The sequence below is a fragment of the Monodelphis domestica genome, chromosome 6 (genome assembly GCF_027887165.1).
Source record: "Monodelphis domestica isolate mMonDom1 chromosome 6, mMonDom1.pri, whole genome shotgun sequence".
In the NCBI taxonomy this organism is placed as follows: Eukaryota; Metazoa; Chordata; class Mammalia; order Didelphimorphia; family Didelphidae; genus Monodelphis; species Monodelphis domestica.
Genome location: NC_077232.1, coordinates 287,948,126 through 288,009,073, shown reverse-complemented (window position 1 = coordinate 288,009,073; position 60,948 = coordinate 287,948,126). Strand labels below are relative to the sequence as shown.

Here is a 60,948-nt window from a genome sequence, read left to right as displayed (position 1 = left end):
CCTGTTTGCTTTTCACCTCATGTATGAAGAGGAATATTGAGAAATAAATGTGGAATGAAAGTTGGAGCACTGAAGTAAATTAGTTATTTTAATAGAACGAAGTTAATATTTACATTTGGATTGACAAGATAATGAGCATATTTTATCTGAAATGTAGCATTATATTCTATGCACATATCTATATTATATATACATATATATATGCTTAACCTGAACCTGAATGTTAAGCACCTTCTATTTAATGGCACTTTTTACTTAATAAAGTCCTTCCAATATATGAATCACATAAATATTAGCTCATGATTGGGAAGAGGTTCAAGTTGGAAAATAGCTTAGAGTTTTTCTAATCAATCCAACCTCACTGTTTGGTGGATGAAAAAAAAAAACAAGCCCAGAAACGTGAACGCTAAATAGCTCAGTATTTAGGGATCTATTTAGATCTTGACTGGTTGGGGTAAGAGAAATGTCTCGTCACCGAGTCTTCACAGATTTGAGCTAACCTGATCCTTACCTATCTAAAGATCCCGGTCCCTAATATAGATAAACCTACACTACCCCCCCCCCTTTTGATGGTAATAGAGTTAGTGAGTTTTGCCAGTTTGGCAGGACGGGGCCCGGGAGAGGTCCTGGATCTAGAAGGACCCCAGACCTAATCTTACAGACCATAGATGGCCTAAATGGTTCAGGATCACACCAGGAAGCTCAGGAGATGACAACATGCCAGCAGATAAGCAGGTAGGATGGGAAAGATAAGGTAGAAACAGCCATCAAGGGAAAGCAGCCAGCCCCTCCAGGTCAAACCAGAGAAAGACCCAGCCCCAACCTCAGTTAACTGTCTCACACTTCCCCCTCCCCCCATTCTAGAATCTTTTCCCTGCATCTGCACCTCCCTGCAGACCCACCTCATGCTCAAATCCTCTCTTCCTTACAAGAGTATGAGCTGGGAAGGTTCTACCACAAGCCAGACACAAATATCCCTTATGAATATTTGGGATAGAGATGTCTCTGCATCTCAGGTTTGTTTTGAGCCACTGCAATTTTGTTTTGCTCATAAAACATGGCACCTTCTTTGATGTAGGCTTGATAGTCCTGTAACTGTCTCTCATGCCTTTCAGTCCATATCAAAGTTCTTCAGAGAGACCTTGAGAGTGGCCTTCAATCGCTTTTTCTGGTCTCCATGCGAGTGTTTGCCTTGTGAGTTCTCTGTAAAATAGTCATTAAGGCAATGTATTTGGCATTTGAACAACATGGTTAGCCCATTGGAGGTATGCCCTCTGCTGTAGAGTTTGAGTGCTGGACAGATCAGTTTGAGAAAGGATCTCAGTGTCCAATACCTTATATTTCCAGGTAAGCACTTAGTAAATATTGACCATTGATTGACTGTCGTCTGTTGTACCAAAGAACTAAAAACTAAGGGGCTACCCATCAATTTAAGTCTCCAGCATTGAGAATAGCCTTTCTCCTTGCCAAGAGCAACCCTTCTACATGTGCTCTTGATACCATCCTACCTATCTTCTTCAGAAGATTTCCCCAACTAGCATATTCTTTCTGTCTCTAATCTTCAATCTCTTCCTGATTCCTTCCCTGCTGCCTTCTAACATGCCCAAGCCTTTCCCTATCATTAAAAAAATACCTTCATAGACTTTACCATCTAATACCGGTAGCTATTGTCCTATATCTTTTCTCCATTTCTCAACAAAACTCCTTGAAAAAGTTGCCTATACTCACTGCCTCTCCTCTCATTCACTCCTCAAGTCTTTGCATCCTGGCTTTTGACTTATTAGGTTCAGTCACTCAGCCAAAATAGCTTTCTCCAAAGTTTCCAATTCTTTCTTTTTTTTAATTTTTAAAAAAATTTATTTAATTGATTAAGAGAATTTTTCCATGGTTACATGATTCATGTTCTTTCCTTCCTCCCACCCCGCTTCCGTAGCCAATGAGCAATTCCACTGGGTTTTCCATGTGTCCTTGATCCAGACCTATTTCCATATTATTGATATTTGTTCTGGGATGATCGTTTATAAAGTCTACAGCCCCAATCATATCCCCATCGAACCATGTGATCAAGCAGTTGTTTTTCTTCTTCTGTGTTTCTACTTCCACAGTTCTTTCTCTGGATGTGGATAGTTTCTTTCTCAAAAGTCCCTCAGGATAGTCCTAGATCTTTGTATTGCGGATAGTAGCAGAGTCTAGAATTGCATTTGACCGTACAATGTTTCAGTTACTCTGTACAATGTTCTCTTGGTTTCTACTTATTTCACTCCTCATCGGTTCATGGAAGTCTTTCCAATTGTTATAGAAATCAACTGCTTCATCATTCCTTAGAACCCAATAGTATTTCATCGCCATCGTATACCACAATTTGTTCAACCTTTCCCCGATCGAGGGACATCCCCTCAGTTTCCAATTTTTTTGCCACCACAAAAAGTACAGCTATGAATATTTTTATACAAACAGGTCTGTTTCCATTTTTAAAAATCTCTAGTGGTATTGCTCAGGTGCACTTTTAAGGGCCACCACAATTTGGTTGCCACCAGATTTTTTTTTCATATTTCCATTCTTTACACACTCATCATTCTAGGCAAATGGAAATGCTGGTGGTTTCAGGATCTCATCTTATCATTTCTTGCTACATTATTCATGTCAGCTGTTCTCCATGTTTCTGCCTATGGTAATCATCATTTTTTCCTTTCAAGGTCTATTAGAGGAGTCATCTCTTCCCTTATCTAAAGATCAATTTGGATTGTGGTGCAGCTATTAGCAATTTAATTATTATCATGCTGACTTGTCAGTTGTCTAGTCTGAATTTTTAAAATGTTTACAATTGTAATTTCACTTGAAACATGCCCTCTAGGGAAATTGGCCCTTTCTTCATTAGCACCATGTTACCAACCAACCTCCCAAAAGGAGAGGGGTTACTGGGTGGCTTAGTGGGTAGAGAGCCAGACTTAGAGATAGAACGTCCTGGGTTCAAATATGGCCCCAGACACTTCCCAACTGTGCAACCTTGGGTGAGCCACTTAGTCCCTATTGTTGAACCCTTCCCACTCTTCTGCCTTGGAACCAATGTACAGGACTGATTCTAAGACAGAAAATGAGGGTTTAAAAAAGAAGAAATATGGCTTCTGGACATTTTAAGTGAAAGGAGTAATTTTGGAAGCAGCTTATTTCCTCTGGGTTTTCTTTTTATTTTTATATTTTCTTTTAATTTATTTTTTCAATGAATATTCTTTTATATTCTCTTTTTCCTATTTAAAAAGTGAGAGCACAGTGACAAAGCATAGTAGTCAACAAATATTTTTTTAAATGAGGTATAAATGTTATATTTTATAGTTGCTCCTGGAGATGAGAGAACAAGACTGTAAAAGGTGAAGGAAGGCACCAAACGTCCTCCAGGTCAGGAGAGTGCTCTGATTTTGGTCTGAGGAGGACATTTCTTTTTTTTTTTATATATTTTATTTGATCATTTCCAAGCATTATTCGTTAAAGACATAGATCATTTTCTTTTCCTCCCCCCCACCCCCCATAGCCGACGCGTAAGTCCATTGGGCATTAGATGTTTTCTTGATTTGAACCCATTGCTTTGTTGATAGTATTTGCATTAGAGTGTTCATTTAGAGTCTATCCTCTGTCATATCCCCTCAACCTCTGTATTCAGGCAGTTGCTTTTTCTTGGTGTTTCCACTCCCATAGTTTATCCTTTGCTTATGAATGGTGTTTTTTTTCTGAGGAGGACATTTCTTAAGGGAAATCTAGAATAGACCAATCCTTGCTTTAGTTTTTTGTGCACTTTCCATGTCTGGAAAGTGTAGAGCAGCACCATTTCCCTCAATAGAGCACTTAGAATTATATTCCTACATCTGCTGGGATCCATGACTGGATTGAGAAGACTAGAAATGTTAGTTATCCTGCTTACTGTCATTGTCATGGTTGGTCATTGCCCTTACTGTCTGCGTGTTCTACTCTATTCCTTACTCAGCCTTGATGAGTGAAGGTGTACTGGATTGCTCCCAAGTTCTGATGCCAGCTTGTGAGGCAGTCTCACTACATACTTGTTGATTGATGGATTTGGTCTTCTTCACCTCGTCGCCTCATTTTTTGGACATGTCCTCTTGGTGACAATTTTTCACTACAGTGACACCTGTCACTGTTTCTGTCTCTGTCTCTGTCTCTCTCTCTTCCTCTGTCTGTCTGATCTGTCTCTGTTGCTCTCATATCATGATATGACTTTTAAATCCAGATATATTATACTTTCAATATTCTACTGATTTATTGATCAACTAGGGACAGGAACTGGATTTGTGATACCAATGCAAATGAGCACCTTCTCTACAATTTATAATCTTAGTGGTACAGAGCACTAAGAATTGGTGATCAGCCCAGGGTCATAGGTAATGTGTCAGAGATGAGACCTGAACCCGGATCTTCCTGGCTTCAAGGTTGGTTCTCTGTCCATTATACTACATCGCGTCTCCAATTTCATTTCATGAACCCCATGGAAGTGTTCCAGGGACTTCCAAGGGTTGCTGGTCTAGGTTAGGATACACAAATTGTGTCCACCAAGATGTCACAGCCCCTTCTTCCCAAGGTCCATTTATTTCTCTTTGAACTCTTTATTCATCAGAATCAAATGCCCCCTCATCTCTTACTCCACATTCTCAAAGAAAGTCCAGCAAAGCTAGTTATCTGTTCTTGTCTTAGTAGAACCCCCACCCCTAGCCCCAATCCTGCCAAGATGTCTGCAAAGTTTATCTCCCAATAATAATGTTTCTTAAATCACCCTTTTTGCTAAGTTTGGCATCTGACTCTAGAACTTACCCATTTCCATCTTTAGATTAGGCAATTTGTAGTATTATCCCACCACAATTTTGCTTCTCCTTCTCCCTCTTTGATCCTCAGTTACCTTCTCAGTTAGTAGAGGTCCACACAGATCTTCACAACATGGAAGGATATTCCATTGTCCCTTTTCTAATATCAGCTAGCACACACATACATACATATGTATTATATACTTAACGGTTTGCAAGACACTTTACAGGTATTTGGTCCGTATAGCAGCCCTAGGAGGAAGGTACTATTTTCTCCCAATTTTACAGCTGAGTAAACTTATAGAGCTTGAACACACACACACACACACACACACACACACGCACACATGCACACACGCACCCCCCTTCTTTGTACATAGTTCTTTGCATGTGGACTTCTTCATTAAACTGGGAGCTCCTTGAGGGCAGGAACTGTTTTGTTGCCTTTCCTTGTATCCCTAGTACATGGCACATTGCCTAGCACAGAGTTGGTACTTAGTGAGGTATGGATGTGAAAGCCAATGCACTATGGCACCAACTAGCTACCCACAGAAGACTGGCACCTCTGGGATGAGGGCTCACTGAACCCTTTTCAGACCTTTGGGGTCTACCTGTCACCTAACTCTCATCTTTGGCTCCAAGAAGCCATATGCAGTTGTCCTATTACAGTAAACAAAAAAATTCTAGGCAGACTGGCTAAAGCAAGGAAAGTGTAACTTTCAAGCCTCAAACCAGTTGGTGAGTTAGGTGAATGGGCAGATGAGAACAATCTATTCTAACAGCCATGAAGGAAACTGAAACAGGCAACTTGGAATGCTTAGAGCTTGGTAAGACCTTGAAGATGCCAAGGTCACCCAGTGCATCCTTGGCCATCACCAGTCATCCTGACTTTCGTCTTGCCACTGGACTTTGATGGCTGAAAAAGAGAGAGTGAGGCTGATGACTGCTTCACTTAAATCTAATTCATGCATAAGTCAAGACATCACCCTGTGATACCATTGTTCCTCTTCAAAAATTAAGGACTGGGGCAGCCTTGGATTCACATCTGACCTCATATACTTCCTAGTTATGTGGATCTGGGCAAGTCAAGGTTTGCCCTTCTGTCTTAAGAGTTGTTTCTAGGACAGAAGGTAAGGGTTTAAAAAAAAAAGAAAAGAAAAGAAGATGAAGGATAAACTTTCTGGGACTCATCTCCTTTTAAAGTTGGCCAGGAGGGGACAGCTGGGTAGCTCAGTGGATTGAGAGCCAGGCCTAGAGACAGGAGGTCCTAGGTTCAAATTTGGCCTCAGACACTTCCCAGCTATGTGACCCTGGGCAAGTCACTTAGCCCTCATTGCCTAACCCTTACCTCTCTTCTGCTTTGGAACCAATACACAATATTGACTCCCAAGACATATGATAAGGGTTTAAAAAAATAAAGTTGGCCAGGAAATATTAATTCCTTAAGGGTAGGCTGAGCTAATATAATAAAAATGACAATTCTACCCAAATTAATTTACTTATTCAGTGCCATATCAATGAAATTACCAAAAATTATTTTGTACAACCAGGAAAAAATAACAACAATTTATCTGAAAGAACAAAAGATCAAGAATAGCAAGGGAATTAATGGAAAAAAATGTCAAGGAGGGGCCTCTTAGTCCCAGATCTCAAACTGTTCTATGAAGCAGTAGTCATCAAAACAATATGGTACTGGCTAAGAGGCAGAAAGGAGGATCAGTGGAATAGACTGGGGGCAAGCGACCTCAGCAAGACAGTATATGATAAACCCAAAGATCTCAGCTTTGGGGATAAGAACTCACTATTTAACAAAAACTGCTGGGGAAATTGGAAGACAGTGTGGGAGAGATTGGGTTTGGATCAGCATCTCACACCCTACACCAAGATAATTTCAAAATAGATATATGACTTAGATATAAAGAGTGATATCATAAGTAAATTAGGGGAACATAGAAGAGTTTAGCTGGCAGATCTATGGAGAAGGGAAGAATTTTTGACCAAACAAAAGCTAGAGAGCATTATAAAATGTAAAATCAATAACAGCTATGTTAAATTTAAAAGATTAGAAGCAAAACAACAAACTGGGGAAAATTTATGACAAATTTCTCTGATAAAGATATAATTTCAAACTAAGTCAAATTTATAAGAATACAAGTCATTCTCTAATTGATAAATGGCCAAAGGAATTTTCAGATGAAGAAAACAATATGAAAAAATGTTCTAAATCACTCTTCATTAGAGAAATGCTAATTAAACAGCTCTGAGGTACCACCTCATACTTATCAGATTAGCCAATATGACAGTAAAGGAAAGTGATAAATGTTGAAAGAGATGTGGCAAAATTCAGAAAATAACACATTGTTGGTGAAGTTGTGAACTGATCCAACCATTCTGGAGAGTAATTTGGAACTATGCCCAAAAGGCTATAAAACTATGCTTACCCTTTGATCCTGTACAAAAATATTTCCAGCTGTTCTTTTTGTGGTGGCAAAGAATTGGAAATTGAGGGGATGTCCATCAGTTGGGGAATGACTGACCAAATTGTGGTATCTGCTGGTGATGGAATACTATTGTGCTATAAGAAATGATGAACAGGATGATTTCAAAAAGAGCTGGAAAGACCTATATGAACGGATGCAGAGTGAAATAAGCAGAACCGAGAGAACATTGTACAGAGTAACATCAATATTGCATAGTGATCATCGGTGATAGACTCACCTACTCTCAGCAATCCAATGATCCAGGACAATTCAGAGGACTTATGACAAAGAACACTATCCACCTCCAGAAAAAACTGTTGGAGTCAGATGCAGATATATCAAAGCTATTTCTCGTGTTAATTTATTTATGGTTTTATTTTGGAGTTTTGACTTTATGTGAATATTCTCTTACAACAATGGCCAATATGGAAGTATGTTTTGCATAATACATATGTAATCCAGATAACATCCTTATCATCTCTGAGATGTGGGAGGGAAGGGAAGGAGGGAGACAATTTGGATCTTATAACTTTATATATATTGAAAATTGTTATTATATGTAATTGGGAAAATAAAGTATCTTTGAAAATTTTATAAAAAGTTAGCCAGAAAGTGACGACTGTTTTTGCTGACAGTCATTCATTACAACATTTACTTAGGGACTGCAAGGTGTATCAGTAAAGGGAGATGAAATAACAAAATATTATTTTTATAGTGAATGATAGCTCAGAGAGATACAGAATCAATGTTATGCAAAGTCAAAGTACAGAAGTATCAGAACTGATGAAGGGATGGGGAAAAGCTTCATGAAGGGGGCAACTAGGTGGTTTAGTAGATAAGAGTCAGGCTTCAAGAAAAAAGTACTGGGTTCAAACCTGGCCTCAGACACTTCTAGCTGTGTGACCCTGGGCAAATCACTTAACTCCAATTGTCTGGTCCTTACCATTCTTCTGCCTTGGAACCAATACATAGTATCAATTCTAAGACAAGAGATAAAAGTTTAAATAAAATGTTTTATGTCGATGATAAAATTGGAGCTGGGCCTTAAAGAATAGGTAGAGTTAAGGGGTTGGGAGTGCAATGAAGTTGGGAAGGGAAGAGCATTTCCAAATGTGGCAAATAGCATAAAAATGCATGGCTGATATTAATTCATAATTGTTTTTATCCACTAAAAAAACAAAACCCTGTCATAATGTCTGAGTATCACTGTGTGCTGGAAATAATGACTGAAGAGCAAATCGCCTATTAGGGATTTTCAAGAGAAATTTTACTTTATCATTTGTTTTTGTTTTTCCTTTTTTAAGCAGAATTTGAAAAAAGATCCCTCTCTCTAAGGAAAGGAGAGGGAATAAGGGAATGAGTAGTAATTAAGCCCTTACTATGTGCCAGGCATTGTGCTAAGAATTTTACAAATATCTCATTTGATAAGAAGAAAAGAATAAACCTGTGTAATAGCCTTCCATCAGGAAAAATACATTGGAATGAAAGATTGTATTGATTACATTGGACAACTTACATCGGCATGGATTCATCGTTCATTTATTTGATCATTACATTTTAAAAACTGATGCCCTGAAGATGGTAATGAAGGTATATATGTCTAATCTCTACCAAATTATCCTCTAAAAAAACTTTAATATAACACCTGAGAATGAATTCTGGGACAGAATAACCTACAAAAAGATAGAATGAAGTAATTTTTAGCCCAAAACAACTTAGAAAGAAGGCCAGCATGAAGGATCTAGTGCACTGGGGTGGAGGTAGAACACAAAGCAGCACTGTAGAGCAGGTCCCACCTTGGCAGTGGGTCCTAGGAACAACAGAAGCAGCAGCAAAGGCTTCCAGAGCTCTTAGCCACAGATAGTAAGTGGGGGGTCAAACAACTACAGGGACCCCTTTGATAGCTCTGGGTGTAAGATTCATGTTGCATTGCCCATATGCAGATCACATAGCAGTCCTGGGAAGGGTCTCAGGGGGAGAAGGAACATTAGCCCACACCAGTGCTTGAGGATACAAGGGATCAGGGGATCCTGATCACAGTTCCAAAGGGGGAAAGTATTTGTGGTTACTCACAGACCAGAGTACAGGCCAGGAGAGTATTAAACACATCTCTCCTTATATCATACCACTTTGAAAGAACTGAAAGCAGTGTTAGCTCTGAGGGCAGCTGCACAAAGAACCCAAAGCTTGGAACAATGTTCTCTTCACCTCAATTACAGAGCCCAACTTTAATAATTTTTAAAATTAAAAGAAAAAGAATGGAAAATGAGCAAACAACAAAAAAGAAACCCAACATATAAAGATATTTTGGTGACAAAGAAGACCAAAACACAGACTCAGAAGAAGACAACAAGGTCAATACTGCTGTATCCCTAAAACCTCCAAGAAAAATATGAATTGCTCTCAAGCCCCAAAAGAATTAATGGAGAAAATAAAAAAAATTATTTTAAATCAAATAAGAGAGGTAGAAAAAATTGAGAAAAGAAATGTGAGTGATACAGGAAAATCATGAAAAAATAGTCAACAGCTTGGTAAAAGAGCCACAAAAAGTACTGAAGATACCTTGGAAATCACAAGAGGTTAATTGATAAAAGAGGCACAAAAATCCAATGCAGAGAAGAACTCTTTTAAAAAGGAGAATTGGCCAAATGGGAAAAAGACATACAAAAATGCACTGAAGAGAAGAATTTCTTGAAAGGCAGAATTGGCCATTTTGAAAAAGAAGTATACAAATCTAGTGAGGAAAAGAACTCTTTACAAAGTAGAATTAGCCATATGGAAAAGGAAGAACAAAAGCTCATTCAAGAAAATGATGTCTTAAAAACAGTATTGGGCAAATGGAAAGATAATGGCTCTGAGACATCAAGATAAAATCAAAGTCAAAAGAATCGAAAAAAATATAGAAGAAAATGTGAAATATCTCATTGGAAGAGTAACTGACATGAAAAATAAATCTAAGAGACATAATTTAAGAATTATGGGTTACCCGAAAGCTATGATTTTTAAAAAAGGAACTTAAGCATTATTTTTCAAAAAATCACCAAGGAAAACTGTCCTTATATTCTAGAATACCATTGGCAGAGGATTTCAAGTTCGTGTGCCCAGACTGCAACTTTAAGTTGCCTGTTAGCCCCCGTATTACCCCAAAGAGTAGAGGAAGGAAATGCTCACTTTGGGCAACTGGATAGAGAGGTAGGGCATGCAAAAAATGTCTTCTGATTGTGATAGAGGCTGGCACTAGAGAAAAAGTGCTGGGAAAAAGACTTTCTCCTGATGGTTACCCACTTTTCCTGACTGGAAATCCTTCCCCCTAACACTTCTCAATTGAAGGGACTTTCTGAAGAGAAACCTGGGCAGACTTTACCTCAGCTCCTGTTGCCCAGGGGTGAGTCAACCTGACTTTCTCTCAGGGGGCTCAGGCTGCCAAGGCCTGAGTTCCCCCCAAACTTGAGGAGAGAGGAAAAGGGTTTAGATAGAGACGGGGTCTCCCTTTCCCCACTTTACTTTTCCCATTCTTCCCTGCCGGTTATTTCTTTTGTATTACCTGATTGAGTTATCATTAAAAGTTATCTGTTCCCCAAGCTGAGTGTGAGTGAACGGATCAAGGGGAGACCTTTCGGTCTTGAGTAGTAGAGAGGGGACAAGAGGGATAAGAGAGAATTGGAGAGAGCAGCTTTAGCTAAGAAGGGAAGGCAGAAGGAGGAAAATCTTCAAACCCCTTCCCCTCTTTCTGAGCCAACATTTGCTGTCTCCCCTGAACCCCACTTTGAGAAGGGGGTTCTCCTCTCTTTCCCCCTCTCCATAACAAAAGCACAAGTTCCCCATCAGGGCACAAAAACTTCTCTTTTATCTTTTTTTTTTTTAAAGACATGATCCTGGGAAGAGAGGGGAACAGAGCAGTTCCCAGAGTGCTGACTGTGCACATGTGCTAGTACTTTGTTAGTGCTGTTCTAGAACCAGAAGACAAAATAGAAATTGAAAGATCAACAAATCACCTCCTGAAAGAGATCCCAAAAGGATAACTCCCAGGAATATTATAGCCAAATTCCAGAACTCCCAGGTCAAGAAGAAAATATTGCAAAAAGAAATAATTCAAATATCATGGAGCCACAGTCAGGATAACACAAGATTTAGCAGCTTCTGCATTAAAAGACTGGAGGACCTGAAATATGATATTCCAGAGGGCAAAGGATCTTGGACTTCAACCAAGAATCATTTACCCAGCAAAACTGAGTATAGTTTTTCAGGGTGAAAAATGGGTACTCAATGAAATAGAGGACTTTCAAATATTCCTGATGAAAATACCGGAGCTGAATGGAAAATCTGACTCAAATAGAAGATTTAATAGGAGCATAAAAAGGTAAACAAGAAAGAAAAATCAAAAGACATTCAGTAAGGTTAAACAGTGCACATCTATAAATGGGGAGATGATTCTTATAACTCCAAAGAACTTTTTTATTATTAGAGTAGTTAGAAGGAGTATACATAGACACAGGGCAAGGGCATGAATTGAATATGATGGAATGATATAAAAAATAAAATTAAGGCATGAGAAAGACAAATGCATTGGGAGACAGGAAAGGAAAAATAGGACAAATTCACACAAAAGAGGCATGAAAGAGGTTTTACAGTGGAGGGGAAAATGGGAGAGGGGGAGAGGGGAGCAGGTGAATCTTACTCTTATTGGAATTGGTTCAATGAGAGAAAAACATGTACAATCAATTGGGTTTAGAAATCTTTCTTACCCTACAAGAAAGTAGGAGGGGAAAGAGATAAGAGAAAGGGGATGGAGCTGATAGAAAAGAGGGAAACTGCAGGAAGTGGATATCAAAAACTAAATAGGGAGAAATAGGATGGAGAGTAATAATCATAATGGTATGAAAATTTTTAAACAAAATCTCTCTAATAAAAGGCCTCATTTCTCAAATATATAGAGAAATTAGTTGAATATATGAGTACAAGCCTTTCCCCAATTGATAAATGGTCAAAGGATACGACAGGCAGTTCTCAGGCAAAGTAATTAAAGCACTCTTTAGTCATGCAAAAAATGCTCTAAATCACTATTAATTAGAATAATGCAAATTAAAATAACTTTGAGGTACCACTCCATACCTCTCATATTGGCTATTATGACAGAAAAGGAAATGACAAAACCTGGAGGGGGTATGAGGAAATTGAGACAGGAATGTGCTTTTTGGGAACTTGTGAACTGATTCAGTAATTCTAGAGAGCGTTGGACCTCTACCTATAAAACTGTAGATATCCTTTGACCTAGCAATACTATTAATAGGTTTGTATCCCAAAGAGATAAAAAAAAACAAAACAAAACAGAAAGAAGCACCTATATGTACAAAAATATTTAAAGTAGCTCTTTTTTGTGGAGGCAATGAATTGGAAAGTGAGGGGATACCCATCAATTGGGGAATGGCTGAGTAAGCTTTAGCATATGATTGAAATGAAATAAAATTGTGCTTTAAGAAATGACAAGCAGTAGAAGTTTAGAAAAACCTGGAAAGACTTGCATGAACTGAAGCAGAGTAGAATGAGTCAAACCAAGAGAACACAATGACAGGAATATTATGTACAATGAACAACTGTGAATGGTTTACCTATTCTCAGCAAGACAGTGATCCAAAACGAACCCAAAGGTCTCATGCTGGAAAATGGCATCTGCTTCCAGAGAAAAAGAACTGACAAGAGTCTGAACCAGACCAAAGCAAATGTTTTCATTTTCTACATTTTTTTATTTGAGTTTCCCTCCACAAAAGGATTAATATGAAAAATGTTTTACATGGTTGTATATGTAAAATCTCTATGAGGCTGCAAACCATCTCAATGGTAGGGGGGAGTTAGGAGGGTGAGAAGGGAAAGAGGGAGAGAATTTGAGACACAATATTCTTTTTAAAAAATTAGAAACTTTTTATGTGTAATTGGGGAAATGAAAAAACATCAATAACTGACCTCCTAGTAGGAGAAGTAACTGGCGATGTTACAAGAAACCTAGACGAAACCTTTTTTCTGGTGCCATTTCCCGCTTAATGTGTTTGATCTTTCAATTTGCCAGCAGACCCTGCAATTTATATGTTTTTTATGGTGATGAAGGGCACAGGTATTGGGGAAGCTGGAGGTACAAGGTGGGTCAGAAGAGATGTCCTAGTAGTCTGGCTAGTCTTATAAGGCACTTTGACTGGTGGATTCCAAGGTCAGTGGATTTCCTGGCTACTACAACTGCTGCCACTAGTCTCTGAGCTCTTCAGCTCAGTCTTTGTCCTCCAGGTGTGACTGTTCAACTAGGCGGAAAGCCTCAAGGAATTCGTTGATGTCAATGTTTCCATCTTTATTGAAGTCAATGCTCCGAGCTAGGTCACAGATGCTTTCATCAGTTATGTCAATGTTCATGTGAGAACTGAAGAGCTTCCATATCTGCCTGAATTCATCAAACGAGATGAGTCCTAGAGAGGAAAGATAAATAGCTTTAATAACCAAGAATGAAAGAATAAGACAGGACAATCTAATTAGAAAGAGGGAAGAGTATTGCTCATTCACTTTTGCTAAAAGAAGAGGGAAAAGTTAGGCTAGATATTTCAATGAATAGAGTGACAGACTTAGAGATGGGAGGACCTGGGATCAAATGTGGCCTCAGACACTTCCTACCTCTGTGACCCTGGACAAGTCACTTAACTCCAGTTGTTTGGCCCTTACTGCTCTTCTGCCTTAGAATCAATATTTAGTATTGTAGATACTACAATATAAAGTAAAGGTTATTTTTGAAATCTTACTTTTTAAAATATTTTATTTTTTCTCAATTATATAAAATTTTTAAAATTTGTTTTAAAGTTTGAGTCAAATTCTCCTCTTCCCTAACTCCCTCCCCCCCTCTTCAAGACAGCAAGCAATTAGATACAGAATTTACATGTGCAATAATGTAAAACAATTTTCCATATTAGTCATTTTTGTAGAAGAGAACTTGAAAAAAAGTGAAAGATAGTGAAAGATACGAGTCAGACTCAATCATTCTTTCTCTGGAGTAGATGGCATTTCTTATTATGAGTCCTTGGGGATTGTCTTGGACCATTGTACTGCTAATAGTATCATTCACAATCCTTCAATTTGCTCAAGTCAGTCGGAATCAGTTCGTGTAGGTCTTTCCAGGTTTTTCTGAAATCATCCTCATAATTTTTCATGGCATAATAGTATTCCACAACTTGTTCAGCCATGCCCCAATTGATGGACATTCCCTCAATTTTCAATTCTTTGCCACTACAAAAAGAGCTGCTATAAATAAATATTCTTGTACAAATAGTTCCTTTTCCTTTTTTTAAAAGTTTCTTTGAGATACAGACAGTAGTGGTTTGTTAGATCAAAGGATATACACAGTTTTAAAGCTCTTTGGGCATAGTTCCAAATTGCCCTCCAGAATGGTTGGATCAATTCACTACTCCTCTAACAGTGCATTCGTATCCCAATTTTCCCACACCCTGTCCAATATTTATGATTTTTCTTTTTCTGGCATAATATCCAATCTGATACCTCAGAGTTGTTTTAATTTGCATTTCTCTAACCAAGGGTGATTTAGAGCATTTTTTCGTGTGATAGTAGATAGCCTTGATTTCTTATCTGAAAACTGCCTTCAGAAACTCTGGCCATTTATCAATTGAAGGATGACTTGTGTATTTATACTTTGATTAATTTCTCTTTATATTTGAGAAATAAGGCCTTTATCAGAGAGATTTGCTGTAAATTCCCCCCTCCCAATCAATATTTGTTTCTTTTCTAATCTTGATTGCATTGGTTTTATTTGTGCAAAACTTTTTAAATTTAATAAAATCAAAATTATCCATTTTACTTCCTATAATACCCTTTTTCTCTTGTTTAGTCATAAATTCTTCCTTTATCCATAGATTTGACAGATAAACTATTCTATGCTCCCCTAATTTTCTAGTGGTAGCACCTTTTATATCCAAATCATGCATCCATTCTGACTTAAGCTTGGTATGCAGTGTGGGATGTTGCTCTATATCCAGACTCTGCCATACCTTTATCCATTTTCCCCAGTAGTTTTTATATACTGCTTTCTTATCCCAAAAGCTTGGCTACTGTGCTCATTTGCTACATGTGCTCATATGTTGTGTCTTCCACCACTCTACATCTTAGCCAGTACCAAATTGTTTTGATGATTATGATTTTTTAATAACGTTACTCCTAAGTCACCTTTTGTTTTTATTTTTTCTAGCTCTATAAAGTAATTTTTGGTCAATTCGATTAATATAGCAGTGGATAAGTAGGTCTAGGCAGGATTGTTATTTTTATTATATTGGTTTAGCCTACCCATGAGCAATTAATATTTTTCCAGTTGTTTAGTTCTGACTTAATTTGTGTGACAAGTGTTTTGTAATTGTCTTCATATAATCCTTGGGTTGGGCTTGGCAGGTAAACACGCCTAAGTACTTTATTTACAATTATTTTATTTATTTATTTACTTACTTTATTATTACTTTATTATTTACTTATTTACTTTTATTTATTTTATTTAACGGTAAATTTAAAAAATTTAGGGGAAGTCACACAAGAGAAAAATGTCTTCAAAAGTGGAAACAGAGACACACAGAGGACAGACACTCAGAATTGGAGTGAAGAGAGACACTTGGAATGAAGAGAGACACTTGGAGAGAAGCCTGCTGGAGCTGAGGCTGTTAAAAGAATCTGCTGATTAAACTGACAACGTGATGAGTGTAAAGGCTGACTTCTTTTCCTTGCCCTTTCTGGAGGCATGAGCCTCTGGGAAAGGCCTATTGTCTTGAGACTCCTTTCCCCTGGATGGGGCCTTAGAATTTCTACCTGGCTCAGGAGAAGCTCTCTCTAGCTCTCTCTCTCTCTCTCTCTCTCTCTCTCTCTCTCTCTCTCTCTCTCTCTCTCTCTCTCTCTCTCTCTCTCTCTCCCCACTTTTATCTCTTCCTTTATATCTTTCCTGTATTGTAAAATAAAGTACCATGAATTCCATTTGACTTTAGTAATTCAATTTTGGGATTTAGAAATTAAATCCCTGGCGACCAATTAAATATTCAGTCCAAACATAAAATGAGCAATTTTTTAAATTTATAATTAATTTAAGTGGGATTTCTTTTTCTATCTCTTGTTCCTGAGTTTTGTTGGTAAATAAAAAGAAATGCTAATGATTTATGTGGGTTTATTTTATATCCTAGAACTTTGCTATAGTTGTTAATTATTTAAACTAAAGAATCTTCAGGACTCTCTCAGTATATCATCATAGTATCTGCAAATAGTGATAGTTTTGTTTCTTCATTAACTAGTCTAATTCCTTCAATTTCGTTTTCTTCTCTTATTGCTGTAGTTGCATTTCTAGTACAATTTTAAATAACAGTGGTGATAAGGACATTCTTCTTTGCTCTAGATCTTACTGGGAAGGCATCTAATTTATCTCCATTACAGATACTTCTTATCATTTTAAGGAATACGCCATTAATTCCTGTGTTCTCTAGTGTTTCTCATAGGAATAGATATTATATTTCATCAAAATGTTGTCTGCATATATTGGGATAATCAAATGATTTCTGATGGCTTTGTTAATGATGCAGTCAATCATGCCAACAATTGTCCTAATATTGAATCCACTCTGTATTCCTACTATAAATCTCACCTGGTCCTAATAGCGTATTATCCTTGTAATATATTGCTGTAATCTCCCTACTAGTATTTTATTTAATTTTTGCTTCAATGTTCATGAGCAAAATAAATCTATAGTTTTCTTTTTCTTTTTTTCCTGGTTTAGTTATCAATATGCTACTTGAGTTGCAAAAGGGGTTTTAGAACTCCTTCTTCAGCTATTTTGTCAAATAGTTTTTGTAGTACTGGGATTAGTTGTTCTTTAAATGTTTGCTAGAATTCACTTGTGAATTTATCTGACCCTAGGGATTTTTTCTTAGGGAGTTCTTTGATGGCTTGTCCAATTTCTTTTTCTGATACAGGATTATTTATTCTATTTCTTCTTCTGTTAATTTATATTTTTATAAATATTCATCTATTTCACTTAGGTTGTCAGATTTATTGGCATATAATTGAGTAAAAATAACTCTTAATGATTGCTTTACTTTCTTCTTCATTGATGATACCTTCACTGGTAAGGATTTATTTAATTTTTTAAAAAGAATAGGGAAAAACCTATACTCATTAAGTCCAAACTGTATAGCAACCCTGTCCCTTGTTTGAAGAGTCATCCAAGTATTTCAGTGGTGTCAAAAGTTAGTGAATGTGCAGCAGAGGAATGTTTGCAGCTGGATTGCACAGTGGATAGAATATTGGACTTGAAGTTTGGAAAACTCATCTTCTTGAGTTCAAATCCAGCATGAGAACTTATTATCTGTGTGACTCTGGGCAAGTCCCTTAACCCTGTTTGCCTAAGTTTCCTCATCTGCAAAATGAACTAGAGAAGAAATGGCAAACTTCTCCAGTATCTTTCTCAAGAAAATCCAAAATAGCAGAGAGTTGGTCACAACTGAAATGACTGAACAACAATAATGGAGGCGCTAGTACAAATCAGTTAAGCAAGTATCCTCTGTTAATTTAAAGGATTCTTCCTAAAAAAGCTCCCCCCCCACACTCTCTGCCCAAATCCTCCAGGAGGCATTCCCTCTCAGAAAAAAACTATGAGTTGAATGGGACCATGGCATCCAACACTAAGGAGGATGTCATGAACCATTTCTTGCCCTCCTCACAAGTTCAGGTGACCAGGTCAAGTTCTTTACAGTTTTTTACTTTTTCCTTCCTTCCCCCTCTTCCTCTCCCTCCCTGCCTTCCCTAAGGTGCCCCATAAAATACCAACTTGTTCATTGCAGGAATTGGTTCATTTGTGTAGCCTCTTTCTAGTCCTTTGTGACTAGCACAATACTTGGCACATTATAGATGTTTAATAACTGCCTGTTGCCTGTCACTTACCTAGTCTTTTTCTCTCAAAAACACTTGCTTTTCCAAAGACCTAAATAATCAGAAAAGAGACTGAAAATCAGCAGCAATTATTCCATGGGCTGAAAATCTCCAGAGTGTGGACTGAACCAAATTCAATTGTATTAGGAAATGCTTAACAGAATAAATAAAAATATGGCACAACATAAATTATGTTAATTTTTCATTTTCTAAGTCAATATACAGCCCAGAGCAATCCATTTCTATTTGAATTTAATACCATTGAATTACAATTTGTAAAATTCATGTTATTTTCCAAAAATTCCTTAAACCAATTACATATCTACCTGAATGATCACTGTCTATGATCCGAAATATGGTCTCCAGGTTGGATCGGTTTCTGTAAAGCACTTCCAGCAGGCTGGACTGAATGTTCTGCAAGAAAAAAATCATTTTCTTTTGAATCTTAAGATTAATCCAATCTTAAGAAGTGACCTGAATTTTTATAAATTAGGATTAATCATATTGATTGTAGGATTTAGCAGTGGTAGAGAAAAACCCTTTAGTATGAGAGAGGATACTCTGGGAGATGAAGAGGAAGGGATACAAAGAAATCCAGTGGATGAAAACCTGCCTTCCTTCCCCCGCCCCAGCAGCCAAAATATATTTTAAAAAAGAAATATGGAAGCAACTTCGTGGCTCAGTGGATTGAGAACCAGATCTAGAAATGGGAGGTCCTCAATTCAAATGTGGCCTTAGACACTTCCTAATTGTGTTACCTTGAACAAGTCACTTAACCCCCATTGCCTAGCCCTGACCACTCTTCTGCCTTGGAACCAATACACAGTATTGGTTCTAAGATGGAAGGTGAGGGTTTAAAAAAAAAAAGAAAAGAATTAGAAGAGATCATGTTGACCAGTGCCCATGATCATTTCCTTTTCAGGAGAAAACCCTAAAGATTTCTCACTATTGCCCTGTTTTTTTAAATAATTTAATACAAAATGTCTGTGTCATCTTGTTCTAAATATATGGGTATGCCTCCCCTCTCTTTTTTTTGCAGAGACTAGCTGGGGGATACACAGTATATTCTATTACATTGGTTGAGGAGTTATTTTGTTTTGCTGAAATTCTCTCTATGTCCCTTTCCTTTTTATTCTTTGTTACAAGAGATTACTTGTCAGTTAGTCAACAAATGTTTATTATACACTAGGTTCTAGGCTTAGAACCATGGGCGTAAAAAAGGCCAATAACATAAAGCTCTGTCTTTAAGGAGGCATGGTCTAATAGGGGTAAACAACCTACAGACAGCTTTGTAGTTACAAAATCATTACAATGTGAGTAGGAGATGTTGTCTCAAAAGGAAGGCACTGGGGGGAGGAGGAGAGAAACTGGGAGAGATATCCTGCATAAGATGGGTTTAGAGGGGTCAAAAAGGAAGGGGAGAGGTGAAGAGGGGGAACACTCTGTGTCAGTGAGTCAGTGAGTTGGGAGGATTTTATATGTAATCCCGGAGGTAAGAAGGAGCCATTGGAGTTGACCGAGTAAGAGTTACATGGTCAGACCTGTATTTAGGACAATCTCCTTGTCAGCTGAATGGAGGATGGAATGGAGAGAGACTTGGGGCAGAGGCACTAATTGGGAAGCCACTGCAACAGTTTAGAGGAGAGGCGATGAAAGCCTACATCGGTGTGGCAGCTGTGTGCGTGGACAGGGCACATTCATGAGTAACATTATGAAGGTAGAAATGGCAACAGATTAGGTAAGCTTTCCCTAACCCCTCTTAATTCCAGTGCCTTCTCCCTATTAATTATTTCCTATTCATCCTGTATATAGCTTGCTTTGTACATTTGTTTATACATTGTTTCTCCAATAAGACTGTAAACTCCTTGAGGGCAGGGACTGTCTTTTGATTCTTTTTGTAGCCCTAGAATATAGTACAGTATCTGGCACAAGGTAGATAATGTATTTTATTGAATGATTGGTATGTGGGGAGAGTGAGAGTGAGGACAAGATTGTGAGTTTGGTTGCCTGGAAGAATGGTAGTACCCGCAACAGTAATATGGGAAGAGGGAAGGACGTGGGAAGAAAGATAATGAACTCCAGTGTGGGCATGTTATCTGCTTTGCAGTTTATATTCTGCTAGCCACAGCACCTTAAGGAAGATCAGTGATAGACAAACAGATCGCAGACAGACAGACAGATAGATGTATGAATGGATAGACAGATGGACGACAGACAGACAGATAAATGAATCGATGGATCAATGGATCAATATATCAATAGATAGGCTAATAGATGAATAGATATGATAGCTAGATGGATGGATGGGCAGATGGATGGGCAGACAGATAGATAGTTGAATCAATGGATCAATAGACAATAGATGGATAGATATGATAGCTAGATAGATGAATGGATGGGCAGATGGACAACAGACAGACAGGCAGGCAGGCACTGTACTGATCCCTAGGAATACTAGTCCAAACAAGCAAGGAGTTTACCTTCTAATGGGGGAAGACAACACATAAAGGGTAGTTGGAAGTGACGGAAGAGGAGAGAGGGAAGAAATCGTACCTCATGACTCAGCTGCTTCTTAGCTAAGTCACTTAGCCAGGATTTGTATTCTAACATGTTACCAGTAATGTGAGTCACCAGCTGTGGCCTCAGCACTCGCCAAGGCAAGCCTAGGTGTAGCACAGACTCCACAGCAGTTGACCAGTCACTCAAGGTAATAAAATCTGCAAGGACAGGAAGACCAAAGTTTAAATATAAATACAATATATATAATATACAATAAATATGATAATATATTGACATATTATATATATTATAAAATAAATATTCTATATATTCTATATAATATATATTATAAAAATAAATATATAATAAATATTTAAAAATATAAATTAATGACTTTTCATAGAAAAACCTTTTTTGTAAGCAAGTATCAAAATAGTCCCTACATCCTTGTGTCATGAAGGAGCTTATTGAGAAGGGTATATCCAAAGTATTATTGAGGACCCCCAAAGGGTTTTTCTTTATGTAAGTTATAGCTATCAATATCTGTCACATTAAAAATTAAAACAGTCTAGTTATACTATGAAATTAGATTTGATCTCCTAAAAAGAGATCGGAAGATCAGGAGGATCCCCTAAAAGGATCTCTGGGACCTCCAGTTATCTATTAACTGCTTTTTGAAAGGGGCAGTTAGGTAATATAGTACATAAGAATGTTGGGCCTGAAGTCCAGAAGACTCATCTTCCTCAGTTCAAACTGGTCTTAGACACTTACTGTATAATCCGTGGCAAGTCACTTAATCCTGTTTACCTCAGTTTCCTCATTTATAAAATGAGTTGGGGAAGGAAATGATAAATCATTTCAGTATCTTTGCCAAGAAAATCCCAAATGGGACCATGAAAGAGTTGGACACAACTGAAATGACTGAATAACAACAAAGACTCTTTGTAAACTCTTGGTACAGTGGATAGAAAAATGAATTTTGAGTCCCAAGTCCTGGATTTGAGTGCTGGGTTCAAATCTCATCTCATCTCTGTCATCTAAGCCATTTGGAATCATAAATGTATTGCAGTTCCCACATGGATGCCTACCAAGCTTGCTTTGGGTCATGGCCTAATGGAGGGCCTTGTCTACTAAATTCAGAGCCTCAATTATCCCTATGTTGCAAATAAATAAAACTGAGGCTCAAACATATTAAATGTTTTTTTTTTTCATGGTGTACACAGGTAAAGAGAGGAGCTGGGAGGTGGGAAGGAGATACAATTCAACATCTAAGTTGATTACATAATATAATGATAATATATAATATAACAATAATCAGTCTGGAAAGATAAGCTGAAGTCATGCTGTTAGGAGTCTTTAAATGCCAGACTAAGTATCATAGGCTCATGGATCTGGTTCTGAAGCAAACTAAGGTTTATGAAGTGGCTTGTCCAGTATTCCAGCTGAGGTCCTCTGGTTCCTAATTCAGGTCATTTAACTCAGCAGATTGGATGGATGGGTAGATGTATAGAAGGATAGATAGATAGATAGATAGATAGATAGATAGATAGATAGATAGATAGATAGATAGATAGATGGATAGGTAGATAGATAGGTAGATAGACACAGACAGACAGACAGATAGATAGATAGATAGATAGATAGATAGATAGATAGATAGATAGATGGATAGGTAGATAGATAGGTAGATAGACACAGACAGACAGACAGATAGATAGATAGATAGATAGATAGATAGATAGATAGATAGATAGATAGATGGAGAGGTAGATGGATAACTAGATAACCCTAATTCTACATCTTTGATTGCTTTTGGATCTACTCACTAGTTCCATCAGGATCATAGCTCTTAAATGCAGCAAGGAGTGAAGAGGAATGAGCAAATAGTTTCTCTCGAAGTGCTCTCAGAGCTGACTCCTCAACTCTGCTAATCCTAGATGGGGATGAGACAATCACATGTAAAAACAGTTTCCAACACTTCCAAAAAATATTGTCCCCAATTCCCTACCTCCCCAACCTCGTAAATCCCTCCTTGAGATGGTAAATAATCTCATCAATTTTACATGTACAATCACATAAAAAATTTTAAAAGGAACATTTTCAAAGATGAGCTTATGACAAACAATGGACAGTTTATCCTTCTGGCAAAAGTATGCCGGAGCCAGCTTGTTCCCAATTGAAAGAGCTGATTGTTAAATATTCAGAAAAAGGAGCAATTACTACAGAGGGCTTCATTTTCTTGATTGGGTAGTCCAGATAAAATGATGGAGAAGAGGTTCATAATACAGATTAAACTTCAAAGTGTATCAAACATACATTGTTTTGCTTTTGGCTTTCCCCTTATGGTTCCTGGGCATTACAAATATATTCTAAACTTCCACAAACTCAATTTTTTTACAGAAAAATAGCCACAAAATTCTATTGCAGTATTTCTCAAATTACTTTGTTCATGAAATGCTTTGGGGCTTGACATATGTCAATGTAATGAAGAAATGATGGCCCAGGAAGTAGGGTGGAACTTCCTGATAAAAGGGAGTTAAAAGGGAGGCACAGAAATGTTAGAACCAAATAAAGGACATTTTATTTTCACACACAAAAATATTTTGCATGTTTTCCATGCAGTTATAGTTGATATATAACAGAATTTCATTTTTGAGAGCATCTCTTCATTAGTTTATCATATATTCCTCTTGGTGGTACAATGCTCAGAATGCTGGACATAGAGTCCGGAAGACCTGTTAGAATTCTGCCTTATACACTTATTAAATATCTAAGCCTGAATAAGTCATTGGGTCAGCCTCAGTTTCCTCATCTGTAAAATGAAGATAATAATAGCACCCATCTCATAGGGTTGTTGGATCAATTAAGATAAAATATGTAGAAGTGGTTGCTATATGAATGCCAGTTACAATAATATTAAAGCATATAATCAATAACAAAGGACTTTAGGAAGCTGAACTATTTATATTTTAATGAAGGAGAACGATGATATAAGAATACTTTCAGAACTCTAATGTCATCGGGGTCATAGAGAGAGTCAAATATGAGGGAGGGCCACAGAATGGTTTTGTTGTGTTTTGAGAATCTTGGAAGAAGACAGAAAAGGGAAGGAAAAAAGGATACACTGGATAGAAGAGGCAAGAATTGGGGAATTTATTATCTCATATAACCATGCTGCCCAAGTAAGTCTATACAAATATGGAAGGAATAATGGGAAGCAACCATGACATGAATCCCTCTTTCATCTGATCACTAGATCAAAGAACAGAAAAGCTACACAGAGTTTAATATAGAAAAAGTCATTCAATTAAAAATCAAAACAAGAAAAAATACAGAGGAGGGAAGAGGGGGGACTGAAATAGAACCTTAAGCTTGGAGGGGGGTTGTGAAGAAGGCTAATAAGGAAAAAAATAAAGAGTAAGAACTTGTGACAAAGAGAAATCAGAGAGCAGAGAAGAGAAAGTCGAAGAGAAGAAGATAGAGGGAAATGCATGTAGTGGGGTCTGGTGCATGAGCAGCTCTCTTGGCAGTTACAACCTTCCACATGGAGGATACTAGAGAACTGGCTTCCAGGAGAACTGTGGTAGCAGAAAGGGGAATACCTTGGAGAGATGGGGTAGTATACACTGCTCTTGGGAATTAAACATAGTTGGAAGCAGCCTTTTTTTGATTGGCAAAACAACTGCAACTTTCTTGGAAAAGTCCTATTGGCTTTGGTTACTGCCTCTTGGGCCCTAAAACCCTTCTCTTTCCATATGGTCTCTTGCTAGAGGCAGTGAGATGAAGTAAGAAGGAAAAAAAGAAGCAATACTATATCAAATCTACTAAAAATGTTGGGATGCAGCCAAAGCAATCCTTAGGGAAAAGTTCCCATTTTTATCAACAAAAGAGAAAAAGAATAAGGCCAATTGATTGGGCTTATAATTTAAAAAATAAAAGCAAACTTAGAAAACACCAAAATGTAAATCCTGAAAATCAAAGAAGAGATGACTGAAATGGAATGAAAACTAAAACTTTAAAAACAAACCCAATGAATTAATAAATCAAACCAGAAGTTAGTTGTTCAAGAAAAGAAATTAAAAACCCCAGTAAAATGGATGAATCATTTAACTAACTTGGTTAAACAAGAAGAAAGAGGAAAACCAAATTGCTAGAATCAGAAATGAAAAATGAGAATTCACAACAAATGAAGAAATTATTAAAAACTATTTTTCTTGAACTGGGTAGGTGGCTCAGTGGATATAGAGCCAGACCAGGAGATGGAAGATTCTGGATTCAAATTTGGCCTCAGACAATTTCTAGCTTGGGCAGGTCACTTAACCCCAATTGCCTAGCCCTTACTGCTCTTCTGCCTTCAGAATGATATTTAGTATTAATTCTAACATGGAAAGAAAGGGTTAAATTTTTTTTTAAATTTCTAATCTAAAAAAGCTTTTGTCTTTCCAAGATGGAGGGGAAAATGGTAAAATGATTCTTAAGCACTAGATAAGGATTCAAAACTGAAAAACTATTTTTTCTCCCTCTTCTATTTTATGTATTTGTTTGTCATTTGAAATTACTGTATTATCTTGGCTAGTCTCCATGACATTTTTGAGTATATTTCTAGTATCGCCAGGTCTGTTCTGATGAAATTGTCAGGTGGTCAGAAAGGATCTCTGTTTACTAGTGATATCAATCTGACAAATGTCAACTTTGCCCTGAATAATATATAATGACTTGTTAGTGATTATGAGATAATAAATTCCCCAGGTTTTTGGTAACTGGCTAAATCTTGGTAATTCCTGTAGTTTGTAGTAATTGCCTGTAGATTCTGAAATTAAATTATTCTAAGTCAAATTTATCCCCAATATATAAGAACTCTAGTCTAATTAAACTCTGCAAAGAAACATATATATGTATATATATATATTATATATTAATAGCAGAAATATAAAGCCCTTGATCCTGAGGAAGATCTTATGAAACTGATATCGTGTATATGTTTCAATTAATTGTTGACACACTTCATACCTGAATTAACTCTCACTGATGTCTAATTATTGCAAGTCTGATGCTAAACTCAAGAAATGTACACTATACATTTCTCCTAAACTTTGAATTAGACTTTTAGTGGGAGAGTAAGTTTTAGAAGAGGGAGGAAAAACCTCTGTGAGTTTCCAACTTTCAAAAGAGATTGATTCCTTCTGGGTTGCAGAAGTTTAGAGCATTTGTAAACTAATAGAGATTGAATTTGTGAATTAAGAGATCTGTTTGCCATACGTCTCTAAATTGTGATGGAAATGTGATTTGAGTTTTTTTTTAAGTACTGAAATTTCCTACTGGGTTTTGGAGTTTCAACACCCCAGGATTTTTTCACCTTTTATACTCCATTCCTGGAGAGGGACAGATTTGTTGTTTTAACTTTAAGGGAAGAAGGTTATTTCCCTGACTAGAGAATAAGCAAACCTGAAGCTTGTCTGAAAATTTCAAAGTCCAAAAGCAGAGGGGGAACTCTTCCCCCCAATTTTGCAACTTTTAAGAGGGGGAAATAATGACCCCTTGTTATTTCCGAACCCTCATTGTGCATTCGGTGTGCCAGAGTCCAGAGTTCTCTCATTAATATAGACAAATTTCTTTCTCGTTGCAGTCTTTTCTCTTATCACAGTAGCATCAAAACACTTGAACCAGAAATTTTCTTGCCACACAATGGACTAGATTAGGTTCACAATATTAAGAAGCAAATATCTTTTTTGAACCCCAAACTCTTGCCTGTGGGATATGGACATTTGCCAAAAAGGTCTGGGAAAACTGCAAAGCATTCTGGTAGAAATTAGTTTCAGACTAGCACTTTATACCAAAAATCAAGACCTCATATTGTCATGACAAATGTGGAGATAGAGGTGAGCAATGTCCATTTGAATTAGAAATTAGCAATTGTATCCTTTTTAATCTTATTGCAAGCAAATTCACTTAAAAAAACTCACTTTCCATCTTAAAATCAATACTGTGTATTGGTTCCAAGGCAGAAGAGCAGTAAGGGCTAGGTAATATGAGGGTTAAGTGACTTGCCCAGGTTCACACAGCTAAGAAATATCTGAAGTCAGATTTGGAACTGGGATCTCCCTTCTCTTGTACTGTTCTCAATCACCCCATAAATTCACCTTTTATTATATTTTATGTTCCACAAGTGACGGTGCATTCCAGTCCCGAGGCTGAATCACTGGGCAGACTCTGTAAATCTCCACAATGGAAGCCATTTCCCAAATTATACATTCTGAGCTTAAGGGAATGTTTATTGGGAAGCCCTTATCTGATCAGATCTCTTATTAATGAGGGGAAGGATATCAGGACTTCTGAATACTTTGCCTGGCTATCAACCAGACCTGCATTGTGTAGGTCCTTCAACCTGAGAGTCTGAGTTACAAGAGACTTCTGCAGGGGAAAAAAAAAATTATTTGCTGCCATTTGATGCAGGTAGGTGGTACAGAAGATGGAGTGCCAGACCTGAAGTCAGGAAGAATAATCTTTGAGTTCAAATCCAGCCCGACACTTACTAGCTGGGTGACCCTGAGCAAGTCATTTATTCCTGTTTGCCTCAGTTTCCCTATCTGTAAAATGGTGAATCACTCAAGCATGTCTGCCAAGAAAACCCTAAATGGAGTCCCGAAGAGTGGGAAATGACTGAACCCACTCAAAAACAAGAACAATGTAGTGCAATTTCTAGGTTCAGAAATCCAGCCCAACGCAGATCAGTACATTCACTCCCACCCTACATCTCAAACAACTTTTAGCTACTTCTGCAAACGCTGGCAAGCCTCACCTTTGCTGCATGGTCAGCGTGTGGGTGGCCTTGTTGGTCTGATATTGTACGATGTGCGGTATCAGATCCGGCCCCAGTTTAACGTAGGCACCTCGGTTGCTGCCCACTTCATAATAGTTGGAAGCAGAGAAGATGGTCAGTACCTAAAACCAAAACAGGAGAGAAAGGTGGGACCCTTCGCCGAGCTTCCCCATCTCTTCCCGCCTTGGACCTGGGGGGGGTTGAGGGTGGGCCACAGGACTGCTGTTTGTTGTGGAGGGGCAGTGGTCCGCTCTCTCCTTTCCGAGGAGGCACCCACCTTGCGATTGTGGCAGAACTCGTAACCTTCCGGCTTACACTCGTGGGAGCGGATCAGAAACAGGAGGCTGTGCCTTTGGAGCATCTGCTGCGTCACGTTGGGTCCGAAGTAGCAGCCCCCTCCTCGGACGCTGTTGGCCTTGCAGCCCTCCTGGGCCATGGGGTCACTCCACAGGATGTCGACCACCTGAAATCCACCCGAAATTCGTTTTGACCACGGGGCAGAGAAGAGGAAGCTCTTTAAAGGGCTCTCCCATCATTGTGCGGCATTTCCCCCCAAAGGGAGAGGACGCTCTCCCCGGCTCAGGCTGATTGACTACAGCGAGTGGATGGATTACAGAGAGAATGCCTGATGAGATAATCATGCCCTGGAGTCTTCTTCTAAGAGAGGCTTAACCAAGTCAATGAGAGATGGAGGCTGGCTATGTCCAGATACACGGCCAAAACCCACCTCATGGGGCTACACTTGGGTGACGCCATCTTTGAGTAAGAGCTCATAGGGAGGGAGCGGAGAGTGACTGACCTTGAGTACCCCTTTCAAGCCAGTTCACCGTGGATGTTGTGATGACAAATGCCCAATAAAACTCACACGTTGGGGGAAAAAAAAAACAGTTATACTCCTGGCTTCAATTATTTAGAAAATCTTTTCTGTAATGATAATTATATTTTAGATTACTTATGACCCATTCTGAACTGGCTAGAGAGGGGTACTCAAGGTCAGAATTGAAGAGATATGGGTGAATATTCTTTTGGGGGCAAGAGGGATTTGAGGGAGGGGTGCCCTCCTGAAATCAGTATGAGAAACCATAAACATCTTGTTTAAAAATTCTAGACAGTCTCAAACGCTTCCCAGCTGTGTGACCCTGGACAAGGCACTTAACCTCATTGTCTAGCTCTATTATATTATTATATTATATTATATTATTATATTATATTATATTATTATATTATATTCTGCTTTAAGATGGAAGATTCTAAGGTAGGGTTTAAAAAATAAAAAAGAATTCAAGAAGGAGAAAAAAATCAATGTAGTCAATTTCAATTTATGCTGACAGGTTTTTTCATCTGACTTGCTTGTTGTCATTCCTCTAAATCAAGTGTGTGTAATTCTTCTAATTCATTCAAATCCTCTCTAGTAAAAAGGTTTTCATCAACAGGAACTGCAATAATTCCATTTTTCTGTTCTACATTATTTTCTTCCAAATCCCTTTCTCCATTTTTTCCTCCATTTTTTGCCCCACCTCCTGTCATCCTTTTTTAGCGAAGTATATGTACTAATTCTTTCAAGACTAGCCACAGTAATACCAACCTGATCCACATTCTTTGGGACATACTGTCTCAAATCTATCTACCTCATTTACTCTTATTAGATCTTCCACCTCATCACCACCTGTTCCTTGAGTATATTGAGTATCAGATGCTTCTTCTTCTTCATCATAATCATCATCATCATCCAGCTCAGGATGAAATTCAAATACTTCCCAACCACTGATAAATTCTCTCTGTTAAACCAATTAGTGATACAGGAGGTGCAACTGGATCAAAATTTAACCTGTGATTTGGCTGTACTGACCTTAGGAATACTTGCCTCCAAGGTCAAGCCCTCAAGTCTCTGTTAGAGTAGACCTTGACCTTGGTCAGAGGCAGTGCTCTCCCCCTTCCCAGCTTCTGGTGATTTCCTCAAGAACAAGCAGATAGTTCCATGGAGACATTCCCATGCCACATTTCTAATGTCTAAGACATGGCCATGGGCAAAGGAGATTTAATTCTTGAAAACAAAGACTTCTTTCCCCTAGAGAGCCATGTAGCTTATGTATCAACTAAATGCTCCTTCTTTTACAATTCCATTGCAAGATGGATTGGAGAGTTCATTATTGGCTATGCTCAAGAATAAAATGAAATTATTTTGAGATGCTTCTAGTACTGTACCTAAAGGGTCAAATAATATGTCTTCAGAGTTTAGGTCTTCAGAGACCTTTACGAAAGTCAACTGGATCTGATTAGAAAGGATAAACATTCCATCCCTGACCTGTACAAACGTATTGGGAAGAAACACACTTTGGTAGACCTAAATTTCAATAATAAGATGACCCTGAAGAGGGCACACTGGGTTGATCAGTTAGGTCTAGGACAAAGTGCTTTTAAAGTAGTCAAAGTACTTTAAAACTGGATTGGAAAGCAGTGAGATCTATGCAGGGCTTATTAAGGATAAAAGATCTCCTAGCAGTGAGTTCAGATATAGTTGGACACCTCAGACAAAGTCCACCAAATACATGGCCTTGCTGTCAGGCCAGTGAGTTGAGATTTTTGGCTACCATTTAAAACTTCACACCAATAGTTCTCAAAATATGCTCCAAAGACCTTCGGTGGGGTTCCCTTGACCTTTTTCAGGGGTCTTTGAGACTATTGTATTTTATAAGACATGTACATTTCTGACCCAGTAAATGTTGATAAATATAACCTAACAGAAATGTTAACGTCCAATCATCCCGTCCTAGTCACAACTTATCCTGAATTAGCCCCTCTTCCAGGCTATCTTCAAGTACTTTATTGGTGATCTCTCATTGATCCTGTGTGCTTACATAACTGTTTTCACGTTGTCTTCTCTATTGGACAGAGTGCACAAACTGTCCTGTGCTTTTCTATGATTCTCCAGCACTTATCACAGTTTCTGGCACATAGTAGGTGCTTAATAAATGTTTGTTGACTGTCGACTCACTGGTAAGTCCTTACTATGTACCAGGATAAACACTGGGAATATGAAAACAAACAAACAAACCTCAAAGCCAGTCCCTGTTGTCTAATATATTTCATTCTTTCTTTTCCCTTATTTTATTTTATTTTTTTTTTAAACCCTCACCTTCCGTCTTGGAACCAATACTGTGTATTGGTTCCAAGACAGAAGAGTGTTAAGGACTAGACAATTGGGGTTAAATGACTTGCCCAGAGTCACACAGTTAGGAAGTATCAGATTTGAATCCAGGATCCCTGACTCTATTCTTTCTTATACAAAAATAGGACCATTTTAGAGTCTTTCTTCCTTTGCCAGAAGAGAACCGTCCGTTGCGCCACTCACCTGCTTCCACTCCTCATGGCTCACGTCTTGGAGATCGCAAGGGTCTGGTTCCGCTTTTGATGGGCAGAGCGAGGGCTCCTCCTTGTCCTTGAATTCTGGGAAGCTCACTTGCTGCCAGCATCTCTCTAACTCCAACTGCACAGATTTCCGAACCCTCTTGGAGATCTCCTTGCGCTCAGGCGTGAAGCTGCAGGGGATACTGGCGGACCTGCTCCCCTTGTGCCGGCTGTAGCGTAGGGGTGAAGAGGGCACAGAGTGGCTTTTGAGGGATAACCAGGAAGAGCTACTTCGGCTTTCCTCTGTCCGTTTCTCTTTCTCCGTTTTCTTTGTATAACTTATGGTGGAAATAATCTAAAAGGGAGAGGAGAGGGGAAGAGACTCGTGTGAGGAAGAAAATAGGACAAGCCAGTGGAACAGCTGCGATCATGGTAGAAGGGTGACGTTTCAGGGTGAGGCCCCTCCCGTGAAGCTTAGGGACGTTCTTCTCAGGAGGGTGGTTTTAACTAATCATTGGAGAAGACGCTCGATTCACTTGGAGGATGGTAAAGAGAAAGATGCCATTTTTTCCCCATCGAAGGGGACACAAACTACTATGGATTTCTTGCCGGTCTGAGGACTCCAGGTTTTAGATCCAGTGGCTTAGAGGATAAAGTTCTAGGCTGGTAGAAAGGGATTCAGCTTCAGATCTGGCCTCTGACAGTGAAGCCCTGGACAAATCATTGATTTACCTTTATGCAGAAGTATGCTGGTAAATGTTTAACAACCATCTCCCTGGGGGAGAAAAATGCTTGATGTAAATTTAATGTGTATTATTAATATTTTCTCCATCACTTGATTAAAACTAATCAGTCCACAAAACAAGAAATCAAGTCCTGATTTGTAGCATTTAAGGATTTCTGAAGAGTGAATGTTCACACTAAAAATTTAAACACGGGGCAGCTAGGTAGTGCAGTGGATAGAGTGCCAGACTGGAGAGGGAAAGTCCTGGGTTCAAATTGGACCTCAGACACTTCCTGGCAATGTGACTCTGGATAAGTATTTCTCACTTGGTAATCATATCAGGTCCCATTTGATTAATCATCCTCACTATATGGCTGCTTTCCAGAGCACTATATCCAGCCTCAGTTTCTTTCCCAGGCTTCAGAACTACCTCTCCAACTGCCTCCTAGACACTTCGAACTGGATGTCCCCTAGACGTCTTAAAATTGACATATCCAAAACAGGACTCAATTACTCCTTTTCTGAATGAACTTCCTTATTTTTACTGAGAATATCACCAACTTTCCTCTCTCCCAGATTCACAGCCCTGTCATTATCCCTGATTCTATACTCTTCCTCATTCCTCCTATGCATTCAATTGGCAAGTGTTATCATTTCTACCCTCATGATATTTTTAACATCCAACTCCTTGTCTTTATTTATAAGACCAACACTCCAGTTCAGCACCTTATGGATTGGTGGAAGAGTTTCTGAACCTTTGAAGCTTAACTCGCACTTTATGGAAGATAATAACTAAGTATAATCCATTTAAATCATTTTAGGACACTTGTAGCCCTTCTAGTACACTAATTTGAGAGAATTATTTTATTGCCATGTCTAAATATAGAAATTAAAAAAACCAAAACATATATTTCCTGATATTTGTGTGTCAGAGGGTTTTTAAAAAATTGGTAATTGGTTTAATTTGAAGTATTTTTAGAGGTTAATTTTCATAATTAGGCACAATCTTTGCATGAAACTACTAGCTATAGTCAGTCTCTTTGGTTTAGATTAGACAGCAATAGAAATGCAAATTAAAACAATGCTGAAGTACCATCTCACACCTATCAGATTGACCAATATAGCAGTTAAGGAAAGTGGTAAATGTGGAGGGCACATGGCAAAATAGGGACACTAATGCATTGTTGGTGGAGTTGTGAACTGATCCAAGCATCCTGGAGAGCGATTTGAAACTATACCCAAAAGACTATAAAACTGTGCATACCCTTTGACCTGGTGATACCACTATCTTTTTGTATATTTTGTATCCCAAAAAGATAATTAAAAAGGGGAAAGAACCTACTTGTACAAAAATATTTATAACTGCTCTCTTTTTGTGGTGGCAAAGAATTGGAAATTAAGGAGATGTCCATCAGTTGGAGAATGGCTGAACAAATTCTGGTACATGTTGGTAATGGAATAATATTGTACTATAAGAAATGATAAGCATTCAGAAAAAGCTGGACAGATCTATAGAAACTGATGCAGAGTGAAATAAGCAGAACTCCCATAACAGCAATATTGGACGATGGTCTGTGAAAACTTGGCAATGATCTGTGACAATCCTGAAAGTGTTATGACAGGGAATGCTATCCACCTCCAGAGAAAGAACTATTGGAGTGGTCTTTCACATCAGTGTACTTACAGTTTTATTTTGGGGTTTGGGTTATGTATGAGTGTGCTCTTACAACAATGAACAAAATGCAAGTGTGTTTTGCATGACAAAAAGTCTTTTAATAGATTAGACAGAAATCTGGCAATACCTAAATAAGATTCAATCCTTCTAAGAAGCACCTCAGATTCCTGGTAGCTTGCTCAAAAAACAAATTCCCTATTTTTTAGTTCTTAGCATTGGATTGGATAATTTCTTTTGACCTTGAAAACATTTTTGAGAATAATTGTTGTAATAGTTACTTATTACTAGTAAGTAATAAATAAAAAGCTTTGTGACCCCTGACAAGTCATTTAACCTCACTATGCCTCAGCTTCCTTATATGTAAAATGGAGAGAATAATAGCACTTATTCTATAGAGTTGTGAAGATCCAATGGGATAATACCTAATGTGATTTGCAAATTGTAAAATATATATATATATATATATTATTACATGTGCTTAGAATCAATGCATTCTCCCTCTAAGGTCAGACTCTTAGAATGGCAGATGTAGGTAAAGAAAACAAGACTCTCATGGTCCTGTTCTTCAATGGCAAGGTAAAGTGAAGTAGTTTGGGACCAAATTATTTAGACAAGGGGTCTTTCAGGTAAAAGCTTTTCTAGATAGCCAGTAATAATTAAATAACAATTATGTTTTAGTGGTGATAGAGCTCTGACATCACAGGAAAATCTGTATTGATTGTTAATACCTTGTGCCTCTGTAGTTTTTCCAAAAGTTCTAGATTGGTCTTGTCTGAAATCCCACCATGAATTATCAGGACTTTCTCGTCAATAAGGGTGGCCAATGGAAGCCAGCAAAAAACCTCTTGCAGCAGCTTCAGTATTTTCTTGCCATTTACCTGAAGAGATGAATGAAGTAATGAAATCTGATGAATGTACCCAACTTATTCTGGATAACAGAGGGTTGGGTTTAAAAACCAACATACCTGATATTTGTGCATCACTTCCTTGGTAAAGCCATATCTAGGTTTAAAAGCAAGAGTAATTTTATATTGACGTCCTCTTTTATTTAGGACAATTTTCTATTATGCCTTCCCCAACTCCAGAACCCATCCTTTGTGATACAAGCAGTTAAGCAAGACCAACCAATACAGTAGCTATGGCCCAATAGAGGGACTGCTGTGTGAGAAGGTATGAATGGTTTGGTCATTCTTCTATCCAGTTTCAAATTTCTTTCCAAAATGGCGGGATCAGTTTACAGCTATGCTGATATTACACCATAATTTATCCAAGAAACAGGAATTAAAACAACTTTAAGGTTTCATTTTATACTTATAATATTAGTAGAGATGATAGAAGACAGAAATAAGATTGGAGGAGCCTTGAAGTTATTTTTTTACTCTTACCTTCTGTCTTAGAATCAATACTGTTCATTAATTCCAAGACAAAAAAAAAAGCAATGATGACTAGACAATGGGGATGAAGTGACTTGTCCAGGGTCACACAGATATGAAGTGTATGAATCCAAATTTGAACCCAGGATTTTCCATATCCAGGCCTCACTCTCAAACCCCTGAGCCACCTAGCTGCCCCCAATATATTATTATTCCCAGTAAGACCTGGGAAACTTGCATTAACAGATTCAGATTAAAGTCATCAGAACCAGGAGAACAATTTATATGATCACAACACCATTATTAAGAAAAACAATCTGAAAAGACTTTAGAACTCTGAACAATACAATGACCAATCATGTGTCCAGATAACCAATGGTTAGGCATGTGCCAGGGGTGTGCAGCAATCTGCTTGAGCTGGTTCTTAAAAATTAAATTTTTCAGTGTGAGTCTTTCCACCTTGGAAATTTGCAAACACTAAAATTAAGGGCTTGATCTATTGTTTTGTTGATTGTTCTATAGAAAGGGATGGAGAAGATGTTAATAATGCATATTAAACTTAAAAAGGTACTGTGCATACATTCCTCCTCCACCTTCCCCAGGCATTTGTTAAATATTGACCAGCAGTCCCCTGCTTGTTACCCACCTCCAAACAGAATAGTGATGGATTGATTCATGGCACAAAATGATACACACACACACACATTTGGACCTGGTCATCATTTGGTTTGGAGGTTTTTTGTTTGACTAAGGTCATTTGTTTTAAGGATTGTGTTTTTCTTTCTTTCATGGAGAGAGGAGAGGGAGAGAGAGAGAGAGACAGAGAGACAGAGAGAGAGAGACAGAAACAGAGAGACAGAGAGACAGAGAGAGTTAGAGAGTCAGAGAGAGACAGAGAGAGAGAGAGAGAGACAGAGAGAGAGAGAGAGAGTGAGAGAAAGAGAGAGAGAGAGAGAGAGAGAGAGAGAGAGAGAGAGAGAGAGAGAGAGAGAGAGAGAGAGAGAGAGAGAGAGAGAGTTGGTGCCAAAATTTCCTTTCAATTCATAATAGCAATATGGTAAAGCCAGAAAAAACAACAACAACAACGCAGTTGCTGCTGAAATTGAGGAGGCTGTTTCATTTCTTTCTGTTATCTCTTGTGCATGTGTTCCTGGATCTCAGCTTGCTGGTAAGGGTTTTTCTTCCCATGTTTTTAATTTAAGAATAAAAAAGTTCTGATCTTCTCAAAAATCTCGGTTAGTTTATTGCTTGGATATTTCTTTGGTTTTGGTAAAGTATTTAAGGGGGGGGGCGGAGAAAAGAGGACCACTGAAGTATTAAAATACACAGAATAGAACAGAAAAATGTTTTGAGGGAAACAAAACCTAGTAAGATACCTTTGAAAGCAACAGGTTGATTTTATTATATAGGGGTTTTCTTTTAACCCTTACCTTCCATCTTAGAATCAATACTGTGTAATGGTTCTAAGGGAGAAGAATGATAAGGACTAGGTTAAGGTGGTTAAGTGATTTGCTCAGGGTCACAGAGCTAGGAAATGTCTGAGGTCATATTTGAACCCAGGACCTCCCATTGCCAAGTCTGGTTCTCAATCCACTGAACCACCTAGCTGCTCTATTACAGAGCTTTTAAAAGAAAAAAAAGTTATATGTAATAGAAATGACTACATAACCCTCTTTTTCTGTTCTACTTTATATGTAGAAATATTCATTTTTTGGCGTTTGTGAAATTTAGGATACAATGATTCTTTTCAAGGGACATGTAGGGAAATACAATTAAGGATTTGTAAAATGAATTTTTTTACAGTAGCCTCAAGTACTCATCTAAGACCCAAGTATCTTTTGTTTCCGTACCGTAAATTGACTATATGATCCTCATGATTTCCTCGATTTAGGTGGAACTCCTTTGGATAAACCAACATGAAGGCAAAGAGAATCATCAAAATCTCAATTGAGTCTTTGCCTCTATCCACAAAGTCACCGTTGAACACATAGGCTCTCTCAGGGGATGGAAGGCCATTCTGTATAACAAGAAAATATAGCCAAAGGATAATCAGAAAAAGGTAAGGGCAGAAAAGCAAGGTTAAAAGATGGGCCCCCAAACCTGGACACAACCCAAGCTCTATTTAAGACCCCCAAAATGTGTTTCTGATATTTAATAGGAAAAAAGAGAGGGGAAAATATCATCAGATATTTCTGAAATTTTAGAATCAACAGATTGTAGTTTATCTTCAAAGCGGGGAAAGGGGGGAAAAACACAATGTGGTTACATAAGCCATGCAAATCCAACAAACAGGGAAGCCAAAACAAGCTTCAAGCATGCCAAATATTGGTGTACCAGTCAGTCGATAAATATTTATAATGTGACTACTGCATACCAAGCACGCTGCTAAACACTGGGGACACAAGAAAGGTCAAAGACGGACTCTGCTTTTGGGCAGCTCACAATCAAACAGGGGAAACTACATGCAAACCAAGCTATATACAGGATGAAATGGAAATCATCAAGAAAGGGAAGGCAGTAGAATTAAGAGGGATTGGGAAAGGGTTTCCTTGTAAAATGGGCATGAGAATAATAGCTACTTCCCAGGGTCATGTGAGGATCAAATGAGATAATATTTGAAAAGCACTTTGCAAACCTTATCATACTATACAAATGCTAGTGTTTTGTGCATATGTGTAGATATTTGTATATACATACATAGATATGACACATTTTTGTGACACAATATTTATGTTGTTTACACATGTATATATTTATCTGTAAATATATGTGTATGTTATATTATATGTACACATACACATAAACTCAGACTCTTCATGGATTTGCCTATATTAATTCCAAAACAAATAAGAAATGGGGAAAGAAGTGAGAGGGACATTCTATCCCCTCCTTACAGAAGGAGAATGAATGGCTGATCTTGCTGGAATATGCATCCTGGTTTTAAACTCAAGATTGAAACATGTGATGAGCATTTGTGCTTTAGGAGATTGTAAGCTCCTTGAGGACAAGTACTGTTTCCCTTTTTGTGTAGATACCCCCGAGGTCTATCTCATAGGGTTTGGCATGCAACAAGTAGTTAACAAATACTTTTAAAAAATTGAATGGAATTATCACCAATTATGTATATCTTGGCTGGAACAACCAAAAACCATACCCAGCAACACTGAGTTCAGCTCTATACAAGTACTGAGTACTTTTTGAGCAACCAGAATGCCTATTACTTGCACCAAATTATGGAAGATAGTACCAGAAAGCAACAGATTATTTTTAGTTTTGACTTCTTTTTAGTAAAATTAATAGAATCACAGCATAGTAGAACATCAATTATTAATCACTTGTCATAGACAGGCAAGTAAGTCCAAGAGCCCTAGGAATAAAAGCATCTGCTCTCAACTTGTCCCCTGCATCCCTTACCCAAAGGAGCAAACTCACTAGAGAAAAGGTCCATCATCCCCACCTCCAACTGCTAACCAGCTTTTGCCAAGGGGGCAGGCAAGCCAGCTTAACTGAAGCACCATGCATTCTGAGGGAGATATAGGAGGTGGTATGTGCTGCTAGGGGGAATAAATCACCACCAACACTACCTTTGCCTCCACATCCCCTGAGATGCCAGTAGACATGACCCAATATCCAGAAGCCATAGGTCTATCCACTGTGGCACCACCTACTTGCCCAACCATTGATCTAGGAGCACTGCAATTCCTAGGGCTTCTGGCTAATAATCTTTGTTAGTCTTAATTTCCTCATCTGTAAAGTAAGCTGGAGAATGAAATGGCAAACTATAGAATAATATCTGCCCAGAAAACCCCAAACAAGATTGTGAAGATTCCTATATGACTAAAATGACTGAATAACAAAAGACAAATGGTCCTGCTTTCAGCCCTGCTATCACTGTGGGGAGCAACCCTAGTAGAAAAGAAGATTCACCAACACCAGTTGCTTGACTATCACAATAGATGGGTAATTCTAAGAGCCCCTGGACTAGTAGTGCCCTCTAGATGGCCAAACTTGGAACCAGTCTGGCTCCCATAGACATTGTCCAGGGAGCCTCTCTTGTGGAGATACGACCTATCAACTATTTCTACAATCCCTGCTACAAAATGAAGAGAAAAGAGAGTTCTTGCCACCAAAGTCCTTGGCACTATCAGGGTTCAACATCAGAAACTGATATTTTAAAAGTAGACTTGGCATTGTAAAGAAGAGGCACTAACATCCCAAAGGACCATGGGACCTTTCCATCTGACGTCTTCCTTATATGTCTTCCCATTAGAATATGAGCTCCTGGAGAGCAGGGCAGGGACTATCTGACTTTTTATCTTTATCACTAGCATAGAACAAAATGCTTTGTATCTTAAGTGCTTACCAAATGCTTGTTTTCTTCATTTATTCATCATGACAAGAAAGATATGCTATAAATCTATGGTAGACCCATTATTCTGTAATTGCTTTATAACATGAATCATCTTATATGATAATTATATTATAATTATGATATGGTACATGTAAGTATCTCATAGTGCTGAATAGGGAAGAAACTTTAAATAACCTTATTTCTCTTGAAAGTTTAGGACCTCTTTATTATTACTTATCAGAAAAAAAAGAGAAAATTGATTGTTGGATGGTAAATCCTTCTTTCTGCTCATCATTTTATATAAGCTAAAAGTTCTAAAATCTTGTATTAGAAGAGTCTTGGAAGTTTATGCGACGTGGTGCCTCTGGAAGTTTCAAAGAAGACATTTTGGGCTTGATATATAGCCAAACTTCCTAACAAACAGAACTAGTTAAAATCGGAATGGCTTCCCTCAATAGATTCCCCCTCACGGAGAGGGTACCAGGCTATCTTTAAGCAAATATCACATGACCATTTGTCAGGTACGGTTTTTTTTTTAACCCTTACCTTCCATCCTGGAATCAATGTGTATTGGTTCCAAGGCAGAAGAGTGGTAAGGGTTAGGCAATGGGAATTAAGTGACTTGCCCAGGGTCATACAGCTGGGAAGTGTCTGAGGCCAGATTTGAACCCAGGACCACCAACCAGTCTCTAGGCCTGGCTCTCCATCCACTGAGCTACCCTGTCAGGTATGTTTTTAAAAACATTCTTAAAGTGGGGGTCTGTGAACTTGTTTGTTAAAAATATTTTATAACTATATTTCAGTATTGTCAGTTTCCTTAAAAACACTATTAATTTCATTTGATGCATTTAAAAGCATTATTCTAAAAGCAGTCCATAAGACTGGCCAGACCAAAGATATCCGTGGCACAATAAATATCAAGTTTCATTTTGGGAGAATTTTGTTAGAATATAATTTAGATTAGATAACCTCTAATAACAGCAATAAGCTCATGTTTGTATAGTACTTTTTTTTAAACCCTAACTTTCTTGGAATCAATACTAAGTATTGGTTCCATGGCAAAAGAGTAATAAGGGTTATGCAATGGTGATTAAGTGACTTGCCCAGGGTCACACAGCTAGGAAATATGTGAGGTCAAATTTGAACCCAAGACTATCAATCCACCAGGAAACCTAGCTGCCTTTGTATAGTTCAATGTTTGCAACATACCCATTAACTCACTTGATCTTCATAACAACCTTTTAAGGGAGGTTCTATTATCACTCTCATTTTATAGATGAGAAAGCTAAAACAGGCAGAGACTAAGTGCCTTGCCCAAGGTCATACTGTTAGTGTCTGAGGTAAGATTTGAACTCTGCTCTTCCTGACTCCAAGTTTCTTACTCTATCTACTGCATCACCCAATGGCCTCTTCCTTCCCTTCCAACTCTGCAATTCTGAGATTTTTAGTTCCTTACTACCTTGTCATAATAGCATGTAATAAAATAAAAAAAAAACATTTCTCAACTACAGTTAAACATTTTTAAAATGGATAATCTATGTGTTTTACTGAATGTTCATACCTTGTAAAATATAAATATTAAGTCGTCCAGCTGGCCGTGTAAGTCTCCTAACAAAGGCAGAGGAAAAAGAATCAGTTCCCATTGGTAGAAAAAAAAGATGCCCACAGGCACCCACCCTGAAGAAGTCCTTGATCTTATTTGCATGGCATTTTCTTGCTTACAGGAACAGCAACAAATGGAGGTAATGAATGCAATGTTTTTCAGAGAGAGGACGACAGAAAGGAAATGTTGTATGTGGGAATGACAGCAACTTCCCTGACAGCATCAATGAAGCCCCCCGGCTGACCAGGAGAGTTGGGAGGTGAAAGGAGTGTTTTCTCCCCTCTTCTAAAAGTAGAGTGAATCCAAGGAGTGGTCATCGGGGCAGAAGAAGAGGAGTGAATTCTGAGGGCTGGCTCTCTCTAGGTGACTGTCTGGCTGTGGCAAAGAGAGGAGATGGCTTATGAGGCTGAGTTGCCATCCCCAACAAGGGAAAGGACCCATGGAAGTTGCATTTCAACAGCGAACCCCCAGGTGGCAGCAGCAGTGAACAACTGTTCATTAGCTAGATGTGCAGATAGTCAGTCATTCAAGGCAAAAGAATACACCAGCAGATGGAAAGATTAGACCAGCAATTTGCCGTAGCAGCAAAAAAGCAGCTCAGGGTCATCAGACAATACTGGAAGCACTTGGGGGAAACAAGCCAAGTGGTCCCAGCAGTGGGATCATGTGCAACCGCAGAGGAGTTGCCCTGATGACAAGCTTTACCTGTTTGAACATGTTCCCTAAAGATTGGTCCTTTTCTACCAGTAGAATTGGAAGAGGCCTGGAGGGCACTTTGGAACTCTGGCCAAAGAGCTATAAAGCTGGGCAGACCCTTTGATCTGGTGATGCCACAGCTGGGGCTGTATCCCAAAGAGATCATAAAAAGGGAAAGGACCCATTTGTACAAAAATATTTATAGCTGCTCTTTTTGCGGTGGCAAAGAATTGGAAACCGAAGGGATGTCCCTCGACTGGGGAATGGCTGACCAAGTTGGGGTACATGTTGGAGACTATTGTGCTATAAGAAATGATAGGCTAGATGATTTCAGAAAAAGCTGGAAAGATTTACATGAACCGATGCAAAGGGAGATAAGCAGAACTGGAAGAATGTGGTACACAGTAACAGCAATGTTGGATGATGGTTATCTCTGAAAATGTGGCTCCTTTCAGCAACACAATGATCTGGGGCAATCCTGAAAGACTTCTGATGGGGAATGCTCTCCACCTCCAGAGAAAGAATTATTGGAGTCGTCTTTCACATCCATGTGTTTTTGCTTTTATTTGAGGGTTTTGCTCATGTATTACTTTGCTCTTACGACAATAACCAATATGGCAATACAAATAAACATTTTTAAATGAACTGGAATGGGAAGTAGGTGTTGAAGACGGAGTGGAGAGAGGCTTAAAACATTTTCTCTATTTATTTTGCAATACTCTAAAATGTCTTTTTCCTTAGGGTAATGGCATTTTCTGGTTGGCCTGATAAAAGAAAAGTATTGGTGATGGTTCATGATTTTGCGAGGTCCTCAAGCAGGGATATACCAGAACCAGCCCCAGTCAACCTGCGAGACCAGTTGTGAGCATTTATACTTTGAAAGTGGACAAATGTTCCAAATCAGGGTTCAATTAATTGTTTTGTTCATTTTCTAGACTTAAGAAAATGGTGGACAAAATGTTAGTGGAGATTAAACATAACAGTATGTCTTGCATTTTTCTGCCCCCTACCCAGAGAGCTGGTTGTTAAACATTTACTAGCATGCCTCTGGACCCAGGCTACATGTATCTTTTCACTGAGGCACAACAAAGTCCTATTATGAGTACATAATGCACCCAGCTCCCCTCTCCTCAATGAGAACTTTTCGTGGTTATTATTCAGTTTAAACCCTCCACATTGGTGCTTCCAAACACCCTTGCTTCTCTGTACACCCTTGCTCTTACTCACCACACACTGTGATCTCCTCACTGTAGCAGGTGGAGATGCGGTTGATATTTGGCAGTTGTATGAGATGCTTTCTGGCCTCATGCAGAATATTTAAGACATACCGAGCATGTAGCTGCTACTGGGAGAAAAAGCAGGGGTTGGGAAAGAGGATGAAAAACATGAGGAGTGTTTCTGAGGGGAAGGGCCCGAGACTTACTCTTCCAGTGTTTCCAAATGGTCTGGATGTTGAGTCCTTGATGGTACCTGGAGCTCCCACACGCCTTTGAATTTCATTCCCTTCTGGATCTTTGAATTGATTGACCCAAATGCCTTCTTCTCATCTGAATTACAGCTAAAAAACCACTTCCTCCCCAAATCCCATTTTCCATTTTCTTGAGTCATGCCAGCTTTAAAGAAGTGACAGTTTGAGATACAACAAACTTTCTTAAGATCACAGGATAGTAAAGGGAACTCTCCAATGAGGAAATTCAGGCTGGCACCTTCTTTGCAACTTAAAGTCTTGGCGAATTGCCAAGAGCACCAGGAGATAACATGGATTTGCCCAGAGTCACACAATGCAGCCAGGGTATGTCATGGGCAGGACTTGAACCCAGATTTTCCTGGTTCCCAAACCACTCTGCTCCTGGAGAATCAAGATGAACTTTTGTCCATCTTTATCTCCCCAGCTTTTAATGCAATTCCTCATGTAAAATAAGTATTTAATAAATGCTTGTTTAAAAAGGGGTGAGGGGTGCAGCTGGGTAGCAGACAGGGAGTTGGGAGGACCTGGGTTCAAATCTGACCTTAGACACATCTAGCTAGCTGTGTGATTTGCCCAGGCAAGTAATTTGATCCCTAGTACCTAGCCCTTACTGCTTTTCTGACTCGGAACCAATACTTGTTAAGACATTCTAAGTCAAGTGGTTTTTTGTTTGTTTGTTTTTAATAAAAAGCAAATAAATGTTTGTTGAGTGCCTATACTGCACTGTCTCCTAGAAAACCAGAACTTTTAAATCTGGAAAAGACCCCGGAGGTCATCTAATCTGACCCTCGAATTTTGTAGACTAAGAAACCGGGGCCCAGAGAGAAGGGGTCACCTGCCCACAGTCAGACGGCCAGTTACAAAGATAGGATGATCGTACTCAGGTACTCCGGATCCAAGTGCAGGGCTTTTTCTAATACATGACTCTCTTCATATCATAGAAGATGTGGGCACACACCACATGCATATGTGTCGTGTGCTGTGTGCATGTATGTATACACACATGTATGTACAGAGAGAATGCAGATATACATTGTGTCTAGACATGTATCTCGTATATACGCTATTATGTATGCATGGTAGATACTATGTATACACACTAGCATATATACATAGTATATACTATTTATTATACACTCTACATACATTGTGCGCATGTGGACTGGCACGATATATGAGAGATACATAGTATGTACAATGTGTGTAGATATGCTTGAGCATATCTACACAGTATATACTATATATACATACTATCTGTATAAAGTATAAGCCTTGTATACCAGCACATATGCACTATGTGTGTGTGTGTACTAGAAATACTCACATAGAGGCCTGTTACATACTGTATATAGTATACAATGGCATATATGTCATCTACAGGGATCCCTCACCTGTCACAGGAGTTACGCTCCAGAGACCCCCATGATAGGTGAAAATCCGCCAAGTAGCAGCATGATATTTCTTTTATTTTTATCTATTTTAAGGCTTTTGAAACCCTTCCCACTCGCCTATAAACCTTTCCCACACTGTTATGAACTTATAGTCATTGAGCCAATCAGTGCCCAGGATGTAGAACACAGCACTGTGGTTGGTCGCCTTTTATTCCATCATCCAATAGCGTGTCACAATACAGAACTATATATATTAAACCCTCGAAGCCGTGATAAGTGAACTGCAATATAGTGAAGGATGACGTATACATACACAAAATATATACCACACACATACAAACACATATATACACTATCTATCTATCTATCTATCTATCTATCTATCTATCTATCTATCTATCTATCATATATTTATATATATATATTTGTTATTATCTATTTATCTGTACATGGTATATACTCTATGTATGTAGATATATACTATATATAGAAGATCTACACCTATTATATGCTATATATTATATGTATGTATATATAAAATGTGCACATATATATTGGCATATATACATCACATATACCATGTCTATATATTATATTACATTATATAGTGTTGTTTCATATCATATCATGTTATGCAATAATATTATTGTCTATATGTGTGTGTAATAATTATATTGTTCACATTATATCTATTGGCATATATATAGTATGTATTTACATGTATATACATACACACATATCATATATACTGTACACACATATACACTAAATATACATGGTATATACTCTATGTGTGTAGAGATATACTATATATAGTTATATTCTATAGAGAGTATATGTGTATATCTATACTGACATATATACACAGAATTCACTATATGTGCACATAGTATAAGATCATGTATACTGGCTATATAGACACATTTTACATACATGACATATAGTATGTGTTTATAGATACATGCTTTATATACTCACATAGATACATGTTATATACCATATATTAGACATAGCATATGCCATGTGTGTCTACATATATACACATCTAATACATACTGCACATAGGTACACTAAATATACATGGTATATACTCTATGTCTGTAGATATATACTAGATATGCTAGCATATAAACATTATGTACTGTATATTATGCATATGTAGTATATGTGTATGCATATGTATATGTTGGCATACCTACATAGCACACATTATGTGTATACATAGTATATGCTATAAATTTTAAATTAAAATCGAATAACTCCAAAATAACTATTTTATAAGATTTATTAATAATCACTTGATGTAGAAGAAATAAAGAACAAAAGAAAAAGCCTGAGTCAAAACACGTGAGAAAAATTCTCCTGCCTGGCATAAAGCCACCTTTCCCAGCTGCAATCAGGGGAAAAGGGAAAGAGGGGCGGGGTCACACAAAACTTATATCCTCCTTATGTTAGTACATAACGTGAGAAGGAACATGGAATGCTGGGAGAAAGAGTTCTGGGATGCAAATTCTAATTACATAATGCAATGTGTATACACACATGCATACACACAATACACAGACACCTGATATATGTGTGTATAACATGCACACATACATATGGTATATCCTATGCATGTATCGATATGTACTCTATATTCTAGCATATGTGCATAATAGGCATGTCTGTATGAGATGCGTACATACACACATGAATAGCTAGAGATGGACCAGATATGTGCATGTCATATAATGTATATAAACACCTATACACATGTATATGCATGAATATATCAAGGTAATTCATAATTCATTACACACATGAAATATATGCATATATACACACAAATAGACATTCACATGCATACACAGATACATACACACATGTATGTGTGTATAATGGATTTATGGAGTCCAGGCACTGATGCAGCCTTTCCAGGCTCATCTTCCAAGAGACTGAGAAGAGAATGGCTGAGAAGAGAATGCAGCAGGAGTCTGGGAGTGTTTACTTCAGTTTGCTATTTGGTGTCTTTATCCCTAAAAAGGCACCGGGGCCTTTTGCTCTGGGCAGCATCCTCTGTCACCTAATATACTTACTTTTTTTTGTTTGAAAGCTTCCACTAAGGCAGTTGCATGGTCAGGCAGGAGAGGAAAGGAGACGTGGGGTCCCGTGTAATAGTCGGGCACCTCTATGGATTCATAGTCACAGTATTTTTCCATCTCGGAGTCTTTAAGGTGTCTCTTCTCTGTGAACATGCAGCTAAGTAAGTTTCCTAATCAGGACAGAAAAGATTTTGGTGACTCCTCCTGGGACACTGATGCGAGTGAGAGCCAGAACTTCAGAGCTATGGGAAACGTGGAAACATTGGAAGTATAACATCCTCATTTTGTAGACTAGATCTGCTGGGTCTCTTAACACCTTCCCGAAATTCATCAAAGGCATGGGAACTTTGGGAGGGAAAGAGATTGCTGAGAGGTCATTTCGGAGCATGGGACCCTGGGAGGGAAGGCCACTATACAATGTCATTGTCTTCTGACTTCATTGATATGCCTTGATAATAAAATGGCTCCAAAGCAGAGAATTTCAAAGGGGAGTGACTATCTGCAAGATGGAATAAGGGGAATGAGACCGTATCTATGTGTGAATATCTATCTCCACAGAAACAAATCTAGGCAGAAATCATGACCTGTCCAATTTAGGGCAGAAATCTGATGGTTCTGCCCAAACCGATGAGGAAGAAAATTGGGGAAAGAATTCCTATGAATCCATGACTTGGCATCCCTCCTCATCTATTTCCTTTCAATTTCCTTTGACATCTTCACACCTAATTCCTTACTTCACCTCTACCTCTATGTCTCAACGCTAGAGGAGATCATACTCACTTTCACTGTGGCTACTTGGTGTGAAGTGATCTACAAGGTAGCTGAAGAAATCGTGAAGCTGCCGAAAAGAGAAGTTTGAATTAGAGATGAGATCCACACACAAGAGTGACTGAGACCCTGGCTACTTTGAAAAATCTGGCGAGAAAGAAAGAGCCCTTGAAATGTTTCCTAGCCAGCATACCTTGACCTGATCTTGTTGTCCTGCATATTCTATGGATTGGAAGATGCTCCACGTACATCGTCTCCTCATTTCCAGGCGGGCAATGTAGCGGCGGTACCATCTCTGAATCAGCACTGCTGCCTTGAAGGCTGTGATAATGCCAGAAAATCACACAAAGGAGAATTATTGTTCCTGGGAGAGCAAGGCAGAAGAGTTATTTTTGGAGGTGAAAGGAGCAGAGATTTACTTCTTAAGTGAAATTAGGTGTATTTTGGAAGAGATTGCTAGGAGATCACTGTAGTTTGGTAGAAAGCGGTCCAGGATGTTGTGTGCAAGACTCACATTCAAAACAAAGTGTCTCTTACTAGCTTCATGACCTTGGGAAAAACCCAGTCTTTCTTTTAGTTCTATATAAATGCTAGTTATTATTATAATAGCCCTCATGGTGCTCTCAGATTTAACAGCGTCTCCAAAAACTCACATTTCCAAAAAACATACTTGGAGAATTTGGGAGTAGTTACTATGGAGGAGGATTAAAAGTGCCAATCGCATTGTAGCAGAGGCAAATATCCTCAAGAGTAATTGATGCAATTGTAACAGTCACATTTTCACCTCCCTTTTCACTTCATAATATAGCTTACCTGAAGCGGAATATATGTGAACTTGCCCAGAGGGACCAGACCTTGAAAGATGCCCAAACATGCTCTTTGCTTGCTGTGATGATCAAAAGAGATAACGTGTATATATAAATAGGGCAGCTGGGTGGCAGGAGAGATTGGAATCAGGAAGACTGAGTTCAAATCTGGTCTCAGACACTAACTAGCTGCATGATCCTGGGCAAGTCACTTAGCCCCATTTGCTTCAGTTTCCTCATCTATAAAATGAGCTAGAGAAGGAAATGGTAAACCACTCCACTATCTTTGCCCAAAAAACTGAAAATGACTGGATATGTAGGTTCAGTGAACTGAGGCTTAAACCTTTGGCATAGCCATGCAGATACCAAAAATAGCCTGGATGTGGGGGCTCTAGCTCCTCCCTTAGGCTTCTGCCCATGGACCATTTGGGGCAACCAAGGGATAGGAAATCTGTGCTCAAGTGAATAAAGTCCTAACCTTACTGAGCATATAAACCTGCAATGCTATAAATAAATGTCCTTCCCCTGCTATAGTTAAGCAAACCTTTTGTTAACTGTTGATAAACAATATCTAATTTCTTTCCAATTCCAATGTATATAATATATCTGTATATTTTATAGTGCTTTATACACATGTATTATATATGTATAGTGCCTCACAATCCTGAAAGCATCCTATTAGTGCTAGTTATTGTATGATTCTTGTTGATGATGTTCCTCTGAGATGGGAACCTTCCAGCCTTGGGAACATTCATTTTTGAAGTATTTGTACTGGGATGTGAGAAAGAGTTCTCTAATTGACTGCTGAGCCAGCAATGCAAAATAAGAGACTTAATCTTCCAATTCTCTCTTACTTTCTGACTGTGAATTGTGTGGACTATTGTGAAAGGTTTTGAAAATTCAGTTGAATTGAAGCAGCCCAGCCTGAGTTGGGAGGGCGTGGGTTCAGATCTGTTTTCAGACTGGGGCTGTATGTCCTTGGGCAAGTCACTTAGCCCCACTTGTCTAGCTCTTGCCTTTCTTAGGATTGTTACTAATGGATACTAGTGGATAGGATGACTGGGCTGTCTCCTCTCCAACTTTCATGTGGCTGCCAACACATAGCTGCTTCCTCCCTTTTGGTGTCCACTCTTTCCTAATTTTATGTGAGTGGTTTTAGATTCTGATTCATCTTCAGCAGAGAAAAGCAACTGCATTGGAAGCAAAGGACACATGAAGGACAGATATGACAAGTCCATAAGGACATTCTGGGCCCATTGAGGCAAAAGCAGCCAGAAAAGACATATTTGCAGATCGGCCTCAAAACCCTGACAAGGGCAGATCATCAATCCTTGTAGGTCTGCTAGGCACTGCCTAAAGAACACCTGGCTTTCTTAACTGGCTCAGAACGTACTGACCAGCTACCTTACTGTCAAGTGACCTTCATACATAGCAGCTCTACCCTAGTGCTTTTGTCCTTCTAAAGAAATACTTATGCCAGCGATGACAGACCAAAGAGGACTTTGAAAATCACCATTTGGCACTCTACTGGGCACCAAGGATGTATGTTTTGACATGTTAGCTTCTTTTTGATCTGCCATCTTTCTTTGATCAGAGAGTCTAGAAACTGTATAAATATTGGACCTCTATGCCCAATAAGATGGAATCCATTCACAGCCCCCTAGGCTCCCATAATTTTGACTCCATTGCCTGTCTCTTGGTCACTCTGCTCTCTCTCTGCATTCTAAGTTTCCAGCCTGCCACACTGCAGCTGTAAACAGAGCTCTCTCTCTGCTGGCAGGGGAAGAGCCACTGCAATCTGCTGCCCCTGAACTCTCTCTCTTTCCCTAGCCAGAGGTACTGGGGTGACTGGCCAGAGGAGGGACTTTTCCTGGATCTCACTGCAGTGGCCTGAGGAGCATTTCTCCCCAGAGCTGAGCACTTCCGGGCTCTTCCTGGAACCTGCAAAGCAAACGCAGTCCCCCCCCCCCAGCCCCCCTTCCCCCACCCCCCTCACAGCCACCCCCAACCCACTGAAGGGCATTCCTGAGGTCCGTCACCCAGATAGATATGGAAAGACTCGAGCTTGGTAGAGAGGAGTGCCAGAGGCATTGCTCCATTCTAATTCACTATGGAGACTACACAGAGAGAAAAGGACTTTCAGGTCCTGAAGAGCTAGAATTTGTGTGACCGCCGGACACATCATGCCTTACATGCCTGGAACTCCAAATTTGAGGCCCCCCTTCCCCTGGAAGCTCTGTGCGTTGGTAAGTAGGATAGCAAACCCCAGATTTGGGGAGATCAGGGTTTTGCACCAACCATTCTTGTGATTCCACTGGAGAAAATGCCTTTGATGAAAGCTTTCAGTTATCTGTGAGAAGCGTATTAACAGGGGCTCAGAAGGCTCAGCATTCAGAGGGGACCTTTAGAGAATCCAAGTTAGTCATCATCCTCTGGGTACCCAGCTCCCAAGTGTTAGTGGGACTTCGGAACATCTTGGACTGACTTCTTCACTCTCCACTTTTCAGCTTCCAAATGGGTGTTGTCTTCCCCATTAGAAGGAAAGCTCCTTGAGGATGAGGACTGTCTTTTGTTCTTTTCATTGTTGTATCGCCAGTGCTAGCACAGTGCCTGGCACAGAATAGGTCCTTAATGAACATTTAACTGACTGATTGAGAGGGGATGTTACGCCACTGTCTAAAATTACAGTCCTCCCCCAAGTGAGAATGCAAAGGAAATTTGAGTATCTACACAAATATAAAATACACAATCTATAACAAAATAAAAACAGGCATCTTAACCAATCCAATCTTGATAAAAAGAAATTGGTCAAGGCATTAAAGAGTTATTTTTTTAAACCCTCAACCAGCTGGATTTACAAGTACATCTTATTCTAATAATTTGGAAAGCAATTGATATCTCCGCTACAAAAATTATTCTAAAAAACAGAGACAAAAGGAACTTATACCAAACATCTTTTATAAGAAAAACAGCCCATATACTCAAACCAGAAAGAGACAAAGGATAAAAAGATGGTTTGGGTCTAGTCCTACAAATGAAGATTGTTGCAAACATTTAAAATAATATACTCACAAAGAGATCATAAGAAGATTTCCACCAAGTGGACTATATGTGATGGATGATCCATTTTTAGATGGCTTAACAATTTGAAAAACAATTAGTTTTTAATTGTATAAACCAAAAAGGTAAAAACTATGTGATTATTTCAATGAATGCAGAAATAGCCTTTTGATAAAATATAGCACTAATTTATGTTTTTAAACTCAAAAATAAAAAGCAAAGGGCTTTTCACTGATATGATCAAAAGTGGACATCTAAAATCAACAACTAGAATTGTTTGCAATAGAGAAATAATTTAAGGTTTTCCATTTCAAACAGTGGCAAGCAACCTTTATTCCCTTTTTCCACTCTCTCTATAAAATGTTAGTTATGATAATAAGACAAAAAAATCTGAATCAATAACAAGCAAAGAAGAGATGAAATGTTTCCCATTTTCAGATGGCATAATGGTTCCAGAGGGAGCAATATCCCAAGACACTGCTCCATGCAAATTAGACTAGTTTTTCTAGGAAAAGTATCAAAACTGGCTTTGAGTCTTAATTGGCTCAGTGGATTGAGGCTCAAACCTTTGACATAGCCACTTGGGATACCCAAAATAGCCAGGATGGGGCTGCCATAGGCTTCTGACCATGAACCATCAAGGGCAATAATAAAAGGGGGAGGGAAGCTATGTCTGACTGAATTGAGGTCATATCCTTGTGGATACCTTCAACACTATGAATGCCCTTCTCCTGCTATAGTTAAGCAAACCTTTCATTAAATGAACCATGTCTAAAAAGATGGCCTGTAGATTTGTTGAAAAAATATTCTAGAGCAAAAGGATTTAAACTTGTCTATAAGCTTTAAAAAATTATATGTTGATACCTGTATTTGAATTCATTGGTTTTCTTGCTAATCCTGCTGTATGTAAGCTAGGGATCTAGCCTGGCACTTGCATGACTCCCCTCACTGATGAAGAGAGCGGTTATTCCATGCTCTGTTCTGGCACAAGGGGAAGGAGAACTGGCAAAACTTGGAGAGGAGCAGTCCTCCTGGTCTTCTGGCTTTTGGCTTTGAGAGGAGACACACATGGTGAGAGGTCTCTGGAGGGAGAGAAAGACTCTGGGAAGAAGTCAACATGGAGAGGAGACAGTGCTTTGAGCATGTCCTCTTTCCCAACTTGCATCCCTGGGGACTTTGAGGAATTTCCCCTGAAATCAGGGGAATCCTTCTACCAACTTCCACCAATTTATATGATCCTAGAGCAGTGACTGCAAACCTTTTAGAGACCATGTGCTGTGCTCCACCCCACCAGAGATCGCCTGCCCTGCCTTGCCAGGCATGAACCCCCCCTCCCTCATTCTGTCTTATCCCACACAGGGGAGGGAAAAAGCTTTCCCACTGGACCATTGGGCCATTGGGCAGAGGGGCAAATGAAGTGAGGAAGGTCCTTGGTGCCAATGGAGAGGAGGAAGGGAGTGGCTCTAATGTTCTATTCCCCTCCAGCTCTGCCACCTGTGAGCCACCCACCTTACCTTCTGTGTTCTCCCATTGGGCTTCGGGGCAGGGGATGTGAGCAGCTCCCCCTGAGTCCCTCTGCCTTTCTAGTAGAAAACTCTGGCAGCCCATGGCCCTTGTGCCTATAGAGAGACCTTTGCATGCCTTCTCTGGCACAAGTGCCATATACTCATCATCATGGTTCTAGAGAGTTGCTAGAGGCACTAAGTGAGCTGTCTAAGGTCACACAGCCAGTATAGGTCATTGGTGGGACTTGAACTCAAGTCTTCCTTATCTACCAAGAAATAAATAGAAAATGCATACCACTCTCTGCCTTCTGAAGAACAAAATGGTGGTGGGTTGAGCTGCCACTTCCCATCTCTAAACAGTATTCCTTCAGGTTGTAGATAAACAAGATCAAGGTCAAGTGGCTTTCAATGGAACAACAATTTCTGCCTTGGAGGGAATAAAGCAGAGTTGAAAAAAAATTAAAATGAGTATTATGCCAACTTGAAAATATCTTTTAATGATATTTTATCACATTAATTTTATCTTTTAATTCAAAGATGTTTTATTTTCTCAATTACATGAATAATAATTTTTAACATATTTTTTTCCAAAATTACAAGATCCAAACCAGTTCCTTTCCCTCCCCCACAATGAGAGATACTAAGCAATTTGATCTGGGCCATACATGTATTATCATGGAAACTACACTTCCATACTGGTCATTGTGGTAAGGAGCACATTCACACAAAACCAATCTCCCCACCCAAATAAAACTGTAAATACACTGATGTGTAAGATAGTCTGCTTTGATCTATATCTATCCAACTCCAACAGTTCTTACTCTGGAGATGGAGAGCCTTCCCCATCATAATTCCTTCAGGATTGGCCCAGATCATTGCATTTCTGAGAGTAGCCAAGGTTTCACAGTTGATCATCGTACAAGATTGCTGTTAATGAGTACAGAGTTCTCCCAGTTCTGCTTATTTCACTATGCATATACGGACCCAGTAAGACCACATTGATTTAGTTTATTAATTTAATTTGTTTTTTCACATTAATTTTTAAATAAATTCAATGTCCCTGTCTCATCCACTAGAAGATAATTTGTTTGCTTAAGATGGTGAGAACCAGAGGATGTGTTCTGCAAGCTCCATCTCCATAAAATGGGTCTGTCTCTGTTTTTCTTCCTCTTTCTTTTTTCTCCTCTCTCTTTTTCTCTGTCTCGCTATCTTTGCCTCTGTCTGTATTTCTCCATCTCTTTCTCTCTTTGATTCAGTCTCTATCTCTCCCTCTCTTTCTGTCTCTATACCCTTCTCCCTTTCTCTTCCTCCCTTAATTTCTCCTCTATCCCGCCTTCTTTGTCTCTGTCTGTCTGTCTCTCTGGCACATAGTGACTCCATTTGGCTTTGTTCACTCTAGGATCTTGTCAGAGCTCAGGTGTGTAGTTCCTTTATTAGAGCTGTTAGCACCTTCCCCACCATCAAATTTGTTGTTGCTGTTCAGTTGTTTTAAGTTGAATCTGACTCTTCATCACTCCATTTGGGGTTTTCTTGGCAAAAGATACTGGAGTGGTTTGCCATTTTCCTCTCCAGTTCATTTTATAAAGGAAGTGAGGTCAACAGGACTAAGTGACTTGCCCAGGGCCACACAGCTAGTTCATACCTGAGGCCAGATTTAAACTCAGAAGATGAGTCTGTTTGACTCTCGGCCTGGTACTCTAACCATTGCATCCCATAACTGGCCACTGCCAAATTACTTTGTATTTAATATACATTTATTTTGTATAAATGCATTTTATGTTTCTATTTGTTCTTATGTATATCTACAAATCTCCTGAGCTGAGGCCAGGAATATTATGACTGCAATTAATTATCAGTGGTGCTGCTCCCATCTTCTACAAATTCTGCCCAGACCGGAGAAATTCTCACCCTCTCTTATTTTTCTAATCCCAATTGTATAGAATTTCCAACTGCCTACAAATAAACTGCTCTTGTGCCCCCAAATAGTTGACAATAATAAAATGGTTTAAGGTTTATGAAGTGCTTTACAAATATTATCTCATTTTATCCTCACAGCAATGGGGAATGCTATTATTGTCCCAACTTTATAGATGAGGAAACTGAATCAGAACAGGTTGTGACTTTCCTGGTCAGTAAACATCTGAGGTTGTATCTGAACTCAGATTTTCCTGAGTCCAAGGCCAGCTCTCTATCCATTGTTCCACCTAACATTTTCTGTTTTCTTTTTTTTTTTAACCCATACCTTCCATCTTGGAGTCAATACTGTGTATTGGCTCCAAGGCAGAAGAGTGGTAAGGGCTAGGCAATGGGGGTCAAGTGACTTGCCCAGGGTCACACAGCTGGGAAGTGTCTGAGACCAGATTTGAACCTAGGACCTCCTGTCTCTAGGCCTGGCTCTCAATCCACTGAGCTACCCAGCTGCCCTCTTTCTGTTTTCTCATGCCATCCCATCTTAACTCAGCACCTCCAATATCTCTCTGAAGCTCTACCTACCTCTTCCATTGCACTCTCTAGAATTTATATTCCACAATATCTCCCTTTCATTTTAGACCTTATTCTTTCATGGGCTTTACATTTTCTAGTACTCAGAGAGTGGGCTACCCCCACTGACACTACATGCCCGGATGCCCTTTCCAATACTGGTCCCATCTTTGGTCATCCCATTCCTCCTCACCCCTACACACACATTTATTCTGGAGGAAAATTCAAAATCATTCTTTCCCTCCACTACCACTTCCTGAGTATCTTTCTGATACTATTACTCAGCAATCTCTCTTCCTTTTTGGTTCATGTTATCCAAATTTATCATCCAAGCCAGATGTTGATAGTTAGTTTCTCTGCTCCTCCTCCTTTCTCAATGAATTCAATAACTGGTTCCCAATCTTTTCCACTCCTACGCCTGCCTTTATATAAAGGATTTCAGCATAAATAGTGATGTTCCCTCAATCATCCTAAAGTACCATTTCTTCAATCTTTTTCATCCTTCTTTTCACCTCAGTCAAACCCTTGATATTACCATTACCCATAAGTCATAATGCTGGAATTTGCCCCTGGAACATGTATATATCTCCAGAATTTTTCTTCAAAAGTCCTATTTTAAAAAAAGACCTTTACCCTACACCAAGATAAACTCAGAATGGGTGAATGACTTGAACATAAAGAAGGAAACAATAAGTAAATTAGGTGAACACAGAATAGTATACTTGTCAGATCTTTGGGAAAGGAACGACTTTAAAACCAAGCAAGAGCTAGAAAAAAAAATCACAAAATGTAAAATAAATAATTTTGATTACATCAAATTAAAAAGTTTTTATACAAACAAAACCAATGCAACCAAAATTATAATTATAAGGGGAGCAACAAGTTGGGAAAGAATCTTTATAACAAAAACCTCTGACAAAGGTCTAATCACTCAAATTTATAAGGAACTAAATCAATTGTACAAAAAATCAAGCCATTCCCCAGTTGATAAATGGGCAACATAAATAGGCAATTTTCAGTTAAAGACAACAGAACTATTAATAAGCACATGAAAAAACGTTCTAAATCTCTTATAATCAGAGAAATGCAAATCAAAACAACTCTGAGGTATCGCCTCACACTTAGCAGATTGGCCAACATGACAGCAAAGGAAAGTAATGGATGCTGGAGGGGATGTGGCAAAGTCAGGACATTAATGCATTGCTGGTGGAGTTGTGAACTGATCCAACCATTCTGGAGGGCAATTTGGAACTATGTCCAAAGGTAGATAAAAGACTGTCTGTCCTTTAATCCAGCCATAGCACTGCTGGGCTTGTACCCCAAAGAGATAATAAGGAAAAAGATTTGTACAAGAATATTCATAGCCCTGCAGTTTGTGGTGGCAAAAAATTGGAAAATGAGGGGATGCCCTCCAATTGGGGAATGGCTGAACAAATTGTGGTATCTGATAGTGATGGAATACTATTGTACTCGAAGGAATAATAAAGTAGAGGAATTCCATGGGGACTGGAACAACCTCCAGGAATTGATGCAGAGTGAAAGGAGCAGAAGCAGGAGAACATTGTACACAGAGACTGGTGCACTGTGGTAAAATCAAATGTAATGGACTTCTCGACTAGTAGCAATGCAATGATCCAGAACTATTTAGAGGGACATATGAGAAAGAACACTATCCACAACTAGAGGAAGAACTGTGGGAGTAGAAACACATAAGAAAAACAACCACTTGATCACATGGGTGGGTGGGGCTATGGTTGGGAAAGTGGACTCTAAAGGATCACCTTAGTGCAAGTACTAATAATAAGGAAATGGGTCTTGATCGATGGCACGTGCTAAACCCAGTGGAATTGTGCATTATATATGGGAGGGGGGGTGGATGGAGGGGAGGGAAGGAACCTTGTCTTGTCTTATAACCATGGAAAATTATTCTAAATCATCTAATTAAATAAAATTTAAAAAATATAGAATATAAAAAGACCTTTGTAAAAAGGGTCTTTCATATCCATATCTCAGAAACTGTAGTGACCCTTGCCTGTCAACTGCAAATATTTTAAATGATAGCACTGGAAAACGTAAGCTGCTTTTTCATTATAAACAAGGGGTTTGCTTATTTTCCTGGTGAATACCTTCAAAGCCCCCTTTATAAATAAAAAAATTAATCTTAGTCTTATAAAAATAACATTCCATCTCCAAAGCCAAAATTCCATCCTTACCATGACTGCCAATTCTCACACCCATCAGTACTTTCTGAAGCCATCGCCGCCTGCTCTGGTTATAAATTTCTTCCTTCCAAATCTTGATACTGGAGTGAACTAGTTCAACTCTATCTTCTAAAATAGAATCCTTCACTCCTTTGTCACATTTCAGTTAAACCCCAATCTTAAATCTCCCCATTGGCCTCCTCTGCTCCTGCTTATGTGCTACTGAACAAAGCTGGAAGAAGTTTTATGACCATGCTGATTAGGTTCATTACAAGTTATTTTTTCAAAATCTCAACTGGGCTCTCACCATAGCAAGGCAATTCTTGCATTTCTCTCCAAATAATTAATCCTCTGCCCTATTCACCACTGCAGCTATTCTGTGGTGAAATCTTTACTCCTCAAGACTCATATAGAAGCCATTATCTTCTCAGTTAAGGATATCAGCCTTATTTAACTAATAAAATTGCAAATATTCATTATGAGATTCTTCACTCCATTGCACAAGTCCAATTTCTATTTAAAAAACACACAACAAAAAGATGTTCCTTCTCTACACCATCCCTTCTCCTTAGTATCCTTAATTCTATTCTTTAGTCTTTTCTCAAATAATGCCCTCATATTATTCTTTCTCTCTAACCTTCAATCTCTCCCTATCCACTGGTCTCTTTCCTCCTGTACCTATATACAAGCTCAGGTTTCCCTCATTCTTAAAAACCCCAAACTATTTCCTTATTTCCTCCAGCTATGGCCCTTTACCATTCCTCCCTTGCTTAGCCAAACTCCTAAAAAAGATGCTGATGCTTGTTGCATCCAATTCTTATCCTCTCCCTTCTCAACCCCTTCCAATTTGTCTTCTGACCTCAATTTCAAATCTTCAAAGATATTAATGATCTCCTTTGAAAAATCCTGGGCCTTTTTCTTAATCTTCACCTTTCTCAATCTCTCTGTAGCACTGACACTGTTGACTATCTTCTTTTCTTGTATTATTCTTTCTCTCTCTCTCTCTCTCTCTCTCTCTCTCTCTCTCTCTCTCTCTCTCTCTCTCTCTCTCTCTCTCTCTCTCTCTCTCTCTCTCTCTCTCTCCCCTCCCTCCCTGTATTTTTATTAGAATGCATGTGTGTGTGTTCTCCTCCTACCTGTATGACTACTCCTCAATCCTGTGATTAATCATCATCTATAATATATTCCCTACCTGTAGGTGCTCACTGAAGCTCTGTCCTAGACCCTCTTTTTTTTCTCTCTATATCCTCTCTCTTGACAAACTCTTCAGTTCCCAGAGGGCTAATTGTTAGCTCTAGGCAGTATGCCCCTCAGATCTATGTACCCAGCCCTCGTCTCTCTTCTGATTACTAATCTTATACACCCCAACTGCCTGCTGGACATTTAAAATTAGGCATCCCAAATATCCTTCAACTCAACAGGTCCAAAACAGAATTCATTTTCTTTATCCTTTCAAACCATCCTTCTTCTTAACTCCACTATATTTCCATGTTTTTATTCACCTGGGTTGGCAATCTCTTCACTCTCCTTCACTCCTTCACTCTATACATGCAACCAGTTGTAAAATCTTGTCATTTCTTCCTTCATAACACCTCTCTTATCCATTCCTCTGCTACTTCTCTCCACTCACACAAGTACCTTGCTAATCCAGGTCCTCATTATCCCTTACCTGACTGTTACAAGAACCTCCTCATTTGTCTTCCTAACTCAATTCTTGTCTCATCTCCATTCTATACTTGATTAACTTTTATCCATTTTAGTCATTAATTTTCCTAAAATGTAACTCTGACCATGTCACTCTTCTTTTTTCCTTTATTAAAATTTTTACTTTAATAACAAATGTCCACATGTTTTCCAAAGTCATACAATCCATATTATCTCCCTCCTTTCTTCCATTCCCACACCCAGAGTTGACAAGCAATTCCATTTGGGTTATATGTGTATTATCACGCAAAACATATTTCCATATTATTCATTTTTGTAAGTGAGTAATCTTAGAAAACCAAAATCCCAAAAGATGCACCCAAATAAACAAGTCACATTACTCTTCTAATCCACAGGGACACCCTATTTTTTAAACTTGGTCAAAAGTCCCTTGTTTAGCATTTGAAGCTCTTCATAGTCTGCCCCCAAACTAACTATACAATTTTATTACATATTATTCCCCTTCACACTGTATGGTCCAGCCAGACTAGCCTTCAATTTTTTCCTTAAACCTTGTGGTTCATTTACTATGCCCATGCCTTTGTGCTATTTGTCTCCCATACTTTGAATGCATTCCTTTATTTTCTACACCCCTGGGAAGCCCTACTTTCTTTTAAAATTCAGAGTAAGTCTCCTTTCTGCATGAAGACTTGCCTGTTCCTCCCAGATTCCAGCATCTTCCCTCAGAAATTACCATGTATCTATTTTATAGCTATTCATATACATTGTATGTGTATATATACACAATATATATTAATATAATCTATATTGCTGTTATCCAGTTGTTTTTTGTTTTGTCTGACTCTTTGGGACCCCATTTAGGATCTTCTTGGCAGAGATACCAGAGTGATTCGCCATTTCCTTCTCCAGCTCATTTTATAGACAAGGAAACTGAGGCAAACAGGATAAAGTGACTTGCCCAGGGTCACACAGCTAGAAAGTATCTGAGACCAGATTTGAATTCAGGTCTTTCTGACTTCAGACCTGGCTCTCTATCCCTTGCACAACTTTGTTGCCCCAATATACAGTAATGCCTCACCTATCATGGGAGTTAAAATCCAGAGACACCCCATTCCCCCAGCCTTTTATATATATATATATATATATATATATATATATATATATATATATATATATATATATATATATGTATGTATGTATATATAAAGGCTTTATAGCTTTATAAACCCTTCCCACTCTCCTATAAACCTTTTCCGCACTCTTATTAACCTTTCCCACACTCTTATAAACACTTCATAGGCTCTTAAACACTTTCTACACTCTTAAACCTAACGTAATTTGTTGCTAGGGTTCACTGCCAGAAGCCTCAGAAGGCACAGAAGGTTGGGTGGCATGGGACTTGAAATAAATTCAAACTTTTAGGAAAACTTCACATGCAGCAATCCAACATTGATGTGAAGTGGACAAGGAGAGATGCCGAAAGTACGGGCACAATGTGGGAGAGCAAACAGGCCAATGCTAGTCACTGAGCCAATCAGTGTCCAGGATACAGAACACAACACTGTGGTTGGTCACCTTTCAGCCAATAGTATGCCATGTACAATCTCATGTTGGAAAACTTTCACAGAAGGTAGTGATGTGCTGCATTTCCATTGTGTACAGTATGGTATTCATCCGCAAAATCCTGCAATATAGTGAAAACTTCACCATATAGAATTATATATATATATATTTTTTTCCAAAATCTGTGATATAGTGAAGCCATGATAAGTGAACTGCAATATAACAAGGGACAACTATATCATACATTATACATACCATATGTATATATTACTATATAAAGATGCACAAAGTATATATTATATGTATGTATTATTTTACATATAAATTAATGTATACATAGATTTGTTTTATATATTTAATGTGATATATGCTATATGTATATTGTGTATATTATATACCATATATACATATATCATTTGTGTGTGTCTGTATGTGTATTTTGTTGTTTCCCCTGGTGGTAGAGTGGTTAGAGGGCCAGACCTGGATTCACAGAGACCTGAGTTCAAATGTAGCTTCAGACACTTGCTGGCTCTGTGATCCCAGTCAAGTCATTTAACTTCTGTTTACCTCAATTTTTTAAAACTGTAAAGTGAGAATAACTGGTATCTACCTCTTAGCATTGTTCTGGGGATCAAATG

General features: G+C 38.6%; 1 protein-coding gene across 1 annotated transcript; it reads right to left on the bottom strand.

Annotated features, from left to right (window-relative positions):
• Positions 1-9,887: 9,887 nt before the first annotated feature.
• On the bottom strand, positions 9,888-52,503 carry PPEF2 (protein phosphatase with EF-hand domain 2). Its single transcript, XM_056803830.1, has 16 exons — positions 52,410-52,503; positions 47,223-47,350; positions 47,042-47,099; positions 46,256-46,431; positions 42,546-42,660; positions 40,581-40,627; positions 36,519-36,685; positions 34,261-34,297; positions 34,024-34,173; positions 30,901-31,251; positions 27,826-28,011; positions 27,528-27,670; positions 22,555-22,661; positions 20,783-20,946; positions 18,556-18,643; positions 9,888-13,740 (listed from the first exon to the last, which is right to left on the bottom strand). Exons 1-16 carry the CDS (start codon positions 52,501-52,503, stop codon positions 13,547-13,549), a joined length of 2,205 nt encoding a protein of 734 aa, XP_056659808.1. The 3' UTR covers positions 9,888-13,546.
• Between the last annotated feature and the right edge of the window lie 8,445 nt (positions 52,504-60,948).

Bases quoted from the DNA above. Each gene is read 5' to 3' on its own strand.
- PPEF2 (XM_056803830.1), bottom strand. From the start codon at position 52,503: ATGGGCTGCCAGAGTTTTCTACTAGAAAGGCAGAGGGACTCAGGGGGA. The intron at 27,671-27,825 runs GTGGGTGCCTCC...TTTTGGTTTTAG, and splicing joins AGTTCTGCCACAATCGCAAG to GTACTGACCATCTTCTCTGC. The intron at 13,741-18,555 runs GTAGATATGTAA...TTTCCTCTCTAG, and splicing joins CATAGACAGTGATCATTCAG to GACTCATCTCGTTTGATGAA.